At 40.5% G+C, this 54,079-nt stretch overlaps 4 protein-coding genes, 1 long non-coding RNA gene and 1 pseudogene across 5 annotated transcripts; 4 read left to right on the top strand and 2 right to left on the bottom strand.

Annotated features, from left to right (window-relative positions):
- The first annotated feature begins 4,827 nt into the window (after positions 1 to 4,827).
- ebna1bp2 (EBNA1 binding protein 2) lies at positions 4,828 to 14,661 on the top strand. The gene is made up of 9 exons (XM_088350308.1): positions 4,828 to 5,062; positions 8,367 to 8,450; positions 8,543 to 8,718; positions 11,126 to 11,249; positions 11,884 to 11,973; positions 12,060 to 12,135; positions 12,267 to 12,360; positions 12,457 to 12,625; positions 12,700 to 14,661. Exons 1-9 carry the CDS (start codon positions 4,970 to 4,972, stop codon positions 12,739 to 12,741), a joined length of 948 nt encoding a protein of 315 aa, XP_088206434.1. The 5' UTR covers positions 4,828 to 4,969; the 3' UTR covers positions 12,742 to 14,661.
- Positions 14,662 to 17,867: 3,206 nt separating this feature from the next.
- LOC148355116 (uncharacterized) lies at positions 17,868 to 19,244 on the bottom strand. The gene is made up of 2 exons (XR_015852291.1): positions 18,999 to 19,244; positions 17,868 to 18,515 (listed from the first exon to the last, which is right to left on the bottom strand). It is a non-coding gene; the product is annotated as an uncharacterized LOC148355116 (long non-coding RNA).
- A 163-nt stretch (positions 19,245 to 19,407) lies between these two features.
- Positions 19,408 to 19,524, bottom strand: LOC148355115 (U2 spliceosomal RNA; annotated as a pseudogene).
- Positions 19,525 to 19,837: 313 nt separating this feature from the next.
- On the top strand, positions 19,838 to 22,067 carry LOC148355114 (induced myeloid leukemia cell differentiation protein Mcl-1-like). The gene is made up of 3 exons (XM_088349801.1): positions 19,838 to 20,360; positions 21,322 to 21,572; positions 21,656 to 22,067. The coding sequence occupies exons 1-3, from the start codon at positions 20,144 to 20,146 to the stop codon at positions 21,770 to 21,772; spliced, it is 585 nt and encodes a 194-aa protein (XP_088205927.1). The 5' UTR covers positions 19,838 to 20,143; the 3' UTR covers positions 21,773 to 22,067.
- A 2,250-nt stretch (positions 22,068 to 24,317) lies between these two features.
- LOC148355113 (induced myeloid leukemia cell differentiation protein Mcl-1 homolog) lies at positions 24,318 to 28,610 on the top strand. Its single transcript, XM_088349802.1, has 3 exons — positions 24,318 to 26,132; positions 27,947 to 28,197; positions 28,307 to 28,610. The coding sequence occupies exons 1-3, from the start codon at positions 26,120 to 26,122 to the stop codon at positions 28,331 to 28,333; spliced, it is 291 nt and encodes a 96-aa protein (XP_088205928.1). The 5' UTR covers positions 24,318 to 26,119; the 3' UTR covers positions 28,334 to 28,610.
- A 3-nt stretch (positions 28,611 to 28,613) lies between these two features.
- Positions 28,614 to 30,991, top strand: LOC148355112 (induced myeloid leukemia cell differentiation protein Mcl-1-like). The gene is made up of 4 exons (XM_088349800.1): positions 28,614 to 28,758; positions 28,838 to 29,330; positions 30,330 to 30,580; positions 30,663 to 30,991. The coding sequence occupies exons 2-4, from the start codon at positions 29,048 to 29,050 to the stop codon at positions 30,777 to 30,779; spliced, it is 651 nt and encodes a 216-aa protein (XP_088205926.1). The 5' UTR covers positions 28,614 to 28,758; positions 28,838 to 29,047; the 3' UTR covers positions 30,780 to 30,991.
- The last annotated feature ends 23,088 nt before the right edge of the window (positions 30,992 to 54,079 follow it).

Raw genomic sequence — 54,079 nt, 5'->3', positions numbered from 1 at the left:
CGCTAGTTCAATACAAATAGTGTCTGGTGTAGAATGCAAAAGGAAGCACTTGAAATCGTGAAATCAAATTGCTTAAAAAAATCATAAATATATATATTATCTCAAACAGCTGTTCAATTCTGTTTAAAGCAACCCTTATAAACAGTTTACTTAAATGCTGACTTTTGTAAGCAATGACATTATATAAAGGGACCATTTACTTGGCGTGGGGGTGTGAAACTCATTTGAGCTTCAGAGCCACACGGGTAAAATAAATAAATGAATAAATTAAATAAAAAAAACTCTCACGAGGGCTGGATTGGTAAATTAAAGAGAGAAAACATAGGAAGAGAAGGAGATCCATCTATCTATCTATCTATCTATCTATCTATCTATCTATCTATCTATCTATCTATCTATCTATCTATCTATCTATCTATCTATCTATCTATCTATCTATCTATCTATCCATCTATCTATCACAATGATAGGTAAAGTTAATCTCCGGGGAGTAAAATGTAAGTGTGCCCAAGAAAAGAGAGTACGTAAGTCAGTTGGAACTACAATTTATTACTTACAGGAGCGCCGAGAAGTTGGAAAAGTTTGGCCCAGTAATTGAAAAAAATGCACTTGTCCAAAGCCACATCAAAATAATATGATCTTATACTTATGTATATTTAAATATTTTTGTCTCCTGGGACTCTTTACACCGACACTTTGCCGCCCTTATAAACATAAAGGTCAGTTTACGCATTCATTACGTTTAATCTATGACAATACCACCCTCTAGTGGACCATGTAGATACAGTGACAAAGCATATGTTAAATCATATTTAAATTACAAAGCCTTAAAGAACCTGGTTACATCTAAAGTGTGAGAATGGAAGAAGCAATAGGAGATGAATCAATGTGTCTCGGTTACCCAAGTTTAAAAAATATTTTGGATAACTATGATGATACAACCTGCGACGAAGAATGGATGTGAACTGTTCAGACATGTTCATTCATGAACACATCACAAGCCTCCTGCTTTCAGTCGATACATTCAGATGTATAAAAAAAGTTTAGCTTCATAAACTTGATACAACACGTCCTGTTTATGACATAATTTTCCCTTTCTTTCTCTCCCTCACAAATATATTCAGTGCCATAAAAAAAGTGTGTGCCCCCTTCCAGAATTCTGTGTTTTTTCTATATTTTTAATTCACAAAGATTTGAGAGCATCAAACACTATTAATATCACAGGAGACAACCCAAAGAAATGCAAAATACAGTTTTGAAATGTTGATTTCAAGTACTAAGGCACAAAAATGTCAAAACCTATCTGGCCCTATGTTAAAAAGTAATTTCCCCCTGAACCAAGGAGGCAAACTAAGTATATGTTAAAGACAATAGGTACCTGGCCTAAGGCAGCCATCCCTCAGCTGCAGGACTGCTTCTCCTACACTCTATGAGACATTTTCTACATTCAGGATCTCCAAGAGCATGTGGCGGCGCCCTCTGTTGGCTGCGGCTGCATCGACTCGCTACAACGGGTCAGATGTATCGACATTTCGTTCTGTGTACATTGTTACAAAGAATGACAATACAAAGGAAATTATTATTATTTTTATTATGTGCACACTGTACTCTCATACATCAGAAACTGCATCAGTACTCTGAAAATAACTAAAGGATCAGGATATTCCCAAACCACAAACCCAGTACAATCCCTCCTACAAAACCGAAACACCGCCTTCAAGACGAGGAACAGGGACTGAACAGGGACTTAACAGGGACTGAATGGGGACTGCTCCCCTGCACAGCACGGTCAGGCACCAGGGAGACCAAGTTGGCCTACAAAAGAAAGCTTTAGAACTTCTTTACTGAAAACGACTCCAGGAAGATGTGGCAGGGAATAGACCACACAACAAACTACAACAGTAGAACCAGGTGGCTGCAAGGACTGAAACCTTGCCGGCAGAGGAACTTAACCTCTACTTTACCTGTTTTGACCAACCATCATTACCAACCATCAAAACCGGGCACCCTGACAGATCAGGAGTAGAGGTAAGATGGTTGCTGAAGACAGAATTCCTCAGGAAGGCGGCAGGCCACGATGGAGTGCCCAGGATAGAACTCAGAGCGTGCACAGACCAATTAACTGGAGTATTCACAAAAATCTCCAACCAGTCCCTGGCACAAGACACCTTTCTTACATGCCCCAAAACTTCCAAAGTCATCCCCGTTCCCAAAAAGGCAGCACGTGACAGCCTCAACAATTACAGGTCCGTGTCACTTTCGCCTATCATCATGAAGTTGTCGGAGAGACTAGTCTCCCAACACATCAGGGCATGACTGCCACCAACTCTGGACTCCTACCAGTTTCCCTACAAGGCATATTGAGTAACGGAGGAGGCCATCACCATACACTCTAGTCCATGCTGAGCCACCTGGAGCAATAACTGCAGCATCTGAGCCTCTCCACATACATCTGTCAGTGGATGAATTAATGAATGAATGAATGAATGAATGAATGAATGAAAACTTTATTCGAGCATTAAAATAAAAACAGAACAAAAACAATAACTCGACAACAAAATAATGTTACATAGTATGTTCGAAAAGGGTTAGTCAGAAGCAAATACTTATATTCCCTACCCCTCCATCTTCACTATTAAATACACCAATTATATAACAACAATTGTAATAATATTAGTAATAACAGTTATGATATACGTTAGCCACAATAACACAAAGTTAACCATAGTTCTAGACGCACTATTCCCAATCTCTCGTATCACTCATACCCCATTTTTCGTCATCTCTGTATTCCGCCAGGAATGTTTTTTTGTATTTAAATTTGAACAAGTGAATAGTTGGACATTGTTTAATCTCGTCTTGTAAATTGTTCCAAAGTTTGACTCCACACACAGACACACACATACTTTCCTGGTGGTTCTAACCTTTGGGATTATGAATTCTGCACAATATGTTAAGTATTGCAGAACTAGAGAACAATATAATAAATACAATGCATTATAGTTTAAAATGAATTTGGCTTTATTAATTATTAAAATGCTTTCAGATACCTTAGTTTGTATGTGTCACAATTGCCATGGCGCCCAGTTGGTCCCATGCGGGTGGCGCCGGATTCTGTCGCGGTGACCACGGCGCCCAATTGGCCCTGCCCATGCACACCGGCTGAGACGCATTGACAGATTGCTCCTTGGCAGTACTTAAACGCGCTCCTTTGAGCCGTTAGTTGTCTGAGCGTCTGTGATACTTCTGTGAGACTTCTGCAAGACTTCTGTCAAACTCTTTGTCAAATGCCTAGTTCCAGACATGGGGACTTGAGACTTAGTGACTTGGACTCGAGTCGACTCGAGTCGCTGTTTTTATGACTTGTGACTTGACTTGGACTTGGCAATCTAAGACTCGGGACTTGACTTGTGACTTGACTTGCCCAAGAAAAAAATACTTGGGACTTACTTGGGACTTGAAGGTGAAGACTTGAGACTTACTTGAGACTTGCACATGTGTGACTTGGTCCCATGTCTGCCTAGTTCTGTGAATCTGTCTGTGTTTGATCCTGTTTTATTTTTTGCCTGATCCGTTTGTTTTTGACAACTTTTCTTTTTCGGATTTGAATCCACTTCCGCGACCATCGATCTCCGGACCGAGTGTGCGCGCATTCCTCCTCTCCCCAATAAATAGAAAATGTTAGTGTCGTCTGCAAATATTACTATTTTCAATAGTTTTGAAACAATAAAAATATCATTAATATATACAGTAAATTAAATAACTTTGGACCCAGGATAGAACCCTGCGGTTGTCCACAACAGATGTCCAATCTATTCAGATGACAACTCTCACATTTTTACATATTGCTTCCTCCTTGTCAAATAACTTTGAATCCATTGCAAAGCCACGCCCCTGATGCCATATCTTTCCATTTTTTTCATAGTATATTATGATTAATGGTATCTATGGTAAATACTTTTTTTAAGTCAATGAATACCCCAACTGTGTATCTGTTTTTTTCTATCCTATGGGTGATTTCTGATTTCTTCTACTGCATCAATAATAGCCATTGTTGCTGATCTGTTTGCTTTAAAACCTTATTGACTTTCATTAATCAATTTATGTTTATCTACAAGTTGTTCTAGTCTATTATTTTAAAGTTTCTCTAATATTTTAGAGGAAGCAGAGATACCGGTCTATAGTTTGTAAAAATGTGCTTGTTTCTATAGAGTGATATAATAGTCTCCTCAGTTCTAATTCGTTTGTAAACATATTCCCTAGTTGATTCTTGTCTAGTAACCATCATACACTGTAAATACTGGTAGGTGATCAGAAATGTCACAAACCAGAAATCCGCAGATTTTTGTAGATTCACAGAAAGCACATGATTCATGCAAATATATGTTATGTTACCAGTGGGAGGCGAGCCCATGACATTGCAGGTCTTATCATCTACATTTTGTGGAAAATCAATGTCTGGGTAAAGTTTTGGCACAGTGTTAAAACACTGCGGCAGTCATGTTCTTCTGGATCAAATTGGTTGCAAGCTAAAGTAGAGGGGAGTACACTGTTGGCTCTCTGAGTATAAATATATATTTTTGCTTTATATATTCAATGTCATTTTAAGAGTCAAAAACACAGAATCCCTTAAAAATGTGTCGTTTGCAAAAGAAGCGGCTCATCGATCATTTGCACGACAACCTTTGATGCTCATTAAGGGCTTCTCCTTGCACTCCAAAGACGAATTAAAAGAACAAAAATGTGTGATAAGATATAACTGTAAACACACTATATTAATGGTGTATAATAATTATATGGTTTCGGCATATTTGGTAGGAACCTTTGTCACTTACATTTTTTCATCGACGCAATATTAGTGTTGCCCCACACATACAACTTCTCATTTCACACGTGAGCATTAGTAAAGTTGTTTCTCACTGCACCATTTTTGGGGGTCAATCAGTATTTGTTAATTTATTTTTATTCAATGGTTTTCGTAACCAAGAACATGGAGTGTGTGAACGAAGACGAGTCGAGCAGCTACGATTCCGAAGACGACAGTGAGATGTCCGACAATGCAGTGAGTAACTGTACTTTGCTAATGTGCTAGTTGTTAGCAAACAAAGCAATGATGCTATTAAAAAGTGGCTGTACTTTAATGATGCTTTAGTTTTTCGAAAAGTCTCTGTCCGTTTTAAGCCTATCAGGTAAACTCCATATCTAAAGTCAAGTTATGTTCATTTGTTTACCCTTAATCACAAGAAGTCTCAGGGCTGTACAGACTATCACAATCCCCTGATCTAAAACCTACTTGAGGGCAAGGAAAAACTCATAACCTCAGCATGAGAAAAATGTTAAAACCTGGAGAATGGGCCGCACTTGACGTAGTCCTCCCTTCAGGATGACCAGGTTGCTATTTATGTTGCTAGGGCATCAACAAACAATACACAATCATCGTCAACATGAAATACAGGTCATTCATAAACTATCTGTGTTTTAAGCCCAGATTGAAACATTTCCACTGAAGTTGCAGATTGACTCTCATATGTCAGGGCATTCCAAAACACTGGGGCCTCAAAGGAGAACGCCCTCAAACCTGCGGATCTTTTCTTGGCTCTTGGGATCACTAGATTTAGAAGAACGGCATTTTCAGAGCGAAGCAGGAATTAAACTGCTCCTTCATTTACACACTGACTAACCTATTTTTCAACAACCGTGTTGTGTTTTGCTTTTAAAGTGACCCACTGTCATATTTAGCTACACAGTGGAACCTCGTTTCTCAACCATAATCCGATCCAGAACCCCGTTCGAAAACCGATTTCTTCAATCACCGAAATCATTTTTCCCATTAAAAATAATGTAAATCGTTTTAATCCGTTCCAACACCCTAAATGTTTACCATGAATGTTTAACGTAAACATGAAGCTAACCCAGGCTAATCGTACGTTCGCGTTATCGTAATCTTCCGTACGAAAGATTACGCTAACATGAACGTGTAAAAATTAAAATAAGGATAAAGAATTTAATTATGAATAGGATTTCTTACCTTTGAGGTGGACGGTGGGGAGAGAAAAATCATCAAAAGTTTTTCAACCTCTTCCAAAACTTGCGGCAGTTGCTTGCTTATAGCACTAACTTCCTTAGCCGCATCACTCGATTTCACAGCCTCCTTATTTTTTACTATCGTACTGATAGTAGATTTAGCCATGCTGTATTCCCTAGCAAGATCGGAAACTCGTACACCTCTTTCATATTTAGCTATTATGTCTTTCTTAAAGGCAATAGTTGTACCAACAACTTTTCTGTTTTCACCTGTCCTGCTTGCACCGATCTTCTTCGGAGGCATAATAAAGGGCTAAAACACCCGTACGCCGCTCAGCATCGCACCCTAGCGTATGCACTCACGCATTACCGGCGTTTAAACTTCAATTTTTGGACCGGACAGCGAAGCAAGAATTTCTCGAAATTTTTGGTCGGACTCCGATTTTTCCGAACTGAGAGGCGTTTGAAAACCGAGGTTCCACTGTACTTAAAGTACATTAGCCTTGCTTTCCAGCATTTTTTTCCGACTTTCTCCACGTGGTCTGTATCAATTGGAGTGATACTTTATTTTGAGCAGGTTTAAAATTTGCGTTGTAGTCTTCCTGGCCATTGTTGAGCCATGAATTGTTCGAGATAAGGTGTAATATCTAAGAGCATGCACACACAGTTTGTACAAGTGCTTGGAGTCCTTTAAATGCTTGAATTTCAATGTAGTGTTTTAACGGATTGTAAAGGGCTTGAATTTTTGGGGAAGTGCTTGTAAATACTTGAAATTGTTGCCATATTTCACAACAAGTCTGCTTAAATATGCCAGACACTGCTCTCTGGTGGCTTCACTTTACATTTCTTCTTCCATTGTGATTTCCAGCAGCTCTCATTTGTTTGTTGGGCTTTGTATTATGAAGCGTAAGCACCCCCGATAAGTTGTGCCCAAGAGGACCAGTGCGTGCTACAGCCGCAAGGATTGCGTAACTATTATGGATATTTGTTATGCACCACTCAAAAACTTGGTAGCGTTTCTCAGTGGTAAATAGGAACGGGAAGAACTTCGTGCAACTGATTAGCGTGTCAATTAGAAGCTGCCTGTTTACATAGGCCTGCGCGTGCCCATTTAGACAATATTCACACCGCAGAGCTTAATGCTCATATTTTATTTTTTTATGAATTCCGATGATTTTGGGAGCGTTCACATTACCAAATAAATGTGACCCGTATGCGACTTGATTTTCTCTGTGAATGCCCTAGTCACATATGCACACAAAAGGACACGTGACGTGACATAATGCGCAATACACTCATGTATGAGGAAGTACTCTTGGATGTTAACAGTGGAGTAATGGCCCCCTAAATAATAAATCCAGAACCTCACTTCCCTCATTAAACTGTCTGTGTAGTGGGATTTGAATGTGAAGATTGTTAACTAGCATTAAGTCACTCTCCCTTGCCCTCCTTTTCTGCTTCCTAATGTGTTACAAGTCCAGGAACAGCAGTGCTTAAAGTAAGATAAAAGCAGATTAGAACGGTGTTTTTTTGTTTTGTTTTGTTTGTTTCAATTGTGTTTGTGTGTGTGTTTTTACCTTGGTGTTTCATTTGATTTGTAAAAGTCTTAAATTTAACTTGCGTAAAGTTTTGGAATCCTGTGTGAACCGCACAAATGCGCTTTTTTCTCACCAGAACCAGGTCACTTTCATAAATGGTCCTAAATCCGAAACCTATTAGTTATTTTGGAATGAGACTGCTGGGTGAACGGTAGAGACACATTCATGCAACCTACACGTTGTCGATAGGCGTTCAACGTCACTGCCCGGTATAATGGCGGCGCCCTCTGTTGGCTGCGGCTGCATCGACTTGCTACAACGGGTCAGGTGTATCGACATTTTGTTCTGTGTACATTGTTACAAAGAATGACAATACAAAGGAAATTATTATTATTATTATTATTCAACCAGGCGAGAAGAAGCAGATAAATCATGAACCACGGCAGAAGAAAACCAGTATTATGAATTCAAACATTCATGGAAAGTGAACACTTCATTTGTAGCTCAAGGACCATCCAACATCCCGATGCATACAAATCTGTGGTCTGTGCAGTTCTTTGAGACTCCTTGTGATTGACTTGACTGTTAAAGACACCCCAGATAACCCTTAACAGTAAATTATTTTACTTTAGTGGGATGAGCTATTTTTTACGGATACAACAAAGGGTAGATAAGTTCTCACAAACATTTACACGATCAAAGCTGCAGCAAAACTGTCCACTTTGTTTAAGAGGTTTTTATGCATGTTTATTTTGAATCTTGTCTACAATTATTGTTCTCCTGTCATCTGTGTTGTGTATTTAGCTACAAGAAGCTTTCTCAAAGGGCTTGTTGAAGCCCGGAATGAATTTGATCATCGATAAAGCCAAAACATTTGCCAACAAAAAGGTAAGTGAGATTTGAATGCAATTTTTTTGTACACTAATTCTGAAATCAACCATTTACACAACCAATTTCATGGGTATTGTTGTACTATGCAGGGCAGCATTAAACAGTGTTTGGCTGACTTAAAGAAGGATCTTCCTTGGGTGGAGAGATTGGACTTCACTAATCCACCTGTTGGGGATGTCCATGCTAAAATTGCCACAGCAAATGTGCAAAGCGGCAGTACTGGAGAAGTTGGGGCAGATGATGATTTTCAGCGGGAGATGTTATTGTAAGTGTACTTTTTCAAATATGCACTTCTGGTTCAAAGGCAAGGTACTCTAGCCTTAAGTCAAGTCAAGTCAAGTCATTTTTATTTGTATAGCCCTAAATCAGTGTATAGCCCTAAAGAGTCTCAAAGGGCTTCACAGATTATTACACTATATTACACAGACTATTTTTCAGCCGACGAGAAGAGTAGGTTATTCATATGCTATGGAGTAGAAGTGAGTTTTAAGTTTAGATTTAAACATTTCCACTGAGGTTGCAGATCGGATCTCAGGGGGAAGAGCATTCCACAGCACCGGTGCCCGGATGGAGAACGCTCTCGAACCAGCAGAACACTTCTTTGCTCTTGGGATCACCAGAAGACCGGCACTCTCAGATCGTAGGCTTCGGACCGGGACGTAGGGGCAAATCAGATCTGAAAGATATTTCGGTCACAGTTAAGAAGTACTGAGATTGAGATCCACCATTTTTTTAAAGAAAGGGACTCAGTGACCCAAATTACGATTTAAAAGGCAATTAAACAAATCATAACATTTTCTCTCATGCTAAACGTTGCTTCCCAAGACATAAATACAATGTGGAGTGCACTTTTTTTGAAATAGTCAATGTTATCCATCAGGTAATGGCAATGATACATTTTAAACCATAAACCCCACACAACACACATTTATATAATAATGTTTCAGTGTCAAAAAAATGTTACCCGTGCAAAGTTTTTACAATATAAAGGACTCCTCTCACCCTAGCCACTACCTTTTTACCTGTTATCTTCTGGTACTGTAGGTGCTACAGGTCCCTTTAAACAACGGCCTCAGAGACCATTTTTTTCTCCAGGGTTATCACCACCTGTAACAAGCGCGTAAGACTAAAAAAAGTATATATCATGCCAGTTATATTGGTAAAACGGCATTCATGCATTATTTGACTTATTTGGGGCATTTTGTTGCTGCTTAATGTCATTGCACTATTTTCCATTGCACTATTGTTGCAAAGCATTATTTTTTATTGCACTATTATCACAAAAGAAAATTGCACTCACAACTAAGGCCAGTCTCCAAGAACCACCTTGTAAACATTTTTGCCAATTTATCCTGACATTATTATCTTATTCTCTCTTTTAATTCTTTATGGTAGTGCCTGGAGACTTGCCTAAGAACAATAGAACACGATATTTTGGAGACAAGACAAGACATGTTTAATTGTATAGCCCTTAATCACATAGTCTTAAAGGGCTGCGCAGACCACAGATTATTGCAAACCACAGACTATTATTACACCATCCCCTGATCTAAAACCTGCATGAGGGCAAGGAAACACTCAAAAACCTCAACATGAGGAAATTGAAGAAACTTTGTCAAGGGACCGCACATGAGGTAATCCCCCTTCCAGGATGACCAGGCTGCAATGGATTTTGCAATAAAAATGATAAACAGGTATTGTTAACATAAAATATAGGTTATTCATATGCTATAGAATAGAAGTGTGTTTAGGCCTAGATTTAAACATTTCCACTGAGGTTGCAGATCGAATCTCAGGGGAAGAGCATTCCACAGCACTGGGGCCCGAATGGAGAACAGTCTTGAACCTGCGGATCTCTTCTTGGCTCTTGGGATCACTAGTAGACCAGCATTTTCAGAGCGAAGGCTCCAAACCGGAGCAAATTAACTCCAAAATAAGATGAGAAATAAGTATGAAATTTTTCAAAGTCTTGTGTGTTTAGGGGTGATGGCCATGGGGAAGAAACAGTCTTTTAGCCTGCTAGTCTTTGTCGTAAGGGACCTGTAGCGTCTGCCGAGGGCAGCTAGTCCGAGAGGTAGTAGCCAGGGTGACAGGATTCTTTATAATGTTGGCTCTGCTGCGGAATGGCAAGCCGGTAAAGTCCTTTGGACTGGGCGAAGATCAGTTGATCATCTTTTGGGGTGTGTTGATAACTCTGTGTCTTTCCTGTCCGCTGCCGTGCTCCCAGCATACCACATCGCTCTCCACTGTGGCTCTGTAGAACACGAGCGACTTTGGTTCAGGGTTGTTTTTCCTGAGCACTCTCAGCAAGTGGAGTTGCCGCTGGGCCCTCCCTACCACAGTTCAGAAGTTTTTGGTCATGATGTACTACACCTTAAGTAATTAGGTTTCGTCTTGATTACTGTTTATACTTGTATCCAATGAGGTAAAGTCATATTTATTTGTAAAGACCTTAATCACAAGAAGTCTCAAAAGGCTGTACAGACTGCAGACTATAACAGGTCAAACTTTTCCATAGCTGTGTCGCTTATTCATGAGGTTAGCATCTCCACGAGAGCAGCCAAGTTTGACTTTCACCGGGCCAGTGGTAAAATGTTATGTTATGGACACTTTGGTGACTTAATAAACCTGTTTCCAAAATTAATGATTTGCTCTGGGAAATGCCTTCACAGCTACCGCCAGGCGCAAGGCACAGTTCTGGAGGCGCTGCCCCTCTTGAAAAAGCACAGTATCTCCACCAAGAGGCCCGATGACTACTTTGCAGAGATGGCAAAGTCGGATCAACAAATGCAAAAGGTGACATCATTTTTCCATAATTTAATGTATTGAGACTCGTGTTAATGCTAAGGGCAGATCAAATATTTTGGATTAAAATTCTGGAATACTTTGTTGGATTCATTTGCATTGATTAAGCATCCAAAGTTTTTTTTAGAGGACGGATCTTCTTTAAGCCTTTGGCCTCAACCTTTCATCTTTTTTTGGTTTTTCGGTGATTTGCTCATTTTGTGACATGCTTGTTGAAACATTTCTGGGTAGAAAAAATATATGTGAAAACCCAAACCAGCACCAACAGATGTAAACAAATACAGGCCTACTACTTACTACCCATCTTAATGAGACGGGATACATTGTAGTCCACACTCGCACTGCTCTTGACTTTGCACTGCCAAGAGGGGAATCATGAAAAGAGGCCGTTTAAATGTATAATCATGCAATTCAGGCCAAGATCAAACTAAAGGTTAAGTATATTTTTGTGTTATAAATCTTTTCACGCTAAATAGGCCTAATTACAATGATATTAGTAGCAATAGGGCACCACTTTTACACATATTATTTCCCACATTGCTTTATAAGCTTTTCAGTCTGCAAACTTTTCTGTTTATTTTACCTGTGTGCATCTTCATTCCTTGTTGTATGATAAACTTTCCAGATTAGGAAGAAGCTGCTTCAAAAACAGGCAATAATTGAGAGATCTGAGAAGGCAAAGAAGCTGCGCGAGCAAAGGAAGTTTGGCAAAAAGGTAGTTTTTGGAGGATATCTAGAAATAATTTGCAGAAACGGTCTATGATTCAATAGATCAGTCTTAATTTTATTTTGACACACTAGGTGCAAGTCGAAGTGATTCAGAAGAGACAGAAAGAAAAGAAGGCAATGATGAATGCAGTGAAGAAATACCAGAAAGGTTAGTTGGGAGACTTTTTTTTTTTAATGTCAGTTTTATAAATGTCAGATTCGCATGATATTTGCCAATTGTTCTACTTTCTCTGTTAACTTTTGTATAACAAGCAACTGCCTTGATCTTCCCACTTTCAGGAATGACTGACAAGTTGGATTTCTTGGAAGGGGACCAAAAGGAACCCCAAAAAGATTCCTCGCAGAACTCCAAGAAGGGACCGAACAAGAAGAGGTGAATTAAGTGTTAACTTTTAGCACCAAGGAGCAGCTGTGAAAATAATTCATTGCGTCTTTAACTCAAGACTTTTTGTACAATTGTGTTTAAAAGTGCCAACTCGAAGAGAAAGTTTAAGGACCAAAAGTTTGGATTCGGAGGCAAGAAGAGCGGAAAGAAGTGGAACACTAAAGAAAGCCACAATGACGTTTCTAGTTTCCGTTCTAAATCAGCATATGGGAAAGGAGTGCAGGGAAAAAAAGGAAAAGGAGGAAAACAAAATGTAAGTCACACTGACCGTTTGTTCCTGATGCACAGAGACCAGAACGTCACTTATTTTGTCTGTCTTACTCCTAGAAACGGCCTGGGAAGTCTGCACGCAGGAAGATGAAAAAATAAACTTAACACTTTTTTGTTTGATTAAAGTTTTTATTTTTACCTTTCAAAATGCTCATTTTAGAAGCCCTCTTTCTCAATGAAACGTGACGGATTATATGATCTGTGGACAGTCAGTTGTGTTTGCAAAGGTTATAGTAAAATTCGAACTGTAAACGCTCCTAATTGTAAGCTGCACCCTGTTCATTTTTAAAGAAAAACAATTTTTTTTACATACCTAAGCTGCAACTTAACTATAAGCTGCATGTGCCCACATTGAAACAAGAGATATTTACAAAGAAAGACGGTACACAGAGAGTTGTAATAATAGACGGTACCTAAACCCCTGTAATGTTCGAGGGGAGATACCATGATAATGAAATCTAGAAGTTACGGCATGTGTCGGTGAGGCTGGGACCTTAGCTTGGCCTTTTGGCTGAGAGTAAGATTCCCGGCTCCTAGGCTTTGTAGCGTATTATGAACTGACCGATAATGGATAATGAATAAAGAAGATAGAACAATAACCCTTAAAAAAATCCCCCCCCTTTAATGTTCGATGTCACCAGTCCTTGAAATACATAATGCCACATATCATTGGAAAGCTTATATTTTGGGATTATAGTTATGAGCATTTCAAAATGTACATCACAATTGGTCTGAAACAAGATACCCGAAAACTAAAGCCATGGTGACTTGCCATTACGTCCCCTGGGCCATCTTCAACTTTTTGAATGTCTGCGAAAATTGCTTTGTTACATCAGGGACAATCCATAGAATCCAACCGTGTAAAATATTTACCCCAAAACACACACACAATAATACCACCAGAAATGAGCCTGAAAAATGGCTGCTTTTTTGGACGTTGCTTCTTAGAGTCCGTTCATTTCACCACATTATTTACATTTACAAATAAACAGACTCGTTAATTTATTCCCAATATGGTAAAGACGCTCCGCTACTTACAACCATTCGACTTAGGAAAAACAGTAGATACGAACATATTTTTTGGGATGTTTAAAAATATTCCGGACATTGCTATAAATTAGATTTTGTATTGTCTGCATGTTTTTTCCGAGTACAGGACATTGTAGTGCTTCTTTTTGCCGCTAGCAGGCTGTGCCGCTGTGAGAGGTCAGCCAGCATCCACCCGGAAGACAAAAAATCTGCTTCCTCTTCCTAGTTCATGTGTAAACATCTGTGCTTCACCTGCCCTCCTTTCGATTGACACCTTTTCCATTATGAGGGTCTTATGCTAGATTTATTCATGCACAAAGTTACATTATACTTGCATCTTCTTCGACACATATGCAACATGTCTCACTCTTACTGCTCAGGCACCCCAGGCAGCCGTTTGAAAAAATGCATGAATCCGCTGCATCATTACATAGGCCGCAGGGTTAAAAGCTTGGAGAAAAAGGTCGCGGCTTAAAGTCTGAATTTATTTTCACTAAAAATCATGGATCATACACAGTAAAGATGCCGGATAATTGTCGGGCTAATATTTATTGGAAGAGTTAAAAGCAAAAAAATGACACCCATGTTATTATTATTATTATTAGTCGAATAACACAAAAATGGGTCTAAGATCATCACTTGAAGCCAATGCCACTTTCTGGATTTATGTTTACTTACCTTAGTATCCTTTTTCATGTATCTCCCTTGAGGTTAGATTCCGCTAAAATAACAAATATTTCCAGGATGAATTCCTTATCTTGGGTTTGTGCAATATCCCCAACTTAAATGTGCGTGATGCCTCCTGCAGATCACTCAAACAGTGTGGGTTTACAGAGCTTAATATTTTGTTGGCTTCTACTGTATACCGGAACATACTTTTTTAAATTCTCACCTGTTCAACCCCTGATCAAATTTCATGCCTGATCTCATTGAATAAGAGCCTTATGTATTTCTGAGTCTCAATTTTTATTAAAATGGGAACGTGAAAAATGTGTCCAAGTCAACTTGATGCATCATGAGGCTTTTTGGGTTTGTTTTTTTTCCAACCACATCTCCATTTGTGACATCATTACAGAAGAAGTTAACATACTAAAAGTTGTGGAATTAACCTGGCAGCGCCCATAAGGGGCCTGGAGAACTCAATCAGCGTCTTTGCTTGTTCATTTAATGAACATTCATATGCATGAGATAAACCTAGCCGCACCCATTAGACAACAAGGACTTCAGCCAATCAGTGTCTTTGCTCTTTCATGTGTAGGTTGATTGGCAGGTTTTAACCCTGCCGCCCCCCCCTTTTTGGGGGGGGTGGAGATCAAGGATTCCAGTCAATCAACGTCTTGGCCATCACCCCTAAGTCAAGTCACATTTATTTATATAGCCCTTAATCACAAAAATGTCTCAAAGGACTGCACAGGATTATAATTACAAAATTACACAATTACCCGATCCTAAACCAGCATGCGGGCAAGGAACAACCCAAAAACCTCAGCGTGAGGAAAAAAGAGAAACCCAGAGAAAGGACCTCACACGTGGCAATACCCCCTCCAGGATTTACTAGGGTGAATTACAATTAGCATTACTGTACACAAAATAGTAAACATTAGGTAAGATGTTGAAGATGTCCGGAAAGAGCATGACACCAACGACGCCCCCGGCCTGTAAACTATTCCAGAAAGTCTATGACGGCCACGACTCTGCTTCCCATCTCTGCCAGCTGGTAATTGCAGGGGTTGACATGCTGCAGGTCAGACGCTGGTCGGCTGACTCATCTCAGTCCTTCTCCTTCGTATCAGCCAGGCAGGCGTCGGAAAAAGACAGGACAAAACAACATGTGGTGGGCATCAATCATACGCTTTGGAATATAAGTGTGTCTTAAGCCTTGATTTAAAAACTTCCGTTGAGGTTGCAGATCTCCAGAGGCAGGGCATTCCATAACACCGGGGCCCGGATGGAGAACACTCTCGAGCCTGCAGACTTCTTGGCTCTCGGAGTCACAAGTAGACCGGCATTTTCCGAGCGCAGACTCCGTGCAGGAACATAGGGGGAAATCAAATCGGAGAGATGAGAGGGTGCAAGCCCATGCAAACATTTATATGTTAATAAAAGAACCATAAAGTCACATCTTAAGTGGACTGGGAGCCAGTGCAAGTTGGCCAATACAGGAGTAATATGCTCAAACTTTTTGGTCTTAGTCAAAAGTCTAGCTGCCGCATTCTGAACCATCTGCAAACTTTTAATGCTAGACATCGGGAGACCAGAAAGCAATACATTACAGTAATCAAGCCGAGAAGTAATAAATGCATGAATTAAAACCTCCACATCTGATTGGGACAGCATCGAACGAATCTTCGCAATATTACGGAGGTGGTAGAAAGCTATTCTAGTGATATTTTTCACTTGTAACTGAAACGACAGATTAGGATCAAATATAACACCTAGATTTTTGACCGAGTCACTATGGGTGATATTACATTTGTCTAGGTTCAGGTTAGTGTTTGAAAACAACTGACGACAGTGAGCTAGACCGATAATCAACATTTCAGTTTTTTCTGGTTTAAGGCGTAAAAAATTAAATGACATCCATCTTTGAATCTCAGTAAGGCAAGCCTCCAGATTTCTACAACTTAACTGTCCAGTTTTTTTCCAGTGGCACATACAGTTGAGTGTCATCTGCATAGCAATGGAAAGTAATAATGTACCAAGCGGGATCATATAAATACTAAAAAGAAGGGGGCCAAGTACAGAGCCTTGAGGGACACCACAGGGGACATTAGATTGTTTAGAGGTTAGATTGCCATAGTTAACACATTGCATTCTGTCTGACAGGTAGGATCTAAACCACGAGAGTACAGTTCCCGAGATACCAATGCGTTCTAGACGAACCAATAATATGTTGTGGTCAACAGTATCAAAAGCAGCGCTGAGATCCAGCAGCAGTAACATTGATGAGGCACCGGAATCCATTGCTAAAAGGAGATCATTGGTTACTATAGCCAGGGCTGTCTCAGTAGAGTGATTTGCCCTAAATGCTGACTGGACAGTTTCAAAAGGGTATTTTCTGACATAAAGTCATTTAGCTGCTGTGCAACGACTTTTTCAAGTATTTTTGCAAAAAATGGCAGATTGTACACTGGCCTATAATTACCTAGGCTTTCTGGGTCAAGGTTAGGTCGCTTAAGCGTAGGTTTAATGACGGCAGACTTGAAGGCTACAGGAACAATACCCAAGGATAGCGATATATTAATAATATTTAAAACTGAGGGTCCTAAGATCCCAAACAGATCCTTCACCGGTGAAGCTAGAAACGGATCGAGCAGGCACGTAGTTTGTTTGGCCCTACTGACCATCTGTGTTAGATTATCAAGGGACAAATCATTGAAACTGGAGAATGTTTCTGAACAACCGCTGACACGGTCCATACCCAATACCTCCACATCTTTGATATAGGAGGAGGCAACAGAGCGTTCTTTTAAAATTTCATTCCTGATTAGTTGAATCTTTTTATTAAAAAAATCCATAATGTCATTAGCAGAATAAGTGCAACCATTTGCGTTAAGTTGCTGTCTGGTAAGTTTCGTCACTGTGTCAAACAAAAATTTCGGATTATTCTTATGTTTAGCAATAATCTTAGAGAAAAACGAAGCTTTAGCTGAGGCAAGAGCTACTTTATATTTCAGCAAAATGTCACACCAGGCCAGTCGGAATACCTCCAGCTTAGTAGTGCGCCATTTTCGTTCAAGTTTTCTGCAACTTTGTTTGAGTAACCTAATTTCTTCAGTAAACCAAGGTGTATTCTTCTGAGGTCGGAATTTATGCCTTACGGGTGCCACAGAATCAAGAATATTAACCAAAACAGTATTAAAGTCATTTGTAAGTGAGTCAACAGACCCAGTGTACAAAGGGAAGGCTGCAGTTACCGTAGGTAATAATTCTTTTAAGGCTAATACTGTTTTAGGGCGGATATTGCGACTGCTAAAGCCTAGATTTTCCTTATCACAGCAAACATTAAACAGCACCTCACACTTAACAAGATAGTGATCAGAGATGGCATTAGGATACGGTAACACTGTAACATTTGAGGCTACTACGCCACGGGTCAGAACGAGATCTAGAGTTTTCCCATCTTTATGAGTGGGCACATCAACTATTTGATTGAAACCAAATGTATCCATCAGTGACTTAAATGCAATTGCAAGTGAATTTGATGGGGAGTTTATGTGAACATTAAAATCACCAATAATTACAACATTATCCGCATAAGTTACTAAGAAATTCTTCCAAAAAATTTGAGTATGGTCCAGGTGGGCGATACACAAGGACTAAATAAAATGGTGTTGATATTAAGGACCTCATAACAAGTGCTTCAAACGTTTTAAAACCAGTAGGGGTATTAGGAGTAAATTTCAACTTATCTTCTGATATAAGAGCAACACCTCCACCTTTTTTGCATTGTCGTGCCAAATGCGAACTCACAAAGTTAGGGGGAGAAGCCTCATTTAACATTACAAACTCATTTGGTTTTAACCAGGTCTCACAAAGGCCAATAAGGTTAAGATTGTGTTCATTAATAAGGTCATTGACAAGTAAAGCCTTGGAGGCTAGTGATCTAATATTCAGAAGGCCAAGCTTCAGCACTGTGGACTGAGCTGAAACCTCTCGCAAGTTGTGAACCTTAATGGCAACCTTAGTGGTAACCTCCACAGGATTATACTGCCGGTCCCGGGTCTTGTGGCTTGCATGATGGCAGATGCGGCTCGATTTCCATACCACAGGAATATTGTTGACAGGTGGAGTAGCAGGATAACTACTGGTAGAAAATAATGTTATTTCTTCACCCTCCTCACCTAACAAGGGAGAAACAGATGTAAGAAGCACAGAAGAAGATGCTATAGAAGAGTACAGATCAGGGTGTATGGTGCAGTCAATAGAACGCTCTAAACTACAAAAACCATGTGAATTGCATGAATCTAGCATAGCGCTAGTTATCTCTAGCGTTAGACTCCACACCCCTGGTTACAGGTTCATTAATCACCTGTGACCTGGCCTGCACTAGTGTACCCTGTCATGGAAGGCTTAAACAGTAATCTATATTTTTAGAAAGAGTGAGAGCACCTTCCCAGTTAGGGTGAAGGCCGTCTCTCCTCAGCAGGTCAGGTCGGCCCCAGAAAGCAGGCCATCACGTGAACACTTCATCACCTTTCTCTTCCCAACATTGACACATAACTTACGCCTATCACATACTCTTCCAAACTCCGTTACAACCTTCTCAATGTTTCCTCAGAATCAGCCACAAGCGCTGTGTCATCTGCAAACAACTACTGACTTACCTGCCACACTGTTCCACTGTTGTCCATCATGTCTACACCTCTGCCAAATACTCTTGCATTCACCTCTCTCACCACACCATCCATGTACACATTGAGTCATACCTAAGACTTATAACATTGGTAAAAAAATGGCGGCGCCCTCTGTTGGCTGCGGCTGCATCGGCTCGCTACAACGGGTCAGGTGTATCGACATTTCGTTCTGTGTACATTGTTACAAAGAATGACAATACAAAGGAAATTATTATTATTATTGGGGTGTTTAAGGGTTATTGTTCTATCTTCGTTATTCATTATCCATTATTCGTTATCGGTCAGTTCATTATACGCTACAAAGCCTAGGAGCCGGGACACTTACTCTCAGCCAAAAGGCCAAGCTAAGGTCCTAGCCCTAAAGCCATGTTGCGATCATTGCGAATGCACCGTTCCCGGAGGTACTGCAATACCGGGCCGATGCGTGGAGTGGACAGAGCAAGCTCTTATTCCATCTCCGGAATGCAAAAATCAAAAGGCCAAGCGGCCAAGTTAAGGTCCTAACAGGCCAAGCTAAGGACCTGGCATCAAAGATGAGGACGGCTTACCGTGAATTTCATAATTATTATTAAACAGCCATGGTGACATCACACACCCCACAAGTCGACACAGGGAACCACTTGTCTCACTCCCTACTCTTACACATGCTGTGCTGTTCATATAAAAGCTCTTCAATGCTTCCAACAACTTTCCACCCACTCCATACATCACTTGCCACAACGCCTCTCTATCAACTCTGTCATACGCCTTTGCTTCTATGACACTTCTACGATATGGCCTTTAATATGCGTACATATATGTGCATGGGATAGGACTCCAGCCAGTTTTCCAATGCGCAGCATCAGAGTTGGTTTGAAATCTGGACGTGTAAGAATACATTTGCTATTGACACTAACAAAGATGTTATATAACAAAATTGTGAATATGCTTGATTGCTATTAAGATTTTAGAGAAGGGTTGTTCAAACTTCACATTGTGTTTGCTGTTAAACGTCATATTGAAATATAATATTGTGAATGTGCTTGATTGCTGTTGAGATTGTCAAGATTGTTTTCTGTTATTAGTGTCAATAAATTTGTTCAAACCAAAAAAGAATACATTTGCAAGCACCGGAGATGAGCGTGAGAGGAGCCTCGACATCGCCGCCTGTAGACAGGGCAGAGGTCCACAGCCTCGCCGGCCCCGACGTCCTGGAGGCCGAGACAAGGCAACTCATCGGCTGCTTTTTCAGGGAATACGCCGGCCTCCCTAACACTGAAAGGAACCATGAGTTCATGTCGACCATGAAGTGGATCACGGCCAAATACGTGGAATGGGACAGGGTGCATGTTGGTAAACAAATGCATTAATTTTAGGATTATTTTTTTGCTAAAGCTACTTTTAAATCTGTCAAATAATTCAACTGAAGGGTGTCTTGCAACCGTTAACAAGCACGTTGCTTTTTCGACTGTTACCATTTGCATCATAAAAAGTTCAATCTTAACGCCTATGTTGTGTTAGGGTCTCTTGTGATCTATTTTAAGGTTATAATATGTAATAACAAGTAATAATAAGCAATACATGGTTATGGATGCATATAATGTTTGCAGTCCCTTGAGGCATTTCTCGACTAAGGGCTTTACAAATAAATGTGACTTGATTCGACTTGAATTATATCAAGCAATACTGTACTTCTTTCTTTTGTGGTTAGGACTGAGTCCAACCCGGGTCAAAATTGACCTGCTAGTAATGGTTAGTAGTGCCATTTCCAAACACAACACGAGGGCTAAAAAAGTTAACATATATTAGTTCCCACATTACGGTAAATGTATGCTTCACTTGTCAGTTATGCAATGCTCTTTTACGTCTGATCAGTTAACTTGCACGTTTTTTGGTCGTCATTTTAAAGTGCAAACATCAGTTATTGCCAATAATTTAAAATACCAGTTCTATCTTGGTTTTGACACATTGAACTTAATTTTGTAAAAAAAATGACTTCCAAAAAACCCAAAATAAAAGCAGTAGCTTATAGCTGTCTTCCTACCCAGAAATCGGTGATGGAATTTTGAAAAAGAATAACATGAACATGGATTGAACCTGTTAATAATGTGAGTGCAAAAGTAGCTAAAATGTTTCAGTTGGCTGAAGGTGGTTTGGTGACTCAATATAAAGAAACTATACAATAAAGGAAATTTTAACCTTAGTCAGAACAAAAGAAAAGCACAATTATATTTTTTATGTGTGTATTAGCCAAGCATTCTAATAAAATAATGCAGTGTAGATTTTCTTATCCTTGTTTCCTTCTCTCTTAAAGCCACCATCAACTCGCTTTTGCGTGAGGAGGGAGGATATGACTTGTCCTTCATCAGTAAGGTGGCCAGGAGGTTATTCGAGAATAGGAACACCGCCTGGGGTCGCATTGCAGGCTTGCTGGCCTTTGGTGCGGTGGTGTCTCGGATCCTGAAAGAGAAGGAACAGGCTCACCGCGTGGAGTTTGTAGCCCAGGAGATTTCCAACTACCTGCTAACACACCAGCGCTCCTGGCTTGTCCAACACAATGCTTGGGTAAATGCTACTCGAAATAAGTCCAATACTCCGTGTCATTTCTGACCTCTTTAATTCATATTTGTATTGTTTTTGCTCATCAGAACGGATTCTTGGACTACTTTAAAGTAAGAGTTGATATTGAGTCCGCGGCGAGGAAGGTCCTCTTAGCCTTTCTTGGCGTGAGCATCATTTTGGCTTTGTTCCTAAAAGTATATTGAAGTTTGAATTTAGGTTTGTCTGTTGGACTCTGTTTTGAGCCAAAGTTTTCCGGAGTAAATTTTGACGTGGGGCAGCTCTCAGGCCGAGGGAGGTGATCAGCTGTCTGGGGGCCGACGCGGAGGAAATGACGCGTCATTCTTCCGGGAACGGGAGACCAATGGGAGCAAGCGAAGGGGCGGAGGAGATGATTTGCTGAGCAACTCGGAAGAAGGAGAAGAGTCGGTTTTTGGAAGGATAAGCGTGCAGAGATGTAGTGATTTGTGTGTTAGAAAATAAATCCACCCGTGAGTGAAATGCCGGCTTCTGAGAACTTTCTATGCAGAAAAGAGCGCGAAAATTGTTTGGATGAATGGTGATTGGGAAAGGTCACAAATTGGAGTCAGATGATTAATTTAAGTTTGTGTTGATTTAACAAGAAATTCCAACAAATTATGGTGACCCCCGACGTGACTGCAAGAGAGGTAAAAGAAGTCCAGGACTTCAAAACCACAAGAGAGTCTGGGACTCCGGATCTGGGGTCCACGTCCACACCAGGTGACGACCTGATAAAGGAGCCACGCATCCGACCGTCTTTCCTATTGGGCCCCACAGTGAAAACAAGATAAGCAGAATCCTTTTCAAAATTCTGCACATTGGCGACACGAAATCAAAAGAGGAAAGAGGAGCGGAACGGGGTAAGAATAATAGATTGGACGTTAGGGTTTAAAATCTGGCATTTACCTACTAGAATAGTTTGGAACTATTCGTGATTATGATACGGTTTAAAATCTGGGATTTACGGATCTGTGTGGAAGCTGTGTGAATGTGAAAAAAAAAATAATAAAAATTGTTCTGCGTAAAAAGTTGTTAGAACACGCACGGGTGGATTGGAGAATGACAGACGTATGGTCTGAGATTAATGGTCATTATGCAAAGTTAGGAACGCAGCTAATTAGCGAGATCAAGAGTAAGAAAATTAAGAAGGAAAAGGAAAGTGAAATTTTGGCAGATCTCCGAGAAATGAAGGAGGATCAGAGTCAAGGCGGATGGCGACAATGTAAGAAACAGAAACTTACGAAAGAAGTGAAACAATTGAAAAAAAAGTTGGAGGTCAAAGCGACAGCCTTGGCAGTGATTAAAAGGGACGATGGTGATAAGAGTGGAAGAGGAAGAAAAAGGGAGTATTTGAAAAGACGGAATGTTTGGGAGGCATATATCCAAGGTTGCTGGATTCTCGACAGTATGCCACTCATGGCTCCGGTAATTACGCTGGGTGGAAGAATGGTTTTAGATGTAGAAGGGGAGGATTCACACATGACACCCGAGACCATAAAGTTAACCGAACTGGCTGTGAATAATGAGAAGGGAAAAAAAATGAGGGGGGAGCAGCAAGGAAGTGTAGAGTCGCCCGCTAGGTGGAAATGAGGGCGCAGGAAGTAAGTCGACACTAAAATTAAGGAGAAGAGGAATTATATTAAATTGTTATTAAAATGTTAATATGTGAAAAACAAAAATAATTTGCAGGTAAAAGAGTAAGTGATCAGAATAATTTCAAATAACCCAAAACTTTCACGTGAGAATTATTAATGAGATGGCTTTTTTGTTCCAATCACTGATTGAGATGTGCTTTCATTGTTAAAAAATAAATAAACACACAAGAGTGATAATGAAATGCGAGGCAATGAGGCAATTAATTACTGCTAAGTAGGTGTCATTCTACATTGAATCCATGAGAAAAGATAGTTGAATAGAATGAGGGGAAATTAAAATTAAAAAGTTTTTCACGTTCAGTTCAATTAGGCATTTTTAATTTTATTTTTTAGATTTTTGATGCTTAGGCAGTGTGATGGTTTAAAATTTGGATTTGAGCGTCTTAAATGTTGATATGTATAGTTTGGGTAAGTTAAGAAAACAATTTGTCTATGGAGAGAGCATTTTCAAAAGACAATGAGGAGCAGATTAATCGATCCTGAGAGGGATCATGGAAAATTTAAGAATATAATTGCTAAGATAATGTCTGCATGGTCATTTAACCTAAAGTAAACATCCCAGTCTGTAAACATGACAGATTTAACACGATTCTGATCTGAACTAAAAAGAAAAATGCTTTGAAAGTCAAATGGACTGTTGAAAAGAACTGAAAATGGACAATATACTGGTCGCTGTGAGGGGGACACAGCTGAGAAGAAAAAAACAAAAACAAAGACATTCACTCATCCATTGTCTGCGCCGCTTGTCAACAGCAGAGTCGTGGGGACACTGGAGCACATCCAGGCTGTCCTTGAACAGTGAAATGAAATGAAATGATCTGCATTTATATAGCGCTTTTCAAGTCAATGACTTCCCAAAGCGCTTTACATTGTGCTTCACATTTCCCAATAGCGGCCGTGATCTGTGCAGCCATGTAAGGCGCTAACCTGCTTATTGGGGGTATTGGGGGTTCAGTGTCTTACCCAAGGACACTTCGGCATGTAACACGGACAAGCCGGGATTCGAACTGGGATCCCTTAATCCTAAAACGATCGCTCTATCTCCTGAGCTACTGCCGCCCCAGTGAGCAGGGGACACTGATCTGATTGAAGCCAGTTTCAAGAAAAAAAAAAGAAAACCGACAACGACCAAGGTCAGTGTTGCACTTATAAGGCACATGGACACATTCAAGCAGCGGATTACGAGTAAAAATCACAATGGACTGAGCCAGATGTCCAAGGCCGTCAGTGAGACGGGAAAACAAACAACACAGGTCTGCTTTAAGTCTCATTAGGGTCTTGTTAATTGACGAAGTGTTTACAAATCCGAGGAAGATTGATAAATTTGGATTGTAAATTATTTTATTTTTAACACAGGAATACTGCTAAAATTGTATTTTTTGAATATGCTCTCAAGGAAACGTTGATATTTCTCTCCAGATGCAGGAGCATCAGGAGGATCTTTAAGGAAAATAGGTAACAGGAAAATACCTTTGATTTTATATCGGTTGACAAAAGCACCAAGCATTTACATGGGTTAAAATTGTGCAATGAAATCCTAGCAACAAGAAATTCAAAATGCTGATATGCTAAACAGGAGATGTGAATAAAAGTCTACATTCAGATTTTTAATGAAAGCATGCATGCAACAAGATTAGACACAATACTTTAGAGTAAACGTGATATTAGGATTTAAAAGGGAATTAAAAATAAATAAACAAGCAAAGATCCCAAAGATGCCTCTCGTCTCAATAAACTGGCTAGGAAAGCGAGCTCTGTTGTGGGCAAAGAGCTGGACAGCCTAACAACAGTAGCTGAGAGACGGGCACTGGAAAAGCTGCGGTCAATCATGGACAATCCATCGCATCCGCTACACAGCATTATCTCCAGACAGAAGAGCAGTTTCAGCGACAGACTGCTGTCACTGTCTTGTACTACGGACAGACTGAAGAGATCTTTTCTTCCTCATGCCATGAGGCTCTTTAACTCTACCCGGCAGAGTAAAAGCCCACAGTAAACCACACCACCTACATTGCATATTACCGAATCTTATTGCAGTATGTATTCTGTGTAGCACTATTTAGTTATTCTATATAACACGCTACAGTGGGCATTTGCACGTCACACTGGGTATTTGTATATTGTATTCTTTTTGCTTTATTATTGTATTGTTCTCAGCTCAGGGATGCTGCTGGAAATGTGAATTTCCCTTCGGGGATGAATAAAGTATCTATCTATCTAGAAGAAAATGTTTGCAAAAGTGATGCTTAAAGATTGGCCTAAAATGATAATGCATCGTTAAAAAGATAAATAAAGATAAAATGAATAAATTAAAAAACAGTGAATCATATGTTTTATTTGGTGAGGGGATTATTTAGAATGTGGATCAATTCAGTGATGGGAACCGGGCAAATCAGCCAAATTTGAGATTTAAAACCCAAAATAGATTAACAACTCTGAAGAGGGAATTGATTAGAAAATATTTATTTGATAACATTTTGTGATAACCTTGTTGTATAAAGATTTTTTTTTTTTTTAGATTGCCCACTGTCAGGATAGAATGCAGCGGGACGTGCAGCGGAGGGTCTCCGCGGTTGTGCAGTTGGCCACCAGGGTGGCGCTGTGGAGTTCTCGTCCGTCCTGCACGGCCCTCAATGCTCAACCCACATTAACATTTTTTATGTATTTTTCATGTATTTTCAAATTTCGACATTTCCATCATGACTCATTGTGATGTGTTTCGAATAGGTGGCATTAGCTCAGGAGGTAGAGCACTTGTCTTGGGACCAAGGGACCGCAAGTTCGAGTCCCGGCTACTCCGTGTTGTGTGTCGAGGTGTCCATGAGCAAGACACTGAATCCCTAATGCCCCAATCAGGTCGGCGCCTCCCATGGTGTCATGGCCGCTATTGGTGTGAGAGTGTGGCGTATGCCTTATTCGTTATGTCTATCGTGTGTGTACCGATCCTATCAGCTTTTTTTTCATGTGTTTGTGTTTGTCCTACTCGTCGGAAAAAAGGCAATGTAATTGCTCACAAAACCTTAATGGAGCGCTTGTATTAAGCAATCAAGGGCCCTCACGAATTGGCAATTTTGAAGGTCCCGGGACACTCGAAAGCCAACACCATGGTGGCGAAAGGTAATGAGAAGGCAGACGCCCTTGCGAAGGAACTGGCCGGGTACATTCCACAGGGGGAGATGATGTTAGCATCCTCCGCTGTGGTTTGGGATGGCAAACCTCTGGATCTCCCAGTGGCCCCCGAGGTGGCACTGGATGAGATCATGGAGGCACAAGGTAAGTCGTCGCCCGAACAAAAATCAGTATGGATCGCGTCAAAAGCAGTCAGGCGATCGAATGGTCTCTGGGTGGGCCTCAGGGGTCAGCCGGTCCTCCCGGAAGGACAAATCAGGACCTCAGTGTTGTCTGAGGCCCATACAGTGGCGCATGTGGGGCCTCAAACAATGCTTCCCAAACTCCGTCAATGGTGGCATCTAACGTTACAAGAGGTGGTCTGGCAGTTACTGGCGGCCTGTGACCTATGCCAAACTTTTAATGCCAGGCCGACATTGAAACCTAAACCAGGGGCATTCTCTCCTGTGGCCTGGCCTGGAGATGAAATTGTCATTGACTTTACGGATATGATTGACAGAGTAAATGGTAAGCGTTTCCTTCTGGTCATTGTGGATTCATATTCACGTTGGCCAGAGGCTTATCCGTGTGCCAAGGAAGACGCCACGTCTGTGATTAAAGCTCTAGTGAATCATTATACATGGCTTTCCTGCATTGATTAGATCAGACAATGGTACTCATTTCAACAACAAAGCAATGACCAAGGTTGAGGCCCTTTTGGGGCTGAAACATCGCTTTGGGTGTGTTTATCACCCCCAGAGCGAAGGCAAAGTGGAAAGATTCAATAGGACTTTGGCGAAAATCATAGCTCGAACCAAAATGACGTGGTTGCAAGCCCTGCCCTTGGCACTCCTAATTGTCCGCCAAACTGTCCATAAAATGATGGGCATATAATGTTTAAGATGTGCAGTCCTTAGAGACGTTTTTTGACTAAGGGCTTTACAAATAAATGTGACTTGAATTATATTAAGCAATACTGTACTTCTTTCTTTTGTGGTAAGGACTGAGTTCAACCCGGGTCAAAATTGACCTGCTAGTAATGGTTAGTAGTGCCATTTTCTAACACAACACGAGGTCTAAAAAAGTTGACATATATTAGTTCCAACATTACGGTAAACGTATGCTTCACCTGTCTTTTACGTCTGATCAGTTAACTTGCACTGTTTTGTTTATCAATTTAAAGTGCAAACATCAGTTTTTGCCAGTAATTTAAAATACCAGTTTTATCTTTGTTTTGACACATTGAACTTAATTTTGTAAAAAAAAGAGACTTTCAAAAAAAACAAAATAAAAGCACAGTAGCCTATAGTTGTCTTCCTACCCACAAATCGGTAATGGAATTTTGAAAAAGAACAACATCAACATGGATTGAACCTGTTAATAATGTTAGTGCAAAAGTAGCTAAAATGTTTCAATTGGCTCAATGTGCTCTGTGGACTCAATAAAAAGAAACTATACAATAAAGGAAAAATTAACCGAAGTCAGAACAAAAGACAAACAAAATTATATTCAGAGTTTTATGTGTGTATTAGCCAATCATTCCAATAAAAAAATGCAGTGCAGATTTTCTTATCTTTGTTTCCTTCTCTCTTAAAGGCTACATCAACTCGCTTTCGCTTGATGAGCGAGGATATGACTTGTCCTTCATCAGTGAGGTGGCCAGGAGTCAATTCGAGGACGGGACCACCAACTGGGGTCGCATTGCCACCTTGCTGGCCTTTGGTGCGTTGGTGTCTCGGACCTTGAAAGAGAAGGAACAGGCTCACCGCGTGGAGTTTGTAGCCCAGGAGATTTCCAACTACCTGCTAACACACCAGCGCTCCTGGCTTGTCCAACACAATGCTTGGGTATATGTTACACGAATTAAGTCCTATACTGTGTGTCATTTCTGAACCCTTTGACTCATATTTGTATTGTTTTTGCTCATCAATACGGATTCTTTGGACTTCTTTGAAGAAAGAGATAATCTTGAGTCCACCGTGAGGAACGTCCTCTTAACCTTTCTTGGCGTGAGCAGCATTTTGGCTTTGCTCCGTAAAGTCATGTGAAGAAAAAAAAGAAGCCTCAAGAGAATAAGGAGAGAAAGCGGTCTCTCCTCCGCAAGAGGTTGACATTCAAATGGTGCTGTTTAGTGGGGTGACGAACCCTACTCACTCAAAGTCTGACTTGTTCTTTGATTTTCCATTCATTCTTTTACTTTATACCATTGAATATTTATTATTTTTTACCAATCATGAACAATAAAAATGTGAAACATGAACAGTTTAATAACGCCCATATCGAAGATTCCAGCCAATCAGCGTTTTGGCTCTTTCATATGTAGGTTGATTGACAGGTTTTAACCCTGCCTGCGTCCATTGGAGGGGACTCAAGGACTCCAGCCAATCAGCATTTTCGCTTCTTGATTTGTAGGTACATTAATAGGCGCATGTTAATGTGCATGGATAGGACTCCAGCCAATAAGCGTCTTTGCTCTTTCATGTGTAGGTTGATTGGCGTATTTACTCTGCCATGCCCATTGGGGAGCCTCAAGGATTCCAGCCAATCAGCGTCTTGGCTTTTTCAATTTACTGCACATTATTATGCGTACGTATATGGGATAGGACTCCAGCCAATCAGCGTCCTTGCTCTTTCATGTGTAGGTTGAATGACAGGAAACGGTTTTTGCGTTTTCATTATTTAAACTGAAGTGTTGAAATGCGCAGCATAAAAGTTGGTTTGATATCTGGACGGGTAAGAATGCATTTGCAAGCACCGGAGATGAGCGTGAAAGAAGCCTCGACATCGCCGCCTGCAGACCGGGCAGAGGTCCACAGCCTCGCTGGCCCCGACGTCCTGGAGGCCGAGACAAGGCAACTCATCGGCTGCTTTTTCAGTGAATACGCCGGTCTCCCTAACACTACAAGGAACCATAAGGCCCTGTCGACCATGAAGAGGGTCGCAACCAAATTGGTGGAACGGTACACGTTACGATTTAATGGTAAGCAAATGCATTAATTTTTAGTTTTTTTTTTTTTTCCTGCTAAAGCTACTTTTAAATCTGTTTGTCAAATACTTCAACTGAAGGGTGTCATGCTACCGTTAACATGCACATTGCTTTTTCGACTGTTACCATTTGCATTATAAAAATGTCAAACTTTATACTCTTATGTTGTGTTAGGGTCTCCAGTGACTTGTTTTAAGGTTGCAAGATGTAATTACAAGTAATATTAGTCATTCATGTTTATAGATGCATATAATGTTTGTTAAGATGTGCAGTCCTTAGGGACGTTTTTTTGACTAAGGGCTTTACAAATAAATGTGACTTGAATTATATTAGAAATACTGTACTTCTTTCTTTTGTGGTTAAGACTGAGTTCAACCCGGGTCAAAATTGACCTGCTAGTAATGGTTAGGAAATGTGCCATTTCCTAACACAACACGAGGGCTAAAACAGTTGACATATATTAGTTCCAACATTACGGTAAACGTATGCTTCACCTGTAAGTTATTCCCTGCTCACTTGTCAGTTATGTGTTGCTCTTTTACGTCTGATCAGTTAACTTGCACAGTTTTGTTCATCAATTTAAAGTGCAAACATCAGTTATTGCCAGTAATTTAAAATACCAGTTTTATCTTGGTTTTGACACATTGAACTTAATTTTGTAAAAAAAAATGACTTTCACGAAAAACAAAATAAAAGCACAGTAGCCTATAATTGTCTTCCTACCCACAAATCGGTAATGGAATTTTGAAAAAGAACAACATCAACATGGATTGAACCTGTTAATAATGTTAGTGCAAAAGTAGCTAAAATGTTTCAATTGGCTCAATGTGCTCTGTGGACTCAATAAAAATAAACTATACAATAAAGGACATTTTAACCTAAATCAGAACAAAAGAAAAGCACAATTATATTTTTTATGTGCGTATTAGCCAAGCATTCCAATAAAAAAATGCAGTGCAGATTTTCTTATCTTTGTTTCCTTCTCTCTTAAAGGCTACATCAACTCTCTTTCGCTTGATGAGCGAGGATATGACTTGTCCTTCATCAGTGAGGTGGCCAGGAGTCAATTCGAGGACGGGACCACCAACTGGGGTCGCATTGCCACCTTGCTGGCCTTTGGTGCGTTGGTGTCTCGGACCCTGAAAGAGAAGGAACAGGCTCACCGCGTGGAGTTTGTAGCCCAGGAGATTTCCAACTACCTGCTAACACACCAGCGCTCCTGGCTTGTCCAACACAATGCTTGGGTATATGTTACACGAATTAAGTCCTATACTGTGTGTCATTTCTGAACCCTTTGACTCATATTTGTATTGTTTTGCTCATCAGAACGGATTCTTGGACTTCTTTGAAGAAAGAGATAATCTTGAGTCCACCGTGAGGAACGTCCTCTTAACCTTTCTTGGCGTGAGCAGCATTTTGGCTTTGCTCCGTAAAGTCATGTGAAGAAAAAGAAGAAGCCTCAAGAGAATAAGGAGAGAAAGCGGTCTCTCCTCCGCAAGAGGTTGACATTCAAATGGTGCTGTTTAGTGGGGTGACAAACCCTACTCACTCAAAGACTGACTTGTTCTTTAATTTTCCTTTTATTCTTTTACTTTATATCATTGAATATTTATTATCTTTTACCAATCATGAACAATAAAAATGTGAAACATGAACAGTGTATTCATTGATGTCCCACATGTCTTCTTGATGCATCACAAGGCTTTTTGGGTTTGGTTTTTCAAATCACATTCCCAATTGTGACACACTACAGAAGATGATGACTAAATGTTGGGTAAACCCAAGAGTGCCGGAATTAAAAAAGAAATAAATGGCCTACCATTGTGGAAAAGCAGAATTTACATGTAATTTGTTCATGTGTAGATACAATAAATTGTGCTCATAATATTTTATATACTATTGGAATTAACTAGGGCAGCACAGCGGCGCAGTGGTTAGCGCGTGTGCGGCACAGTTCTGAGGTTATGAGATCGAAACCTCTGTGTGGACTTTGCATGTTCTCCCCGTGCTTGCGTGGGTTTCCTCCGGGCCCTCTGGTTTTCCTCCCACATTCCGAAAACATGCACGTCAGGTTAATTGGCCCTAGGTGTGAATGAGCGAGCAAATTGTCCCTGTGTGCCTTGCGACTGGCTGGCAACCAGTTCAGGGTGTCCCCTGCCCACTGCCCGGAGATGGCTGGGATGGGCTCCAGCACCCCGCGACCCTAATGAGGATAAGCAGTGCAGATAATGAATGAATGAATGGAATTCACTATGAGTATTTAGAACAATGAATTTTACATTCACGAGCTGTAGTTGAGAATAATAATGCAGAACATGCAGCTTTTTAATTTATTAAATATGTCTAAAGAAAAAAACTGCCAATAATTTTAGACTATTTTAAGCTTTATTGATAAAGGGTGGGCAGCACGGCGTCGCAGTGGTTAGCGCGTGTGCGGCACAGTTCTAAAGTCTTGGGAACCTCCTGTGTGGGTTCAAATCCAGCTACCGGAATTCCTGTGCGGAGTTTGTATGTTCTCCCTGTGTTTGCGTGGGTTTCCTCCGGGCACTCCGGTTTCCTCCCACATTCCAAAGACATGCATTTCAGGTGAATTGGCCGGTCCAAATTGTCCCTAGGTGTGAATGAGCGAGTGAGTTGTCTGACCCCGTGTGCCCTGCGATTGGCTGGCAACCAGTTCAGGGTGTCCCCTTCCCACTGCCCGATGATTGCTGGGATGAGCTCCAGCACCCCCGCGACCCTAAGAGGATAAGTGGTGCAGGGAATGAGATGAGATGATAAAGGATGGTTTGCTGTTGACTGTTTCATCCACCGGATGCAGGTTTAGTTTTGTCCGCTTAGGGGCAGTACGCGCTCCCAAGATAGAGGTCCAAAAATGCAAAAAATGGGCCCCTGGTTACCTTATAGCCAGCCTTGAACATGGATAACTTTCGATTCGAATTGAAAAAATATAAACATGTGACTTTACATTTGTCCTTTGTTTTTTTCGCAAACACCCAAAAAAGCAAGACGTGTTACTCTGAAAGAAAAACTACCCAATAACCTGGCCGCGCCCATCAGAGAATCCAGCCAATCACCGTTTTTGCTGTTTTATCTGCTGTACATTGGTTGTCAAGTAGCAAACCTGGGCCCGCCCATCAAGCCTCAACGAAATCCAGCCAATCAGCGTCGTGGCTCTTTCATGTTTCGTTGATTGACATGTAACGGTTCCTGCGTGTATATTATTTAAATTGTTAAATTTTCGAAAGCAGCCCAAAATCAAATTTTGACTCAATATATGCACGCAGTTAGATTGCAACAGCAAGAAACAGAAAGCACACGTCAACATGGTATGTAATTTACTTTTATTGTGCAAAAATGCATTTTGAATCGAGTGTTAAAGTGGTACATCTTTTCAGTTGATATACTTGAATACTGTATATTATTGTAATTAATGTTTTGTATACTGCACAACGCTGCAAAATTATATTGTGTCAATTTGGATCAGGATAACGTCATACTGCATTTCAATTTCAATATTCTCAACGAAGCCTTACAGTGAATCGGCCTGCTGTAGTCCTCACAAATGTTTTTATCTGTTTACCAACAATTCAGTTGGAGTTTGCTTTAAAATATGAACTCTCTACTGTATGATTACTCGCTTTGCTCGAAAAATCATCACTGGTGCTAAACTTGACTTAAGTCCCAGTTGGCGTTTTGTTAATAAAACATATATTATTCTTATTGTAAATGTTATTATTATTATTACAATATTCATATCTATTAGCTAAACTCAATGTAAGGGTTAGGGTTAGGTTAGGGACGGTGGGCGATTTGTTAATAAAAAATATATCACTTTTATTGTGATTATAGTATCTCATTTTTAGATGTATTATCATTATGATGTAAAAACAATTGAATTGATTATAAAAGTCCACTTTTAGGGTTAGGGACGGTGTGCGATTTGTTAATAAAAAATATATTACTTTTATTGTGATTATAGTACAGTAGCTGATTCTCAGATGTATTCTCATTATGATGTGAAAACAATTGATTTGATTATGAAAGTCTACTTTTAGAAGGATAAAATATTCAAAATAACACAAATAAACGGGAGATCGTGGAAGCCAAGTTCATTTTTCGGTCATCAGTTTAAGCAACCGCTCACGCTTGCCAATGTCTATGTTAATTGATTTTCTCCGTTTCTAATAAAGTATAAAAACCCTAAGTAATGCATTTTTATTTCTTATATATTTAGTAGTTACAACAAACTTTAACACATTTTGCGCTTTTGTGAGTTGTTCATTTTGCGATGTGAATGTTTCTTTAAACGTGATTGTTAAGGAAAAAAATAACGAGAAATTACAATACAAATAGCATTTAAAAATTCTCACAATAAATCCCATTTTCTAAAAATATATATACACACTTTTAAGACTTATAACATTGGTAAAATGGCGGCGCCCTCTGTTGGCTGCGGCTGCATCGGCTCGCTACAACGGGTCAGGTGTATCGACATTTCGTTCTTACAAAGAATGACAATACAAAGGAAATTATTATTATTATTATTTTGATAAATGTACAAAAAGGGTAAATGGTCTGCATTTATATAGTGCTTTCAAGTCACCGAGGACCCCCCCAAAAGCGCTTTGCTATGAACCACACAAGGTTTGAATACATTTTTACACTACTTTTGTTAAAAAAATAAAACTACGTCCACATTTTACATACAAACTTTATATTTTTTTATAATTGTAAAAAAGATTCACTTTGCTAAAACAACAGTTTTTGTATGCCGCTTTAAAAATAAATGTAAAAATACTAAAGCTTTAGCATACTTTCAAACTTGGCCAAAATGTCAGATATTTATTAGTACAAGAAGTACTTTAACAATCTTTTAGCTAAGATTTACAGCAACGGCAATACAGGGTTCCTGCAAATCCCTGAAAAGTCTTAAAAGGTGTAAAATTCATCATTATTCAACAAGGCCTTCATTGGCATTCAAATGTTTTAAATCCAATTTTAAAAAGTCTCAAAAATGTGAAAGAACGAAAACGATTTATTTTTGTTTTAATGAAAAAGATTTGGTAACATTTCTCAGTTTACCGATTTACTTTTGTGGCAACATCGCGTGACCACAATGACGGAACCATCAAAACGGTGATGTGGTTCCAGTCGGGCCTTTCAGAGCAGATGCATATCTGAGATCAACCACAATGTACATAGAAACTTTGGACAGAAATGTTTACTTTGGAGCATGGGAAAGTGCTCATTTAATGGCTGTCCGACGAAAGTTTTTTTGCTATGGCTAAAAGCTGTGCCAGCTAATGTGTACGAGCCACGATGTCTTGTGGGCAGGAAATATTTGCCCTTTTAGTTTATTTTTTATTTTTTAATTTCTTTTGTCGACTTGGTCTTCAATTTGATTTCTAAGGGCATTGAAAGGGTCTTAAAACAAATCAAACTTGCTTGAAGCTGTAGAAACCCTGAAAAAAATATTTTAGTTTGTTGAATCGTCCTCCATTGTCTGCACTGCTTATCCTAAATAGGGTCGCGGGGGTGCTGGAGTCCACCCCTTGCCATCTTTGGGCAGGAAACACCCTGAATTGGTAGTTCGTTGAATTAATACATCTAAAATTACATCTGGTGTTTGTTTAATTTTCAGTAAGGCATGTTCCATGCCCTATTTATGTGTAATATGTGTTTTTTTTCACAGGATATGAAAAAGTTAGGAAAAAAAAAAAACAACATTTTGAAGATGAGCGTGACTGGAGCCCACGTGAGCGGCGATTGGCCATGTTGCTCAGCCTTAACGACACACAACTGGAGAAGCATCGCCAAAAACTCTTGTCTATGTTTGCACCAATGCATATGCTGACTATTTTTTTGCACTATGATGACTTTGCACCAAATGCAATATTGCACAACCTTTACGATACCAACGGTATCACGACAACACTGTATGTAACATCCCACATGCCGACATTTCTTGTGTAAATACCATGTAAATTATAACTATAGCCTTACCCCCCTTGTTTTATAACCTTATCTTCTCTGTTCCTTTATCTTCTTGTCTCATACCTCACTGTGAATGTGTAAAACTGGAGTGTCATGCCCAATTTCGTTGTCACAATATGTTAACCCATTTTGTAACAATGACAATAAAGGTATATTCTATCTCTATTCTATTCTAAAAGAGCCGCGGAGCTCGAGGGGCGATTGAAGGCTTCCTTGGAGGCCCGATCCGCTTCTGACTCTCCAACTGCGACCGCACCGAGTTCCTCGTCGATGCTTGTGTGCCTAAAAACCGCAACTTCCTGGTGAGTTCCGCAAGCTTTTTTTTAGAATAGAATAGAATAGAATAGAATATACCTTTATTGTCATTGTTACAAATGGGCTAACATATTGTGACAACGAAATTGGGCATGACACTCCAGTTTTACACATAGTGAGGGTATGAGCAAGAAGATAAAGGAACAGAGAAGATAATGTTATAAAACAAGGGGAATAAGGCTATAGTTATAATTTACATGGTATTTACACAACAATGTCAGCATGTGGGATGTTACATACAGGGTTGTCGTGATAACGTTGTATCGTAACGGTTGTGCAATATTGCATTTGGTGCAAAGTCATCATGGTGCAAAAATAGTCCGCATATACATTGGTGCAAGCATAGACATCATAGTGCAAAAAAAGGAAATGGTCAGACATTGTGCAATTTGAGCATTAAACGTAGTGCAGTCGACATGTGCAAGAACAAGACTTGAGTAACATTATATTCGTATGAGGTAGTGTTGGCACGAGTTTTCAGTTTTTGTGCGGTGTCTGTTGAGCAGTGAACAAACATAGTGCAGACAGCATGTACGTGAGTACCATTTTACATACGTGTGAGGTATTTTTTTTTATTTTTTTATTTTTTTTTTGCAACAGTTTTCAGTTGTTTGTGCGGTGTCTGTTTAGGGTGGTAATGGCTGTGGGGAAGAAACTGTCTCTGAGTCTGTTCGTTTTTGCTTTGTGTGACCTGTAGCGCTTGCCGGAAGGCAGCAGGTCGAAGAGATGGTGGCCGGGGTGAGAAAAGTCCTTGACGATGTTTTCTGCTCTGCTGAGGTAGCGAGAGCAGGCAATGTCCTCCAGACTGGGCAGAGAGCAGCCGACGATTCTCTGGGCTGTTTTTATGATCCTCTGGAGCTTTTTCCTGTCTGCTGCTGTGCACCCCGCATACCACACCGTGATGCAGTATGTTAGGATGCTCTCCACTGTGGCTTTGTAGAAAGACACCTGCAGCTGCTGTTTTAGGTTATTTTTCCTGAGCAATCTCAGGAAGTGCAGTCGCTGCTGGGCCTTCCCTACCACCGCTCTGGTGTTTGCAGACCAGGAGAGGTCGTCGGAGATGTGCACGCCCAGAAATTTGAACGAGTGGACTCTCTCTACGCAGTCTCCTTTTATGATGAGTGGTGCTGGATTCCTGCCATTCCTTCTGAAATCCAGAATCAGTTCTTTTGTTTTTGTTGTGTTCAATATGAGGTGGTTTTCCGAGCACCACGTTGAAAGTGACTCAACCTCATCCCTGTATGCCGCCTCGTCCCCTTCAGAGATGAGGCCGATCAAGGTGGTATCGTCAGCAAACTTAATAATAGTGTTTGTGGGGTGGGTCGGTGAGCAGTCGGAGCTGTAGAGGGTGAAAAGCAGGGGGCTCAGTGCACAACCTTGGGGGGAGCCAGTGTTCAGTGTTAGGGTGGGAGAGACGTGGGTACCGAGTTTCACCGACTGTGGGCGGTTGGAGAGGAAGTCCATTATCCAGTGGCAGATGGAGGGAGAGAGTCCTAGGTGTGCAAGTTTCTCCACCAGGATCTCCGGGATAATGGTGTTGAAGGCTGAGCTGAAGTCCAGGAAGAGCATTCTGACGTAGCTCCCCCGGTGGTCCAGGTGTTTCAGCACGGTGTGAAGTGCTGTGTTTATGGCGTCGTCAGTGGAGCGGTTTGCCCTGTAGGCAAACTGGTGGGGGTCCAGTGTGAGTGGCAGGGAGTTTTTGATGTGCCGGGACACTAACCTCTCGAAGCACTTCATGACCACAGGCGTGAGAGCTACAGGCCTGTAGTCGTTGAGGCTTTCCACTGCTGACTTTTTGGGGACGGGAATGATGGTGGAGGTTTTGAGGCAAGGTGGGACGGTCGCCTGTGACAGGGACCGGTTGAAAATGGTGGTGAAGACCCCAGCCAGCGGATTGGAACAGTCCCTGAGTACCCTCCCTGGTACTCCATCCGGGCCAGTTGCCTTCCTGGGGTTTATGGTATTCAGCGCACGCCTGACTTCGTGCTCCTGAAATGTGAGGGAGTTGCTGCTGGTTGTTGATGGGTGTGATGTGGCTGTATGTGGCCTACCAGCTTCAAAGCGAGCGAAGAACTGATTAAGGTCCTCAGCTAGTGAAGCCTCAGCCTCAACAGTTGCCAGGTTGTGGCCTCTGAAGTTGGTGATGTGTTGGAGGCCCTGCTACATCCTCCTCGGGTCATTTCCAGCGAAGAGGTGCTCGATCCACCTTGTGTAGGCTGATTTTGCTTCCTTGATGCCTCTCTTCAGGTCAGCCCTGGCCACCCCGTAAAGAGCCTTGTCTCCAGACCTGAAGGCGGTGTTGCGGTGTTTGAGGAGGGTGCGCACCTCGCTGGTCATCCAGGGTTTTTGATTTGGGTAGTTTTTGACTTTTTTATATACTGTGACTTCATCCGTGCAGTAACGGATGTAGGATAAAACAGTGTCAGTGAATTTCTGGAGGTCATGGTGTTCAAATACCTCCCAGCAAGTTTGATCAAAACAGTCCTGCAGCTTGGAGAGGGCTCCCTCAGGCCACGTTTGTATTGTCCTCGTTACAGGTTTTGTTTTCCTTCGGATGGGGGTGTATGAGGGGGTAAGGGATAGGCATATGTGATCCGAATTTACTAGGTGGGGGAGGGGGGAAGCTTTGTATGCGTTTTTGATGTTGCTGTAAACGCGGTCCAAAGTTTTTTCACCCCTTGTTGCACAGTTCACATGTTGATAGAATTTTGGAAGAACAGTCCTTAAACATGCATTATTAAAGTCGCCAGCGATAATGAAAGCTCCGTCGGGGTGTGCAATAATAGGTCAACTGACGGGCATTAGTCGTTAGAAATCCTGCCTCTCGGGTGCTTCTGTTTAGTTTTGAAATACAGTGGAACCTCGGTTCTCGACCATAATCCGTTCGAAACCGATTCGTTCAATCACCAAAATCATTTTTCCCATTAAAAGTAATGTAAATCGTTTTAATCCGTTCCAACACCCTGAATGTTTACCATGAACGTAAACATGAAGCTAACCCAGGCCAATCGTACGTTCACGTTGGCGTAATCTTCCGTACAAAAGATTACGCTAACATGAATGTGTACAAATAAAAAAAATCAGGTCGTTTACACGTCATTTAGCACCCGGGTCTCCACAAAAAGTGGCTAGCGCTTTATTGGAAAGGGGGCACGTATGTTTTACGTAAACAAAGCTAACCCAGGCTAATCGTACGTTCGCGTTATCGTAATCTTACGTACGAAAGATTACGCTAACATGAACGTGTAAAAATAAAAAAAAAGGATAAAGAAAAGAAATATGAATAGAATTTCTTACCTTTGTGGTGGTCAGCAGAAGCCATGCTGTATTCCCTCGAAAGATTGGAAACTCGCACACCTCTTTCATATTTAGCTATTATGTCTTCCTTAAAGGCAATAGTTGGACGAACGACTTTTCCTTTTTCACCTGTCCTGCTTGCACCGACCTTCTTCGGAGGCATAATTAGGGGCTAAAATACTCCGTTCACCGATATTAAAAACGAAAGCGAAAAGAAACAAGTGCGCACGTGATAACAGTTCTTCACGAGGGGTGGGGGCGATCTACACGATCTACACCCGTACCCCGCTCAGCATCGCACCCTAGCGTACCGGCGTTCGAACTCCGATTTTTTTGACCGAGCAGCGAAGCAAGAATTTCTTTAAATTTTTGGTCGAGCACCGATTTGTTCGGACTAAGAGGCGTTCGAAAACCGAGGTTCTACTGTACCGTACTTTTAGGACTATGAGTGGCACCCAAATTGGCCAGAAATTTGAAAATGCACCTTATAATCTGGTGTGCCTTTCTTTTGCAAAATAATGGTGGATAAAATTGGCAATGCATACAGTATTTATTCGTGTGCGTTACTACACGAGGTCTTAATGTACAGTACTGTATTTGTGCAACATCGCTGAACAAAATCGCAAGACATCGCATGCAACGGTAATCGAACCCGAGTCGAAGACGGTGAGAGTGCCGAAACCTAACCAGTGGTAGCGATCACAGGCTTTAGATTTTGACTAATTATCACGTTTTTTTTGACGGTACTCAAGACGAACGTTAGAGAATGAAGAAAACAGAAAGTGGTCCTTAAAATAGTCAAGTCATGTTTATTTGTGACGCCCTTAATCACAAAGAGTTTCAAAGGGCTGCACAGATCAAAGACTATTGCAAACTACAGACCATTATGACACCATCCCCTCTGAAATCTACACGAGGGCAAATAATACACATATTATTGACATAAAAAATAAATGAAACCAAAAAAAGACGATGAGTGAAACAACTTTGGTGAATCTGATGATAAATTGTAGTTTGCGTTTTTATTTATAGCTTTCAGGACGAGTTTCTGTATTCCCATTTTCTAACATTTGTTTCTGGCACCAAGTAAAGATACTGTGATAATGAGGTAAAATCCAATGCCTTTTTATCTGTCATCAGTATCGCTGGTGGTCCAGTAGTTAGGTTTAGGCGCTATCACAGCCAAAGCCCTGGTTTGATCCCCCAAATTTTTGGCTCCAACATTTCAATAATATATACTGCAAGTGCATAAAATGGGCAACGACGATACACAAACAAGCGCCTTACAGACCATCCATCCATTATCTCAGGGGTGTCAAACTCATTTTAACTCGGGGGCCACACGGTACAACAAACATTCTGTCGGGGGCTGGACTGGTAGATTAAAGAGAAATAAAAAGAGAGATAAAGAAATAAGAGAAAGAGGGAGGGAAAAGGAGAGAGGGCAGGACAAAGAAAGAGAGAAAGGGATAAAGCGTGAGAAAGAAAAGAGACAAAAAGATAAGTCGTGAAAAGAGAAGGGGGGAAAAAGGGAGAGGAAGAAAGAAATCCAAAGAGAAATAGAAAAGACAGAAGGAGAGAAAAGAGAAAAGAAAGCGTGAAGGGTAGGAAGAGGAAAAGAGAAAAGGAAAAAGGGAAGTTAGAGCAAAATAAGTTAAAAAAACACAGAGAGAGAAAGAGACAAGGAGCAACAAAGGAAGGGAAAAACAGAGACACAGAGAGTGAAGACAGAGACAGAGAGTGGGAGAAAGGGGTGGAAAAGAGAGAGAGAGAGAGAAATAAATTCAAGTACAGTGTCTTTGTGAGAGGCACCTGGCTTTGGCAACATCAAGTGGACATATTTCAACCTGCAGCTCCTTTTTCTCTTGCGCTTCACTGAGTGTTGTTTCGCGGGCTGGATTCAATCCCTTAGTGGGCCTGATCTGGCCCGCAGGCTGCATTTTTGACACCTGTGCATTATCTGCACCACTTATCTTCAGTAGGGTCACGGGGGTGCTGGAGCCCATCCCAGCTAACTCCGGGTAGTGGGCAGGGGACACCCTGAACTGGTTGCCAGCCAGTTGTAGGGCACACAAAGACAGACAACTCACTATCCCATTCACATCTAGGGACAATTTGGACCGGCCAATTAACATGAAATGCATGTTTATGGGATGTGGGAGAAACCGGTGTGCCTGGAGGAAACCCACGCAGGCACCGGGAGAACATGCAAACTCCCCGCAGGAAGGCTGGTAGCTGGATTCAATCCCATGACCCCAGAACTGTGCCGCGGACGCGCTAACCACTTAGTTGCTATGCCGCCGCCTTACAGAACAATGCACCCTTAAATATGAAAAACATACGGCTAGCAGCTCCTTATAGTCCAATGCGCCTTGCGGAATATACAGTACTCTGTATGTTTTAGGTTTATAGAAGTATGTTTAAGGCTTGTATATGTAACCTGTATAATTTTATACTAAAAAAATAAACATTTCATAAAATAATATGCTCTATAAAGATAAAATAAGTTAAGTGTAACTTACTTTTGGAAGATAAGCTTCAAGAGGTCCTCCTCCGTGTTAGAGAGTGGCCGAAAAAAACAATCCAACGTTTTTTTCTTAAGCATCAAGATTTCTTATTCCACTTTCATTTCAAAAGAAACATGCCGCCTCTTCTTTACACTTTACACCAAGCATATTGAATGGATGCACGAGATATTAAACAATAAAAATGTCAAAGTTCTTAGCGCGCTGGTGATATAGAATAAATGTTTACACACGAGCTAGGGGTGGATGCTGGGTGACCTCTCACAGCGCCATATGGCGGAAAAAAAGCACTACAGTAATGTCCTCTACTCGAAAATAGGTGCACACAATACAAAATCTAACTAACAGCAATGTCTGGATGTTTTTCGAAAAAAATGTTCGTGTCTACCGTTTTTTGTAAGTTGTATGGTCGTAAGTAGGGGAGCGTCTGTAAATCATTTTGAAGACAGTGTGTCTCATCTTTGACATCCTACGCTTTGACATAAGGTGAAGCACACCAACACCCTGGCAAGCCAGTCACCCTTTTGGTTTACATGTTAACTAGTGAAAAAGGTTTTAATTGTGTTAAGCCAAGTTTGGGTAGTTTTTGTGGAGAATGTCTCGGCGTCTTGTCAAAGGTGGGTGCAGCGATGAAACGACAAACTGCGAACAGTCAAAATGGGGCGAACTGGCAAAAAAACCCACAGGCAGACAAGCCGGCTGCTAAAAATGGCTAACCGGGACAAATCAGCGGAAAAACGGGAGGCTGACTGACAGAAAACATGCAGTAAGCAGCCAGGATAACTGCGAGGCAGCGACAAAAAACTTACTTACTTTACTTACTTTACTTTGACAGACATCACCAAATACTGACAGGAAAGACTCTTGGAGAAGAAAAGAAAAAGAAGGTGGCGAGGAAGTAAAGGATGATAAGACAGAGCCTGCAGCCAAAGAGACAAAAGAAAAGCCGTGTATGATGGAGACGGAAGAAAGGAAGGAGGAAGAAAGGGCAGAGAAGAAAGAATTTCAATGTCTCTGTGAAAAGAAAGGTGGAGAAAAAACAAAAAAAGGGGAGGAGAAAGCTGACCCTCCAAAAGAAGCTGACATTCCAATGGCGCCGATTATTCGGGTGACCAACCCCTCTTACTCAAAGACTCACTTATCAATCTTTTACTTTTCATTCATTTATTTATCTCATTGAGTATGCATCTTTTTTATTGTGTGCAAGCAATAAAACGGTTTTTGATTACTGTATTCATTGATGTCCACGTTCCTTTTGGGTTTGTTTTTTCCAACCACGTCTCAAACTGTGACATTTACAATTGTTAGTATAATGAAAGTTAAGAAAAGCCCAAGAGTGCCAGAACTAAACAGTAGAAACAAGTTTTCAAACAACTGTCTTAGCATTGTGGAAAAACAGACGAGAAACACTCACGCAAATTGTAAAATGAAGTGTAGTCATCATGAAATTGTGTTCATACTATTTTTGAAGCTGTTTGAATTATTTTATCATTAATAAACAAAAATACTTAGCGATTGTCAGTAAACGAGCCTTAAATTGTATTTTTTTACGAGGTGTGATTCAATATACTGGACTGTCTCAGAAAATTAGAATATTGTGATAAAGTTCTTTATTTTCTGTAATGCAATTAAAAAAACAAAAATGTCATACATTCTGGATTCATTACACATCAACTGAACTATTTCAAGCCTTTTATTATTTGAATATTGCTGATTTTGGCTTACACCTGAAAAAAACTCAAAAATCCTATCTCAAAATATTAGAATATCATGAAAAAGTATACAAGTAGGCTATTCAACTAATCACCTGAATCATCTAATTAACTCGAAACACCTTGCGAGGGTTTCCTGAGCCTTAAAAACACTCAGCTTGGTTCAGTAAACTAAATCACTGCTGATCTGACTGCTGTCCAGAGGACCATCATTGATACCCTCCATCAGGAGGGTAAGACACAAAAAGAAATTTCTCAAAGAGCAGGCTGTTCACAGAGTGCAGTTTCAAAGCATATCCACAAAAAGTCTGTCGGAAGGGAAAAATGTGGCCGGAAACGCTGCACAACCAAGAGAGATGACCGCAGCCTTAACAAAATTGTGAAGAAGAGCCGCTTCCAGAATTTGGGGGAGCTTCAAAGACAGTGGGCTGAAGCTGGAGTCCAGGTATCAAAAGCCACAGTTCACAGACGTGTCCGGGAAATGGGCTACAATAGCCGTATTCCCATGGTCAAGCCACTTCTGAACTCAAGACAACGGAAGAAGCGTCTGACTTGGGCTATGGAGAAGAAGCACTGGACAGTTGCAGAGTGGTCCAAAGTCCTCTTTTCAGACGAAAGCAAGTTTTGCATTTCATTTGGAAGTCAAGGCGCCAGAGTCTGGAGAAAGGCTGGAGAGGAGCAAAATCCAAGTTGCTTGAAATCCAGTGTGAAGTTCCCACAGTCAGTAATGGTTTGGGGAGCCATGTCAGCTGCTGGTGTTGGTCCACTGTGTTTCATCAAGTCCAGAGTAAATGCAACTGTGTACCAAGAGATTTTAGAGCACTACATGCTTCCATCTGCTGAAAAGCTCTATGGAGATGAGTATTTCATTTTCCAGCATGATCTGGCACCTGCCCACAGTGCCAAAACCACCAGTAACTGGTGCACTGACCATGGCATCACTGTCCTTGATTGGCCTGCTAATTCCCCTGACCTGAACCCCATCGAGAATTTGTGGGGTATAGTTAAGAAGAAGATGAAAGACACCAGACCTACAAATGCAAATGAGCTGAAGGCCGCTATCGAAGCATCCTGGGCATCAATAACACCTCAGCAATGCCACAGGCTGATTGCCTCCATGCCACGCCGGATTGATGCAGTAATCCGTGCAAAAGGATTCCCAACCAAGTACTGAGTGCATCAATGGACATTTTCAAATGTTTGATTTAGTTTTGCTGTTATAAAATTATTTTTTTACTTGGTCTGAGGAAGTATTCTAATACTTTGAGATAGGATTTTTGAGTTTTTTTCAGCTGTAAGCCAAAATCAGCAATATTCAAATAATAAAAGGCTTGAAATAGTTCAGTTGATGTGTAATGAATCCAGAATGTATGACATTTTTGTTTTTTTAATTGCATTACAGAAAATAAAGAACTTTATCACAATATTCTAATTTTCTGAGACAGTCCAGTATAATTTCAGGTCATGCGGCTCTTATCTTTGCGGAATAAATATTTAATTGACTCTACAAGAGGTTCATTTTTTTACTTCCGGAACCTAAAGTTGTTTTTTTCTTCTTATGTCTGCTTGATGTCCCCGCGTCCATAATTTTGCCTTAAGTAAGCAATCAGGAATGGGAAGGTCTAGGGTTTTAATCCTTGTTTAATAAAGTACTGTACTAACCAAGATTTATAACATTGCCTTCCTGTTTGGCAGTGACAGTCGGCATTTGGGGTGGGAAAACACCCATTACCTAACCGCCCAACCCCCCCCAAAAAGGGAAAAAATGGAGAACTGGGAAGCCATGTGAAAATGTAAAATGCATGCAGGTTGCATCTGGTAATATACATTCGTTATAGCATTCACAATGGGATTAAAAAAGTCTGATTGCACTGCATTCAATATTCACCCCAATCTCCTCTCCTTGTATTATTTTAGCCTGCAATCCTGAATTCCATCGTTTTTTGTTGTTGTTTTTTGTCTCAAAAGCCCCAATAACAGTACAAGCCGACACGTTTCAGAGCCGGGGTGTCAAACTCAGGGAAAAAAACTCACAGGGGCCGGACGAGAAGATTAAAAACGAGAGAGGGAGAGAAAGAGTACAAGAAACAGAAAGAAAGGGAGAAAAAAAGGAAGATTGCAAATAAAGAGGGAGAAAGTGAGTGAGAGAAAGGAAAAGGGAGAGAAAGAGGAAGCAAAAAAGAAAAGACAGAAATAGAGTGTATGAGAGAGAAATAGAAAGAAACAGAGCGAAAGGATAGGGAGGGAATACAAAAGGAGCGAGAAGAAAGAGATTGAAAGAAAAAGAAAAGGTGACAGAGAAGATGAGAAGAGAAAAAAGAGAAATACAATGTCCTTGTGAGTTGCACACGGCTTTGGCGACATCAAGTGGGCATATTTAAAACTGCAGCTCATTTTTCTCTTGCGTTTTCTTGTTCGCAGTCTTTGGCAGGCCTGATCCCACGGGCCGCGTGTTTGTCACCTCTTATTGAAAGTCTTTTTTTCAACCAATGTCCAGCGGTTGGAGTTAATTCAGGGAGGGTTTAAAGCAGAGGTCTCAAACTCAATTTAGTTCGGGGTTGCGAAAGCTAGGGTCTAGATGACGATGGGCCAAATCCATTTATTCATTAGCAAATCTCTGATAAAATTCACTGTTCTTAAATATTTTTGAATATATATTTAAAAAAATCCAGAATAAATACGAAAATCAATCATTTAGTCATAAATGAATCTATAATATGCATGGGCTACACTTACATGAAAGGGACTGGGTGAATTATTTGACCACTAAATGTTTCACCTGAAAACGAATGCTAAAAAGCACAAAGTAGACAAATTATGGAGACTCAAAGTGACCAAAACACATCGTCTTTCTTCTCATTTTTTGCCCATCTTTTAATAAAGAAAGAAAAAGGAGAAAAAAAGAAAATGATAAAAAGAAAGAAAAAAGAACGAAAAATAAAACCAAAAAGCAAAAAAAAGGGGAATGAAGAAAAGAAAGACAATACAAGACAAAGGGGAATGAAGAAACCTGTAGCAGCAAGATGAGGACAATCACCCCATGTTGTGTCAATTAAATGTAAATGTCTCATTCTGCAATTCTTATTTCATTTTTCATATATTTTAGCTTACTTTAATCAATGTTTTTTCATGATTTTTTAACCTCCAGGAAGCTCTTAATGACACACTGTCCCTTTAAACATTTATATGAAGGCGGAGGCCTTAAACTACACTTTGCCCCTGGGTTGCGAGTGTGGTTCAAAGGTGTCAAACAGGCGGCCCGCGGGCCGTATCGGGCCCGCTAAGGGATTGAATCCGGTCCGCAAGATAACTCTGAGGGAAGCGCAAGAGAAAAACAAACTGCAAGTTGAAATGTGTCCACTTGATGTTGTCAAAGCCAGGTGCCTCTCGCAAAGACGCTGTAGTTGTATTTCTTTCTCTCTCTCTATTCCTCCCTTTTCTCTCACTCTCTCTCTCTCTCTCTCTCTCTCTCTCTCTTTCACTCTCTTTCTCTCTTTGTTTTTTACCTTCTTTTGCTCTCTCCCATTCTCTTTTGTTTCTCTCTCTTGCTTTCCACTTCTCTCTTTCTACTCTTCTCTCTTCTTTTCTCTCCCTCTCTCTTTCTATTTGTCTTTAGATTTCTTTCTCTCTCTCTCTCTCTCTCCCACTCTCACTATTTCTCTTTTTATCTCTTTTGTCTCTCACCTTCTCTCTCTCTCTCTTTTTCCCCCTTTCTCTCTTTCCTCATCCCGCACTTTTTCTCATATTTCTTTCTATCTTTTTTCTTTCTCCTCAATCTACTAGTCCGGCCCCCGAGAGAATGTTTGTTCTATCGTGTGGCCCCCGAGTTAAAATGAGTTGAACACCCCTGATTTAACCCTTCCTAGTAGTTAAAAAACTGGCAAAAGTTGGCTAACGGTCTTATACTGTAGAGCAGATGCTCATTGCAAACAAGTATTTTCGACCAAAATTAGAAAATGGAAAAATTTGCCTCATTTTGACCATCATTTTTTTCATGTGACCAGAAAAAATAGATCTCAAAATATGAAAAATTTGATTTTTTTATGATTGAATTTTTCTGGTTACGAGGTAAAAGTCCATATTTTGCAGTGGAACAAGTTTTACTCATGAGTACAATTTTTTTCTACCCAAGTGAATGCATTGCTAAAACTCGACACAAAGGGAGTAAAAAGGACAACAAAATAATCCCTGATGATGTTTAAATTGATTCTGGCACCAAGAAGTCCATTAATAAAGCCTCTTTAAATGACGAAACAGTGCGGGTCAACTCAATATGCTGCATCAATATTGTTCCAAACTTTACTCATTCGTCAAAAGTTTTATGTAAGTCCAATCGTTTTCGACAAAGTACTATGTGCTGGCCGCTCCCAATTAAAACACGAGACGGAGCAAAATACAGACAGCGAGAGAGAAAGAGACAGACAAAATGGACAAACAGAGAGAAAATGAGAGAGAAAGCACTTACAGACGCTTCCCTACTTACGACCATTCGATTTATGATAAACGGTTGATACGATATCTACCGGATATAGCTGTTGGAAAATATCCGGGAAGTTAGATTTTGTTTTGTGTGCACATTTTTCCGAGTACAGGACATTACTGTAGTGCTTCTTTCTGCCACGACCGGCGTGTGGCGCTTTAAGAGGTCACCCAGCATCCACCCGGAAGAAAACAAATCTGATTCCCCTTCCTAGTTCATGTATAAACATTCTATACTGTCTATGTCTATACTATCTCCAGCGCGCTAAGAGCTTTGACATTTTTATTGTTTAATATCTCGTGCATCCATTCAATATGGTTGGTGTAAAGTGTAAAGAAGAGGCGAGCTGTTTCTTTACAAATGAAAGTGGAATAAGAAAGCCCGATGCGGTTGAAAAAATGTTGGATTGCTTTTTTCGGTCACTCTCCAACACGCCTCTTGAAGCTTATCTTCCAAAAATAAGTTACACTTTACTTTATTTATCTTTATAGAGCATATTATTTTATGAAATGTTTATTTTTTTTGGACAAAACAATACAGGCTACTTATACAAGCCTTTAACATACTTATAATAACCTTAAACATAAAAAATATAACACTGAAGCTTTCGTTCGTAAGTAGGACAGCGTCTGTACGTGACTTCTGACCAGAGGTGGGTAGGAATGGAGTATATTTACTCAATTCAATTTTCTTGAGTAGATTTTGGGAAATTTGGTACTTCTAGGAGTATTTTTAATCCCTTTACTTTTACCTTTGCTTGAGTAAATTTGTAAAAAAAAAAACAGTACTTTTACTCCGCTACATTAGGCAACATTAACGTCATTTCTTCATTACCTGATAAATCCCCCTCCACGTAAGTACGCGTCTGTCTGTCTCCGCTAAGGTGCATTTATTGTGCAGGGATTTCCGGCAGGCTCCTACCATATTTAACCAATCAAACGTAGTAGCCTCGTCACGTGACCATATTAAACTTCAGCGGGGTAAAAGTTGTTTAAGGATGAAACAGATGGAAAATGTCGCCTAGCAATACAGATTATGAAAACACCGAAAAGCAGGAGCACCCCTCAAATCACATTAGAACATACTCCCCTTAAAAAGGGTGCCAAACACCAGCTACAATATGCAATGTCTCCTTTGTTCGAGTTCATGGGCGAGCTAGTTGTTCCACTTGCAGATCCTGTTAAGATAAAAATGTACTATTTGGTGCTAAATGTGCTTGATTTATTGATTTGATTTATACTATTTTCATTGTTTATTAAATCACTTCAAATTACAATGATTATTTTAATCTACTTCAAAAATTAAATGTACTTTTTTTTGTTGATGAGATGGACTTTGATCATTTGATGATCTGATTGGTCAATCAATAAATACGACGTTGCTAAAAAGTTACTCAATACTTGAGTAACTGTTTCAAAAAGTACTTTTACTCAAGTAAGTATGTGGGTGACTACTTTTACTTCTACTTGAGTAATATTATTTTGAAGTAACAGTACTTTTACTTGAGTAAATATTTTGCCTACTCTACCTACCTCTGCTTCTGACTAATCCGATATTTCTACTCACATTCTGTATTTGGTTACTCAAGTCTTTATTTATGTTCTCTATTATTATATATCATATTAATATTGTTTACTTGTTTATTTCCCTATTGTTTCGTTATATTTTGCTCTCTTTTGTTGTGGAGACAAAACAATTCAAAGATATTTGAGACTAGAGAAATGATTTATCTTGTGAAAAACCCGATGTGGCCCCATTTTACCTTGACCCTATCTTCAGCCCTGAAGTAAATCGAGTTTGAGATGGCTGTTCTATGGTATGGATCATGCTTGTGCATAACAGGAACCTCGCAACATTAACCTACAAAACAAAACAGAATACATTGTTTCAGAGTTCGAATCTAATAATGTACTTCTCTACCCTGTTTCAGAGCGTCGCTACCAGAAGGAGCAGATTGCCATACATCTGCTCACAAGAGCAAGCTCCCTTTTTGGGTGCTTGAGGTTTTAAACACAGATGGAGTTTGGCTGCCTGCCGGAGGCGAGCGCCCAGAGAAAAGGACGGTGGCTCGACAAAAACTACTGTGGAAAACAAGTCGCTTTGACCTGCGCTGCTGCAAGTAGCAGTACAGTGTAGAATTCACCCTTCAAATGACACTACTGAGCTTTATACAATCTCATTATCTTCTTTCTCCCCCAAGCAGAGTGCATTTGCTACGGATCCAAAAGTCTATAGATAATCATAAAAATAAATTAGATTGGTTGTCGAATTCTGTTTTTGATTAGTTGATTAATGGGAATCTCAATCAATTTTACCGCGAATATGGCTGAAAAAATAATAAATAGTAAAAAAATCAATTGACAAATCACCAAGTGGAAACATATACTGGCCTGAGGAGAGGAATGGGCACCACCAGGCTGTACTTGCCCAAGACACACCACAGGAAATGGTGCCCAGACCGTAGTGGTTAAGGGATCCAACTAACCAACCATTTATGAAATAGAAGGTAACTTATTTCCTGTATCGATCCCCGTTCTCCTGTCCCGGCTACCCGTGTCCTGCTTGATTCCGTCCCTTGTATCCTGTTTCGATTCCCGATCCACGCTCCGTTCTCCTGTCTCGGCTACCCGTATCCTGCCTGATTCAGTCCCCTGTTTCCTGTATTGATCCCCGATCCACGCTTCCTTCTCCTGACCGACTTGTCCGGTGCACGATCACACTCTGCCCTCCTCGCCACCCGTCATCGGCTGTGGGGGCTTCCTGTTCCACCTGTCCAGCGAGCACCAGATTGCTGTCTTTTCCTCTCGCACTGACTTCCCCGATCCCTTAATAAAGCATTGTGTGAAACGTTAAATATTTGGGCCCACTGCTTGTTCTGGTCTTGAAATATATAAGCAATCTTGATCCTTATCGACACGATAGTGTCTAATCAACACAATCACACGCATAAATTCTGTTGGCAGAGTTCACGTGACATCCTGTGATAACACTTCAATTAGTGAACAATGAGCTGTGAATGAAACACATGGGCTACATTTAGAATGTGGCCCTCATGGGGATAAGAGTATTGGTTGTGATGCAATGAAGACGATATTAAATTGAATGCAAACTGAAAAACAAATCATTAATTGAGCTGCTGTAACGACACAATGTCTGTTTCTTAGCCTTCATAGGGCCCTAAGCAAAACTAGATTTGATCATTTGCATAACAACTAGAACTCATTCCATGTTCTAATTTAGAGAAGGGCAACGTTTCGGTTGCGTTGGGTTAAAAGAATTTTGGCCAAGGGGCCGATCTTGGAAAAAGATCAATTTTTTTAACTTGGGAATAGATATACATGTAGACCACTGATAGAGACATACTCCGAGCGACTTGCAGCTGTAATCGCAGCAAAAGGTGGCACTACAAAGTATTGACTCAATGGGGCTGAATAATGTTGCACACCCACTTTTTTGTTTTTAATTTGTGAAAAAGGTTTAAAATAGCCAATAAAGTGTGTTCCACTCATTGTTGATGCTTCACAAGTAATTACAATTTTATATCTTTATGTTTGAAGTCTGAAATGTGGCAAAAGGCCACAAAGTTCAAGGGGGCCAAATAGTTTCGCAAGCCACTGTAAGTTTAACCCTTTGGAGTCTTTTGTGAGGGTGCGACGCTACTTTGCAGATTTTCACTTTTAAGCGAGTGATTCTGGTCCCTATGTAACCGCGGTGTACCTGTCCCACCATCATCCTTTTTTTATTTATTTAATTTATGAAATAATAACGAGTATAAAGAACGGGTACAATTTACCTGCAAATAAATGAGTCACAACACAACACGTGGTAAGCTTCTCTGCTGGGTTTGATCTCTATAAGGGGAATTAGCATTTTAGCACAACATGCAACGTTCAAAACTAACATAAAAGGCGACAGAAAACAAAATGAAAATGAATCCAAACAGCTTGACAACATCAATTATATTACTGTGCATGTTGGTTTGTCAGCTGGGGTTTTAATGTCAAGTCAAGTCATTTTTATTTGTATAGCCCTTAATCACAAAGAGTCTCAAAGGGCTTCACAGGTTATTACACATAAGCAGTTTAGGTTATTCATATGCTATAGAGTAGAAGTGAGTTTTAAGCTTAGATTTAAACATCTCCACTGAGGTTGCAGATCGGATCTCAGGGGGAAGAGCATTCCACAACACCGGTGCCCGGATGGAGAACGCTCTCGAACCTGCGGAACACTTCTTGGCTCTAGGGATCACCAGAAGACCGGCGCTCTCAGAACGAAGGCTTCGGGCCGGAATATATCTGAAAGATATGAGGGGGAAAGTCCATGTATGATTTTGTATAATAATAAGAGAACCTTGAAATCACATCTTAGGCTAACAGGGAGCCAATGCAGGTTAGCCAAAATTGGGGTGATGTGATGGGACTTTTTTGTCCTAGTTAAAAGCCTGGCTGCGGCATTTTGTACCAGCTGAAGACTCTTGAGTCTGGTCATCAGAAGAATGTTTAAAATTAACTTTTTTTTCGGCGCACCAAAAGATCGTGGCTTACCATTGACAGCACGCTGTTGGACTGCCAACAAACCCCGCCTTCCGGTTACATGTCTAAAGCCAAACCAAACCTTACCCCATACCAGCAGGTGGCACTGTTGGACTCATCATTGCAGGACACTTACACAAAAACTATACAACATACTTCAGCAGGAATTTCAATAAAACAAAAGTTATTATTACACTCGTTACACTTATTGACGGCGAAAACCGAGGTATCTCTGTACTTGTATAATAGAGGCGACTTCGTCATTCATTCATTCATAATCTTATTTCAATTAAGAGGTTTTTAAAGATGCTCTACACCTAAAACACACTTTTATGCCATCCGTGTACTAGTCTGGCCCCATGAGAATGTTTTTCTACTGTGTGGCCCGAGCTACAATGAGTTTGACACCCCCGTGTTAATGTTGGAACCTAAACCATGGACAGTACTGTTCCACCCGGGAGAGCAAACCCTAACTCAATAAGTCGGCCTGGAGTGGAATGGGTGTGGCTAGGCTGTATTTGGCCCAAAACACACCACAGGGGTTGGTGCCCTTGCGCGATAAGGGATAACAGGACCGAGTACACGGGGGGTGCAAAAAAAAATCATTGGCATTGTATCGTTTATGAGAATAAGTACAAATATTCTTGAAATGTAATTGTTCCTGACAGATAAATCAATGAAATAAAAATAAATCGGGCCACACAGGGGTGATTTAAGGTTTAGAGCTTTTGGGGGTGCTGAGCGCCTGTCCTTTTTTCATTTCACTTTAAGCGATTTAAGATCATTCAACACTGTTCAGGGGTGTCACATCCCATCTAAGAACATCTCATCACACTTTGTGGTTAGCAGAAACACTATTCCTACGCCATGCCCATTTTTTTACTCATTTATTTTGAAAAGAGTAAACACGCATATAGACATACAGAAGAAGAAGCATGGAACGTATTAAGCAATGACGCATTCTATTCAACGTTTTATAATTCTACTATTATTATTATGGTGAGAGCGTGATCATCTTAATACACCGGAGCGGCCACAGACTCTGCCGCTATGGCGCAAGTGACACTAGCGAGAGAGGTGCTGGAAAAAAATGGACTGAATTATTTTCAAGGCAGCTTTGTTCTCCACATTTTTGTTTTATTCAATTTTAAAAAATGTTTTATCTAGCGTTTTTCATCATATTTAAGACTCTTCTGCCTTTCATTGAATAAAAAATCGTTTTGAAAATGCTATAATTTGTGCGGATGCTCGGGTTGAACGTGCTGGTAACGCCCATGGACTGCCAGAGTTGCATGTTATCCCCGTGGAAACCTGGCGTCAGTGGAGGTGGATCCACGGAACGTGATTCCCCCCCCACTCGCGTCCCGTCTCCCTTCCATCTGCCAATCGTGCAGCGAAATGAAAGGAAAGTCCACCCTTGGCTAGTGAAGGAAATTTAGGATCCTTTTAAAAAGTCGGCTCTTTTGGCTGGCCTCACTACAAGGAGCCGGGTATATCGGCTCCCAAGCAGTTTTTCAGTTTTCAGAAGAAAGAAAGAAAAAAAAAGAAAAAAATGAAGAAAGAGGGAAAGAGATAAGCATCGAGAGAAATATGGAGAAAAATTGAGAAAGATAGACGGAACAAGAGAGAGAAAGAAAGAAAGAGAAAAGAGGAAAGAGAGACATAGACAGAATAAAAGAGAAATACAGTTAACGATAAGAAGAGCGAGAACGAGAGAGTGCACAAAAAAGAGAAAGAAGGACAGAAAATGACAGCAAAAGAGAGATATACAGAGAGTGAAACGGATAAAGATACAGATAGAGAGAACAAGAGACACAGGGAGTTGGAAAGAGAAAGAAAGAGAGAAAGAAAAAAAAGAGCAAGATAGAAAGACAATGAGAGTGAGTAA

Source organism: Urocampus carinirostris, chromosome 12 (genome assembly GCF_059441175.1).
Source record: "Urocampus carinirostris isolate Australia breed hairy pipefish chromosome 12, RoL_Ucar_1.0, whole genome shotgun sequence".
In the NCBI taxonomy this organism is placed as follows: domain Eukaryota; kingdom Metazoa; phylum Chordata; class Actinopteri; order Syngnathiformes; family Syngnathidae; genus Urocampus; species Urocampus carinirostris.
Note: the sequence above shows the minus strand (reverse complement) of the source record. Positions and strands in the feature narration are given on the sequence as shown.

Excerpts from the sequence above, each read along its gene's own strand:
- LOC148355113 (XM_088349802.1), top strand. Across the intron at positions 28,198-28,306 it reads TTGTCCAACACAATGCTTGG|AAAGAGATAATCTTGAGTCC; the intron begins GTATATGTTACA and ends ACTTCTTTGAAG.
- LOC148355112 (XM_088349800.1), top strand. The coding sequence starts at position 29,048 with ATGCGCAGCATAAAAGTTGGTTTGATATCTGGACGGGTAAGAATGCAT. Across the intron at positions 29,331-30,329 it reads GTACACGTTACGATTTAATG|GCTACATCAACTCTCTTTCG; the intron begins GTAAGCAAATGC and ends TCTCTCTTAAAG. Across the intron at positions 30,581-30,662 it reads TTGTCCAACACAATGCTTGG|AACGGATTCTTGGACTTCTT; the intron begins GTATATGTTACA and ends TTTGCTCATCAG.
- ebna1bp2 (XM_088350308.1), top strand. The coding sequence starts at position 4,970 with ATGGTTTTCGTAACCAAGAACATGGAGTGTGTGAACGAAGACGAGTCG. Across the intron at positions 5,063-8,366 it reads GTGAGATGTCCGACAATGCA|CTACAAGAAGCTTTCTCAAA; the intron begins GTGAGTAACTGT and ends TTGTGTATTTAG. Across the intron at positions 11,250-11,883 it reads CGGATCAACAAATGCAAAAG|ATTAGGAAGAAGCTGCTTCA; the intron begins GTGACATCATTT and ends TAAACTTTCCAG.
- LOC148355114 (XM_088349801.1), top strand. The coding sequence starts at position 20,144 with ATGAGCGTGAGAGGAGCCTCGACATCGCCGCCTGTAGACAGGGCAGAG. Across the intron at positions 20,361-21,321 it reads ATGGGACAGGGTGCATGTTG|CCACCATCAACTCGCTTTTG; the intron begins GTAAACAAATGC and ends TCTCTCTTAAAG. Across the intron at positions 21,573-21,655 it reads TTGTCCAACACAATGCTTGG|AACGGATTCTTGGACTACTT; the intron begins GTAAATGCTACT and ends TTTGCTCATCAG.